Source organism: Arachis hypogaea, chromosome 17 (assembly GCF_003086295.3).
Source record: "Arachis hypogaea cultivar Tifrunner chromosome 17, arahy.Tifrunner.gnm2.J5K5, whole genome shotgun sequence".
NCBI classification, from domain to species: Eukaryota; Viridiplantae; Streptophyta; class Magnoliopsida; order Fabales; family Fabaceae; genus Arachis; species Arachis hypogaea.
In genome coordinates, this window is record NC_092052.1 from 3,237,666 (window position 1) to 3,296,660 (window position 58,995).

The window sequence follows — 58,995 nt, forward strand, 5'->3', positions numbered from 1 at the left end:
TTTTTTCTGTCTTTCTCTATCTGGTGGTGGTGGTGGTGGTGGCAGTGATGGTACTAATTGAGGATGAAAGTGGTGGTAGGTTGGGAGAGTGGTGGTGTGAACTAAAATTAGAGGTTAGAGTTAGGTTATATTAGAGGATAGTTTGAGAATTTTACTTAATTTTTTAGAGTTTAGATAATTTTGTCGGTAAAAATGCATCTTTCATGAGTATAACTTTAATTTTCGCCTTTCTTAGATAGAAATGTCAACGTCTAAATCTTTCATAGTAAAAAATGACTATTTACTCGAAAAAATAATTTTTATAAAATCATAGATGCAATGCGAATAAAAAAATTAAAGATTCTGATAAGATTATTATTTTTTATTTTATTTTTTTTATAAGTTAAATATCTTGTTAAAATTGTGAGAGTAAAATATCAAAGTTCATAAAGTTACATTTATTTTTTAAGATTGAGATTCAAATGAAAAATCCAAAAAATGAGGACACAAAATGTTGAAATTTCTAGTTACAAAAATTAAAATTTTAATAATATTTTTTTAAAATAATTTTATTTAATTTTTTAAATTCTACATCTACCAATTAATCTTTATATTATTTTTTTTGTATTAAAAGAAAATTTTAAACCTAAATAAAAAATTACCAAAAAAAAAAAAAAGCAAAACAAAATGGAATAAGAGATAACTCCTCTACAACCATCATCAACAATTAATCTCCCCTATTATCACTCTCTCTATAAACATGTGTGTTAGCTTAAGGGACCAATTTCTCTCAGATTAGTATCTTCCTAATGAGTGGCTCTGAGTTTATGAATCTTCTAAGGCTGCTACCACTATAGTCTTTGAGTCCATTTCGATAATGATCTTCCTCAAATCTAGATCCCAGACATTTTGGAACCCATGCAAAATTTTTTTTTATATATTTATTTTAAATTAAATATAATATTAAAATATAATTTAATCTTATATATTTTACATCAAACACAATATAAAAAATTAATTTAATCTTAGACTCTCAATTTTAGTATTCTTTTTCAAATGCAGCCTAAACAAATATTTATAAACAAATACATTTTAATACCATAACTACCATAGATAATGAATGAGTGTAAAATAAAATCTTTATTTCATTCATATTAAATACATTCAATACCACAACTACTACAGCTAATTAGTTATCATAAAATAAAACCATTTTCTCTATTTTAGACTAATGACTAACCTAGTAATAAAATAGAATAATATCTTTCAAATTAAAATAGAATTCATTTTCTCTATTTGTTGCTTTAGACACATTATCATCAAGAGCAAGTAAGTGAAACCTGGAACCTACATATGGCAAGAAAAAAAAAAGTCTAGGACCAACAGCTTTATTAAATTATGGTTAGCATCTAACCAACAAAAAAAAAAGTGAGTAATCCTACATTATTTGATGAAATCTAACACCATTAAAAACATCATTAATAACTATTTGATAACTACAAATCACAAAAATTACTGACCCTAGCACTCCTCGTTTATATAACTTCTCTTGTGTTAGATTTTGTTTTTAAGGAACCACATCTTTTCATAGTTTTAACTGCATCTTTATGTAAAGAAAGGAGCTCACCAAATCCTTTCATATCTAATGAGTAATGACACATACTTTGTCTTTTAATTTTGGATATATACTTTCTTTTATGGTTTAATTACTCCATTGGTCTCTATAGTTTCGCGAAATTTTCAATGAGATTCTTATACTTTTTTTTTTCCTTTTAATTGGGTCCCTACACCAATTTTTTTTTTCAATTAGGTCATTCATAGCCGTAATTGGCTTAATTTTATAAGGACCCAACTAAAAAAAAAATTGGTGCAAGAACCTAAATAAAAGGAAAAAAAGTGTAAGAAACCTAATTAAAAAAAATTAGTGTAAGGACTCAATTAAAAGAAAAAAAATACAAAAACCTAATTAAAAATTTTACAAAACTATAAAGATTAATAGAGTAATTAAACCTTTTTTTATTTGCTTTCAAATGATTTCCATTAAATTGTGTTCATTATAGTTGCTATTGGGATTTAGATAAATTAAAAACAATTATACTATTTCTTTTTAATAACATGACATATGATGAGACATATTTTTCTTATATGTTATGTTATGTTATTCAAACCATATTACTAAAATTAATCTAGAGTTATTTATTAGAATAATGTAGAGTTGTACATGAGAGAGATAGAAAATAATGTTGAAATCAGTTAGAAAGTTACACCAACTAACAAAAACAGAATTTTTTCTAACTTACTCCTAATAATATAGTTTTTCATTTTAATGAATACAATAGTCCTTCAATCTCAACTAACTAGTTAATGATAATAGTTGTTATTCACACTTCACATAGTCAAATAAAAAAACTAAGGAAGACTAAAGTGAAAAATTATTAACTATTTATTAGGAAAATTGAGTGTTATATATGAGTTATGCTATGTGTACACCAAAATCAGCCACCAAAGTCAGTCACCAATATAAAATACATACTGAAATATAAATACATATTGAAAATAAATTAAACTATACATGTATTAAATATAAATACATTGATAACTGATTTTAGTAGCTGATTTTAGTGTACAAATAACATTTTTGGTTATTTATATAACATAAGCTAAGTATTGATAGAATCAGACTTCCTAAGTACTTGTTTAATTTTTCAGGAGAAATATTAGAGGATATTAGAATTTATTATTTTTAGTTATCAATTAATTAATTATTAGTATTTAAAAATATAGAATAAAATATATATGTTGTTATGTAGATGATTAGATTTAATTAAAAATTTGAATTAATAATTAAGTAATGATTAAAATTAATAAATTCTGATAATTCTCTAACATTTTTATTTATTGGTATAGTAAAGTTTATATATATAAACAAAACGATTTTAAAAATTAGAAAAATTCTTAAATATTTTTTTTATGTATATAAAAATAAGAAAGAAAGAGTATAATATAATCTGTGGTTGAAAACTTCATGAAAAATGAGATAATAATAATTTCTTGAAAAATTATCTGTGCTAGTATAGTTTGGCTCTACACCTATTTATAAATCAACTGCGATATTGAATAGGATTTTAATAGAGTTGATGATTGATATTAGAAGCAATAAAATATGGGCTTGTGGTTGATCAAAATGTTCATTGAGATATATGTCCATAATTAAGTTGGTACACAAATTAACCTAATTATTAGCTTTTATTTTAACTATAGTAGCCACTAAATTAAATCTCACATTTTATCTATCAATAAAAAAAAAAGTTATATACATTATTGTATGCTTACAAATAACTTGATATTTTCACACACACACACATATATATATATATATATATATATATATATATATATATATATATATTAATTAAAATTAATTATTAAAATTATTAATATTTTAGATACATTTAAAAACTTTGCTAAAGGATAAAAGGAGAAGATGGCGTGCTAAATATGAAAGGCATATCTACCATGAGTTAATGCAATTAATAAGACACCATAAATAAAAAGGGTAATGTTATGTAGATAAAAAAAAAAAAAAAAAACAGCCAGAAGTTACCTTATTTAACATTAATTAATTATCGCAACAATTAATGAATGCTAAATAAGGCAAGTTATGGCTGTTTTTGGCTGATTTTCTTTAGTTACTAAACATTTTCCAAGTAATGCTAGGTAGACAAAAAAAAAACAGTCAGAACTTGTCTTATTTAGCATTAATTAATTATCGCAATAATTAATGAATGCTAAATAAGACAAGTTATGACTGTTTTTGGCTGATTTTCTTTGGTTACCAAACATTTCCGTTAAAAAATATATTATATTTATGAGGTAATGCTAGATAGACAAAAAAAAAGAACTAGAACTTGCCTTACTTAACATTAATTAATTATTACAACAATTAATAAATACTAAATAAGGCAAGTTATGACTATTTTTGGCTGATTTTCTTTGGTTACCAAATATTTCTGATATTTATGATATGAACCCACTAAACCCAATAAAATCTCAGCCCACAGAAGAAAATATATAACCAGGAACCACTTTTCCAGCACCTTGTTTTAGTTAGTTTCCTGTTTCTTCTCACTTTGTGGCTGTTCAAAACTGCCTTTCATGTCACTCAAAAATTACTATCTAAATAAAAAGTTTATTTTTTCCTTTTTTGTGACCAAGAACAAGAAATATCAACTACAAAACAGTTGAATGGCCAATTCAACTACCATCACCACCATTATTACAGTTAATTTTATTTTCTTTAGGGTAATTTGATAATTTTCTCAATATAAAATATGAAAATATATCAAAACAAATTTTGATAAAATTATTCTAGTTTAAGATAAAATTCCTATATTTTTTATTTTTTTGTTTTGAGATATTTACGGATAGCTGACAAAAATAGAAGAATTCCAAAATGAATTAATTCGTTGGTTTCATTATGAGATTCCATTATTCTGACCAATGAGAACAAGATGAATCTCAGACAACAATAGTGAAGCATGATCACTTTTGGTTTAACTTGTAGTGTAGTTTTTATCAAATAATAATTATTATGAAATGATGTTACATTCTTTTTATAAAAAAATAAATTTATTTAAAATGAAAGTAATATAATTAAGTGTAATTTATTTAGATGTAATTAAAAAATAATTGAATACTATGTACAGTACAAAATTAATATTATTAAAAGATAAAATTAAATTAAAATTTATTTTTATGTATCGTTTTTGTCCCTAACATTTTCGTCCTATTTAAGTCCCTAACGTTTCAAAATCGTCTCAATTTTGTCCCGCCGTCAATTCTGTTAACGGATCCCTAACGGCAGGATAACATTGAGTCAATTTTAAAACGTTAGAAACTTAAATAGAACGATTGAAACATTATGAACAACTTTGGAACTTATCCCAAAAGTTGAGAATAAAAACGATATTTTATTCTTTTATTTTTTAATTATAATAAATGATAATAATATTATATCTACATTCTGAGTTAACCACACTAAAATGGAAAGAGTTATATATATATAACATTTTAGGTGACCAACAAAAAAAAATTGGTGGCATAATTTAACCAAACCATGTGGCTTAACCATTCTAATAATTAAATAATCAATTAATTGTGAAAACCACAAAACAGTCTTATTTTAATATATCATATTTTGAAATAATAATTAAGTCATGTGATCTTTCAATTAATTTTCTATCTATCAACTTGACAAGAAGAGGCATTCACTTATTAATTAATGACCAAATTCAGCACTATATCTGACACTTCTAATTCCATTGATGTATATGAAGATATATACATTTATGATACCATATTTTAAGATATTTATTTAATCATCAAAATGTATTGGTTTAATTTAATTTGTTTCCTCTCTTACCCTATATAATTCAAAAACTGTTACTTATTAAGACTATATATATATATTCATCTCTGATCTTCTCTCAATAACACTTCTTTCTTCTTCTTCTTCTTCTTCTCTCAATAATGGTGGCAACAAGGTGCAAGGAGGTTTTCTTTGGAATATTCATGGCAGCCATGGAGACACTTCTTTATGCTGCATTCACTCTTATTCTAGCACTAGGTATGTATAAATTACTTGCATTATTGTATAATAATAAATGGAAATATTATATATAATAATGTTTGAGATTGATTCTATATATAATAGGAGGTTCAATAGTAGGAACAATAGCAGGAGGAATCAAAGGGCAAACAACAGAAGCTGGTTTTCTTGATGGAGCTGGCAAAGGAGCAGTTACAGGAGCCATTGCTGCCATTGAATTGCTGAACTCTAGAGCCATTGATGACCCTTTAACCAAGGTATGTATTTACTATTTAGTGCTAATTAATAATAATAATCAAATTTCATCTTTTATTTTTTTTTTATTTGGCCATAGCACAGTGTGGCTAATTTTTTTGGATATGAAAAAAAATTTATTTGGTATAACATTCAGTTTTTAAAAAATATTGTAAAATTTAATAATTGAATGTTGCATCAAAATTTTATTAATATTTAAAAGAAATAAACGGTATAATGTTTCCATCTCTTTCTAAGTTTAAAACAGTTATAGAATTTAATTTTTAAAAGATTTTTAGCTAGCTAGATAATTAATTAGATATTGTCACATGGGTAAAAATAAATAATTTTTAAATTTATTATTTAAATATTTGATGAATTGAATTGTATAACCCTATAATTGGAGTGGGAATTGTAGGCACTGATGAGCAGTTTATTAAATGGGAAAATCTTTATGGAATGGATATGTCCAGCTGTTGCTCAAGCCTATCACTTGCATGTAAGCAACTAAGCATTAATATATATATATATATATATATATATATATATATATATATATATATATATATATATATATATATATATATACAGGCCAGTTCTCTGGTGGCACAAAAAAATGGTGGTGTGGTGGCCAATTGTTGACCCACTAATAAATATATGATACTTGGCAAAAAGATGATGAAAGGAAGCTTGTTTAGTTGGTGTTAAAAATGATAAAATTTGCTTAATTGGATTCTTTTGTTCTTTTTTTTTTTTTTTTTTTTTTTTTTAGATGGGGATAGTAGATTACCAAAATTACATTTTACAATACATGACTTGAAAAAAAAAAAAAGGAAAATCCAATTTACAAGGGAAAGGAAAAAAATAAAAAAGAAAAAGAAGAGAAAAATACCTCTCATGATGTCTCTTCTATGTCTGAAACTCTTTTCTCTCTTTAATGGTTTTCTTTTTTTTATTTTTTTGACAAAATTCTATTATTTTTATTAGTATTTATGAACATTAATATATCTTATAAATTACAGATGTTTAATTTAAATATTGTAACATTAATTTAAAATTATATGAAAATTATAAATTTTAAAATTATAAATTTTAATTATGCAATATATTTTTGAATAATTATCCAAAAATGTCTTCAAAATTTTTAATATTGAAGATTTGAGTCTATTAAGTTTTAAAATACACAAAATAATCCATAATATTTACTTTTTAGTTAGATAATACAATCTCCTTTTAATTTGATTCTTTTAATCAAAATGACTATTAAAATTTTTAAATATTACTTTTAAATTTTTAGAGACAATTTTATACTTACCTTTTCAAATCAAATTGGAGAGAGACGGGATCGTTTAACGAAAATAAATGTTGGAGACGGTTTTATCTATTTTAAAATCTAAAAGACTAAAGTCTCTCATTTTAAAATGCCCAATGATTGATTTTGATAATTATTCTATATTTTTGTTTATATAAAAAGATTTTTTTTAAATTATTCATGTTAATTAAATTTAATTGTTTTTATTTTTTAAAACCAAGTTAATTTTATAAAAGGATTTTTATTTTTTTTATTTATTTTTTGTATGGGTTTAAAATTTTAGTGTTTGTGGATTTTTAGTGTTTATAAATATAAACAAAAATTTATTTTAATTTTTAAATATAATTTAATTTTTGTTTGCTATGATAATCGATGTTCTCAAACCCAGAAAACCTAACTCATATATATTTTAATATTTATAGAGGATGTACTAACATCTATCTTCTCTTTATTTTTCTAGCATAAATAAATTATTTTCTCTAAATTTCTGTTTTTTATTAATATTTAATAATTATTGTTAGAATTAATGAATTTTAAATAAGATAAATTTAAACTTTTTTTTTTTTGTTTTTAGTCTCTCTAGTATTACTGTACATTAATAGGGAGAAATATCAAATAAAATTGTTGGAAACAAATAAAATTTTGCTCATGAATTTGTTTCAGATGAACACAGCAGAAACAAGTTCACAGAGAGAAGTATCATCAAATATTTATGAAAACAAAGGGGTTACAGGGATGGCACAGAGTGTAATTCTGAATCTTCCATTTCAGAAATTTAAATCCAAGAAACTAATGTACATGTCAAGCTGCTCAATTTGCTTCCAGGTGAGAGAAAATCTCTTTCAACAATTAATGCACTTGTTTCCCAAAATAGAATAGGACAAGAAAAGTAGAGAAATTTTGCATATCACAAATAAGAACTCAAAATTTCTATAACTAAAAATTATTCATTTATTTTTCTTGTTACTACACTTTGCACTTTAATGTGAAGTTTAATTGTTCTGGAAAAATTTTAAGTGTAATGGAAACACTAATATTTCCAGTTGTTTTAATAGTTGATTTCAATTAATATATATTATATATATTTTTTTATAATTCAAATCAACGGTTAAAATAATTGGAATACGATATTTTTGTTACACTTGAAACTCTTCCATATTATTATAGTATTAGAAAAATTTTAAGTGTATCGATGTTCCACTTGTTTTAACCGTTGATTTCAATTAATATATATTATAGGAAGAGTTTTAAGTGTATCAAGAACATCGATGTTCCAGTTGTTTTAATCGTTGATCACTTGATCTGAATTATAAAAAATATATATAATATATTAATTAAAATCAATCGGTTAAAATAACTGAAACACTGATATTTTCGATAAACTTAAAATTTTTTCTATATTATATATATTTTTTATAATTTAGATCAACGATTAAAACAATTAAAATATTAGTATTCTCGGTACACTTAAATTTTTTTTCTATAGTATGAAGCTTTGATTACCATACCAATGCAAAACTTATACGATATAGGTTCATGCATGAGACATAAAAAATTATAGTTTTATTTTAATACAGTACGTTAAAAATTTTACATAATGATTCAATCAAATTCATATAATTAAATATTTTTTTAATTAAATTTATACGCTTAGATAATTTTTTTTAAGTAATAAATTTAGAAATTAATTATTTTTTATGTAACAATATGACGTAGCAATATACGTTGGTTATTTGTGTAAAATTCTTTTAAATTGTAAACGTGTATAAAAGTTAAATTAAAAAATAATAATAATAGAGGAATCATGATGTATATATATCTCGTTGTATACGAGGAGAATGAACAAATGATTATAATATTTTATAATTAAATTTCATTGTTGGATGATGAAACTTATGCATCATACATTCCATTATATAGTAAATAATAATTATTAATTAATAAATAAAAAAGTATATAGAACCAACTCTAAATCAGCTAAGAATAAAACAACTTAGTTAATTATAAATATAGTAATTAGTTTTATTTATTTATGATTTAAAATACTGGTTATTAAATATTTTACCACATTCAAATTAGGAGGAGATACGTTCAGTATCATTGCAACGTGAATCACAGAAACGGATTCAATTAGCTTCCGTCTCTTCATCCTCCTTCTCTCTCCAAATGCCTAAAACATGATAAATCAAAAAACAGATTTAGAATCATCTAATTTATAAAAAAAAAAATATCTTAATACTTAGCATAAATACCATCTATATAGAAGTTTTGAATTCACCTAAAAATGTTTAATTAGTTTTTGACTGGAACCATTTTGGTTCCTAGCATTATTGTAAATAAATATATCTGATCACCAAACTAAATTAGCTAATGCCTTTTCTTTTACATTTGGATTTAATTTGCAGGATTTTGAGGATGAAGAATTGATTAGGATACTTCCAAAATGTGGCCACATTTTTCATTTACAATGTATAGACAAATGGTTAATCCAACAAGGATCATGCCCTATGTGTAGAACTCATGTTTCTTCTTATCACATTCATCACTTGTAGTGGTTGATCCATTTTTCATACTCAAAAAGTTCGTAAATAATAATTTATTAATTACTACTTAATTAGTAGTGATGACAAGTTAGTGCTTCTTGTTGACTCTACTCAAATTTTATCTCCTACAAATTTTAACTTTATTTTTCAAAATTGAGAGACTGAATGTTGTTGTAAAATAAATATCAAATAAAGAAGTATAAATAGAAGACTCTAGTACTATAATTACTATCTCAATATAATAAAGATGATTAATATTGCTATTAATATTATATGTAAAGAGTAATAGAAAAGAGTGTTTAAAATACTTATAAAATAAAAGAAGAGAAAGAATTGTAGTAGAAATATAAAGAGAAGAGTATTTGATTGCAACATAAAGAAAGAATTGATTTCTTATTACTTGCTTGTGTATCGAAGCCTCAGCCTTATTCTCCTATTTATACTAGTAAAAAGATTCACTTTACAAATATTGGGAAAGCATGCAAGCATGCACCGCATAGCCTTTAATATTTGTGCTTCCCAATAGAACTTCAAAGGAAGAATAAATCATGCTGAATAGATGGATATGGACATCCATATCGTAACACTCCCCCTTGGATGTCCATTTAGGATTATGCCTCGTTAAAACCTTACTAAAGAAAAATCCAGTGGAAAAAAAACCTTAGTGAAGGAAAAAGAGTACAATATCCTTTAGTGATGGGGACTGCCTCATTAAAAACCTTGTCAAGAAAAACCCAATGGGAAAAAAACCTGATCAAGGAAAAAAGAGTACAGTCTCCCCCTCTTGCCGACATCATTTAATGTCTCGAAATCGGCGCATCCCAATCTCATGTACCAATCTTTCAAAAGAGGATTTTAGGAGTGACTTTGTGAATAAATCTGCCAGATTGTCACTTGAACTGATCTGTTGGACATCAATTGTCCCTTGATTTTGAAGATCATGAGTGAAGAAGAATTTGGGAGAGATATGCTTTGTTCTATCACCTTTGATGTATCCGCCCTTAAGTTGAGCAATGCATGCTGTATTATCTTCAAACAGGACAGTTGGAGCTATCTTATGATCAATCAGTCCACATGATGACAGGATATATTGGATCAAACTCCTGAGCCAAAAACACTCGCGACTTGCTTCATGAATCGCTAGTATTTCGGCATGATTAGAGGAGGTTGCTGCTATCGTCTGTTTCGTGGATCTCCATGATATAGCTGTACCGCCATATGTAAACAGGTATCCTGTTTGAGATCTCCCTTTATGTGGATCAGACAAGTAGCCAGCATCTGCATAGCCAACTAGTTGCGACTTGGATCCATAGGGATAAAACAATCCCATATCAATCGTCCCATGAAGATATCGAAAAATTTGTTTGATTCCACTCCAATATCTTCTGGTTGGAGAGGAACTATATCTTGCTAGTAAATTCACCGCGAATGATATATCGGGTCGCGTATTATTAGCAAGATACATTAGCGCTCCAATGACACTAAGATATGGTACTTCAGGACCAAGGATATCTTCATTTTCTTCTTTAGGACGGAATTGATCCTTCTCCACATCCAAAGATCTTACGATCATTGGGGTACTCAAGGGATGTGATTTATCCATATAAAATCTCTTCAAGATCTTTTCTATGTATGTTGTTTGATGAATAAAGATCCCACTTTTTATATGCTCGATCTGCAGGCTGAGACAAAACTTAGTCTTTCCAAGATCTTTCATCTCAAACTCTTCTTTTAGAGTTTTTATAATTGTTGGAATCTTTTCAGGAGTCCCAATGATATTTAAATCATCAACGTACACAGCAATTATAATGAATCCAGATGCTGATTTCTTTATGAAAACACACGGGCATATATCATCATTCTTGAAATCGTTTTTGGCCAGATACTCAGTAAGACGATTATACCACATTCATCCAGATTGCTTTAGACCATATAAAGATCTTTGCAATTTGACTGAGTATAACCCTTGCGAATATTCATTGGATAGTTTAGATATCTTTAGTCCTTCAGGGACTTTCATATAGATATCCCGATCTAATGAGCCGTATAAATAGGCTGTTACCACATCCATTAAATGCATATGCAGTTTATGATATGCAGATAAACTGACCAAATAACGCAATGTTATCGCATCCACTACAGGGGAATACGTTTCTTCATAATCTATACCGGGCCTTTGTTAAAAACCTTGTGCCACAAGTTGGGCTTTGTAGCGCACAACTTCATTTTTCTCATTTCGTTTTCTCACAAATACCCACTTATATCCAACAGGTTTTACATCTTCAGGTGTACGGACTACAGGTCCAAAGACTTCACGTTTTGCAAGTGAGTCTAATTCAGCCTTCATGGCTTCTTTCCATTTTGGCCAATCATTCCTTTGTTGACATTCTTCGACTGATCTTGGCTCAAGATCCTTATTTTCATGCATGATATTTAATGCCACATTATATGCAAATATTTCATTGACAATTGTCTTATTTTGGTCACATTTCTCTCCTGTAAAGACATAATTTATCGAGATCTCATCATTTTCACAATTTTCAGGTACCTGAACGTCTTCTGGCGTTATATCAGAATTTTGGACAACTACAGGTGTCTCTACTATGTCTTTTCCAACAGGAATCATATTTACCTCTTTTCTCTTTCGAGGATTTTTGTCTTTGGAACTGATAGGCCTGCCACGCTTCTGGCGTGTATTTGCTTTAGTGGCTATTTATCCTACTGGGACATCAATTCGAATTGGGGCATTTTCTGCCCTGCCACGCTTCTGGCGTGAATTTGCTTCAGTGGCTACTTGTCCTACTAGGACATCAATTCGAATTGAGGCATTTTTCGCTGGTATATAAGACTTGGTTATCCTCTTTGTATCAGAAAATGCATCAGGCAATTCATCTGCTATTCTTTGCAAATGTATAATCTTTTGAACTTCTAGTTCACATTTCCCTGATCAAGGATCTAAATGCATCAAGGATGATGCATTCCAATTAAGTTCCTTTTCACGAAGCTTATTCTCTCCCCCTAATGTTGGAAATTTTGATTCATCAAAATGACAATCTGCAAATCGGGCTTTAAATACATCTCCGGTTTGTATCTCAAGATACCTCACTATAGAGGGAGAATCATATCCAACATATATCGCCAATTTTTTTTGGGGTCCCATTTTGGTGCGATTAGGTGGTGCAATGGGAACATATATCGCACATCTAAATATTCTTAAATGGGAAACATTTGGCTGCTGGCCAAATGCTAATTGCATAGGAGAGAACTGATGGTAACTCGTTGGCCTCAAACGAATAAGTGCTGCGGCATGTAAAATAGCATGCCCCCAAACCGAGGCTGGGAGATTTGTTCTCATAAGCAAGGGTCTAGCAATTAATTGGAGGCGCTTAATAAGTGATTCTGCTAACCCATTTTGTGTGTGAACATAAGCTACTGGATGTTCAACACTTATTCCATTAGCCATACAATAAGCATCAAAAGCTTGGGAAGTAAATTCACCAGCATTATCAAGACGAATTGCTTTGATTGGATTTTCTGAAAATTGTGCTTTTAATCGAATAATTTGAGCCAGTAATCTCGCAAACGCCAGGTTGCGAGAAGATAATAATCACACATGTGACCATCTCGAAGATGCGTCTATCAGGACCATAAAATATCTAAAAGATCCACATGGTGAATGAATAGGTCCACATATATCACCTTAAATCCTTTCTAGGAATTCAGGGGACTCAAATCCAATCTTTACTGGTGATTGCCTTAAAATTAACTTTCCCTGAGAACATGCAGCACAACAAAATTCACTAGTTTTAAGAATCTTCTGGTTCTTTAGTGAATGTCCATGAGAGTTTTTAATAATTCTCCTCATCATGGTTGTTCCCGAATGACCCAATCTATCATGCCAAGTTATGAATTCATTTGGGCTAGTAAACTTCTGGTTTACAATGGCATGTGATTCAATTGCACTAATCTTGGTATAATACAACTCAGATGAATGTGAGGGTAATTTTTCTAATATAACTTTCTTATTTGAATCATGAGTTATGATACATAAGTACTCATGATTTTCCTCATTCATTGTCTCAATATGATATTCATTTCGGCGAATATCTTTGAAACTCAACAAGTTTCTTAGAGACTTGGTAGACAACAGTGCATTATTTATTATGAATTTTGTTCCTCCAGGAAACAAAATTATAGCTCTTCCGGAGCCTTCTATCACATTGCCCGAGCCAATAATAGTATTAACATATTCTTCTTTTGGCACAAGATGGGTAAAATATATATCACTTTTAAGAATAGTGTGCGAACTTGCACTATCCGCAAGGCAAATATCTTCAAGATATATCGTTGCCATTTTTCTTCAAAGACAAATGATAATAATAATAAAATGAGTAGAAGTACATGCACAGTAAAATTATTCACATGAATACTTAACAAACACATATACATATCAAACTATTCCATCATTGATCAAATAGCCAATATTACCTTCAGAATCCTTAAAGAAATTAGATACATCATAATGAGTGGTGGAATTTTCATAATTTGAAACAAAAATTGTTTCTTTTCCTTTGTCATCCTTTTTCAAGGATACTTGATAAAGATCAACTAGGTGCCTTGGGGTACGACAGGTACGTGACCAATGGCCCTTTCCACCACAACGAAAGCATTTATCCTCAATTGATATACTTTGCCCATTATTTCTTTCTTTATCCCACTTCTGGTGAGATCTTTTCTTGTGAGCATAATTTTTTTTCCTTCCATATTTTTTCTTGTTATCAAAATCTTGCAATTTACCTCTTCTGGGGTTATAATTTGCCGCATTTGCTTCAGGAAATGGGGCGGCGCCATCTGGGCGCGCTTCATGATTTCTTAAGAGAAACTCATTGTTGCGTTCAGCAACAAGAAAGCAAGAAATTAGCTCAAAATATTTTTAAATTATTTTTCTCGATACTGCTGCTGCAGGAACACATTCGAGGCATGGAAGGTTGAGAAAGTTTTCTCTAACATATCGGGCTTGAGGAAGTATCACATAATTGTACCTTTCTTCAAGGTCTTTCCACATATCTGCAGGATCTTTTAATGTGGGATATTCACTTTTCAATCATACGTCAACATGACGACGAAGAAAAATAATGGCTTTGGCTTTATCCTTCTGGGATGCATTATTTTCAGCCTTAATGAAATCTTCAAGATCCATTAAATCAAGATGGATTTTAACATTTAGTATCCATGATAAATAATTATTTCCAGATATATCAAGAGCATTAAATTCAAGATGAGAGAGCTTCAACATAATAAAAATTTGTTACCTGAGTCTTCCTAAAAATTTGATCAGAGTCTCGTGCTGATAACGTGTTGTAAAATAAATATCAAATAAAGAAGTATAAATAGAAGACTCTAGTACTATAATTACTATCTCAATATAATAAAGATGATTAATATTGCTATTAATATTATATGTAAAGAGTAATAGAAAAGAGTGTTTAAAATACTTATAAAATAAAAGAAGAGAAAGAATTGTAGTAGAAATATAAAGAGAAGAGTATTTGATTGCAACATAAAGAAAGAATTGATTTCTTATTACTTGCTTGTGTATCGAAGCCTCAGCCTTATTCTCCTATTTATACTAGTAAAAAGATTCACTTTACAAATATTGGGAAAGCATGCACCGCATAGCCTTTAATATTTGTGCTTCCCAATAAAACTTCAAAGGAAGAATAAATCATGCTGAGTAGATGGATATGGACATCCATATCGTAACAAATGTTGAATTATTTATTTTTATTTATTTTAAATAATTAAGAAGTTGTATCTAGTTTATCTTTCTAAATCTTGAAGGCTTAAGATATTTTGGTTATTCCAGCTAACATTTTTAATTTTTTTTCATCCATAATTTTTTTTAGGTAAGTAATAATATATCAACAACCTCAATTAACAGCTTATGAAAAAGAAAAGAGCAATATAGAGCAAAATATATATATATATATATATATATATATATATATATATATATATATATATATATAAGTGAATGGTCCAAAGTTATTATTATATGAGAGATTATTGAAAAGTATAACCAAATTACTCAAATTAGGATTTTTATTTTTTTTAGGGTTTAAATGCAAATAAAGAAAATATCAAATTCCCTCTTATCTTTTTTCGTTAAATATCTTTATCTCTATAATACTAAGGTCATCATTATTTGTAGAGTGTTACTATTGATAAATATTTAATTTGTTAAGGTCTTAAAGGTTAAAATATACTAATTAGTAAGTATAGATTTTCAAAATCTCATTGAAAGAATTAGAATTTGTTACTTTTTTTCGGGTACTAATTAGTAATTTATTTATTAATAATAATTTATTGCATATTATTTATTATTCTTATTAATAGAAAAATTCAGGTATTTTTTATTGATCTCTTACTTAAGTTTTAGGTCCAGTTTGAGTATGTGAAAAAATAATTTAAATAATAAATGGCTATATTAAAAGTAGCTTATAAATAAGTTATTTTGTATTTGAGTTTTTTGTTCTAAAAGTACTTATTTTATAGAAATGTGATAAAAAATAATAGTATTATGAGAGAAGTCATTTTTTTTAACTTCTCTATAAGCTCCTAAATAGCTTCTTAGAAAGCTGTAATTTGGTTTTGAAAATTGCACCAGACATTAATACTATTACTTTTCATAAGTTAAAAGCTAAAAAAAGTTACTTTTGAAACTTCTCAAACGAGTCCTTATTCTTTTTAAATTATTGTTTCACATATTAACAATAATTTAAATAAAAATTAATACATTTAATTCAGGACAATTTACCTATATAAAATAAATAGAAATTTACCCAAATACAACAATTAAAAATTGGTTACTTGCTTGTCCTATTGCTACTTTATATAATCCATGGAATCCCTTTCACATTTTAGTAGAAACACATAAACCGTGGTACTCCTTCCACGGTTTATGAAAAAAAGCTTGTAGGCATAAACCGTGGTACTCCTTCCACAATTTATGAGTAGCTATATATATACATAATTTGCGAAACCAAGTGACGGATTACATTGTTTACATTATTGGCGGGTTAGAGTTTTTGGAAGTGAGCAGTTGGGAGAGAATCCAGGGGCATCAAGACTCTGGCGTGGTGGAGTCATGGAAGACCAAAATCGCATGTACCAATTGAACGGCGTTGCTCACGTGACTGGAAACATTGACCAAGAGGTTAGTTTTGAATATGTTAAAATTTCATTAGTAAGGAGTTAATTTGTTTTGTTAATTTATGTGTTAGAATGTTATGTGTGCTTTGTGTAATTCGTAAGTAATTTATGTAGTGATTTGTACGTTAAATTTTATTGTTGAAATTTGATTTTTGGCGAACTAATTTTTCGTCAGTGAGCCATGTTTTATTTTTTAAATTTGATATGTGTCGAATTAATTTTTTCGCTAAAAACCAAATTTTTTTAAAATTTATTTTTTGCGAATTAATTTCTCTGTGAGTGAACCATATTTTTTTTCTAATTTGATATGTGTCGAATTAATTTTTTCGTTAACGAACCATATATTTTTAAAATTTCATGAGTGTCGAAATAATATTGTCTTCCACATGTTGCAGCCGACTAGGTGGATTTCCTATGTTAGGAGACAACAGAATATGCCTCTGCATGAATGGATTATACCGTATTTGAAAAATATGGGTTTGTATCACTTGGCTAGATTGAACAGTCACTGGTTCTGGGTTGATGAGGCTCTACTTAGCGCATTCATTGAGAGGTGGCGTCCTGAGACGCACACCTTCCATATGCCATTTGGAGAATGCACCATCACTTTGCAGGATGTGGCATATCAACTGGGTTTACCCGGAGGCCGCTAGTGGGTGCCTTACTGACTTTGAGCAACTGATGGACAACGAAAGACTAGCATGGGACTGCTTTCAGAAATTGTCCGGTGAGCTACCGCCACCGAATAAAGTCAAGCAGATGACGGTTCACTTCACATGGTTCCATAAGAGGTTTTGGGTTCTCCCAGCAGATGCGAGTGAGGAGACAGTGCGTATATACGCACGTGCTAACATTATGATGTTGTTGTTGTCTTAGCTGTTTGGGGACAAGAACGTGAACCGGGTTCACCTTCGATGGTTGTCATTCCTGGCATCGATGGACGACTTGGGAAAATATAGCTGGGGCTCAGTTGCACTGGCCTGGTTGTATAGATGTATGTGTCATGCGACAAACAAAAACGTTGTTAACTTGGCCGGACCACTTCAGCTACTACAGTCCTGGATTTTCTGGAGGGTTCCTACTCTGAGACCTAGTGGTTTTGACATGTTTGGATTTCCGCTGGCCTCGAGGTATGGATTAATGTTTTGTGTGGCATACATGCCTATTTTGATGTACAATCGTCATGGATGAAGACGACGTCATGACATGAAACATAAAAAGGTATTACGTTAAGGATGGTATTAAACAAGTACAAGGAACTTAAACAACATCTAATCTTAAACGACTTAAACATACATTATACAATGAACTTAACAACAATAGAAAAAAACATCATAGCATCTAAGCATCCCTGGCAGCAGTATGTCCTCGCTGGTCACAATTTCTGCACGTATGACTGGGCTGACGGAAGAGCCCACAGCGCTTCGGTTGGTTAGGAGTAGTCTGATCCATGCTTCCTCGGATTCTGGTTGACTTTGGCAATCCATCTCTTGCACACCTCATATTAGGGTCTGGAATGACAATCGAACCATCGTATGGCGGCCAGAGTCCTTCTGGGATAGGGGGCACAAACCCTTCCTTGTACACATTGAACACCTCAGTCATACGATACACATCATGAGCATATGAGGCCTAATTCAGACGCGAGTGGGCGCAACATGTAATGGCGTGACAACATGGGTAATGCAGAGCCTGAAAATAGCCACAGTCACATGTGTGATCCCTAAGAGAAACTCGATAGCTACCAAGCGAGAAGTTACTAGTAGGCGTCGTCTTAGCCACGGTATACTCGGACTGGTGCCTGTCGTACAAAGTGACGGTGAAGCATCTCGAGTCTCTCATGTTGCGCTCTATTACTTTCACCAACGTCTGACAAAATTCATGGCCAGTCCCTAATTGCGCCTCTGCCATCTGTCCCCGGACCACGAATAGCTCTGCAAGCCTTATGTAAGTGGACTTCACCAACGAACTTACCAGGAGGTTCCTTGTACCCTTTAACATAGAATTCACACATTCACTAATATTGGTTGTCATATGGCCAAACCGTCTCCCGCTATCCTGATACTGGGTCCACTTGTCATATTTCATTCGATGGGTCCAATCATACATAGCTGGATTCTCAGTCCGCATAATGTCAAACCAGTAATCAAACTCTGCTTCAATCTTGGCATATGCAGCATTCACCAACAGTCTTCTCGCGTCTTGACCTTGAAGCTCAGGCTAAAATTCGCCGCCACATGACGAATACAGAATGCTCGATAAGCACGTGGAGGTATCCAACCACTATCGGAGGCCCCAATTATATCAACAGGCTCCTGGTCTGAGTCATCATCCCGCATTGCATTCTCAACTCGGTCAGGTTCTCCCAACCCTACAACATCAGGAGTAATGCCAGGATCATTATCCACCTCACATGTCTGCTACCGGACCCCACAACTCTCGAATGGTACAGAACTAACTGCCTCCATACAGTCTAAATCAGCCGCAAAGGAAGGAGATGCAACGTATGGAACAGTTGGTGGAGTTGCAACCATAGAACTAGAAGGACCGCCCATGGCAATCGAGTGATGAACCAGAACTGATGCCCCTGAAGTCTGAACTATCAACACCGACCTCCAACTTCGCATACAGCTCGTGTATTCTGACCTCTGAAAAACTCCTACGACAATGAAACAGAACCCAAATATCTTTATCGGCCGCTATCACAAACGTATCATACTTCACACTGGTTGACACAACTGCGATAGAGATCTTATAAAATAACTTTTTCACCCACTTGCTCCCAAATACCTCAAGTTTCTGCAATATGCTGTTCTTTAGATATGACAAGGTATTTGATGAACTGATAAATACATTGAAAAGTTCTCTATCAGTGAACTTCACACCGTATTTTTTGCTTTTATGAATTTTCTCAGAGCAATTCACTAGTACTTGGAAACTCTCATCCTCACTTACCATTGTGAAAATGATCCTCTTCAACACAATTGATTTTCACCGTGTATATATAGAATTTTTACTCCTCATAAACCGTGGAAAGGGTACCACGATTTATGTGTGCATGCCCCTATTCATAAACCGTGGAAGAGGTACCAAAGTTTATGTGTATACTGCTTTATTCATAAACCGTGGAAGGGATACCACAGTTTATATATTTCTACTAAAACGTGAAAGGGATTTCACAGATTATATAAGCAAGTAACGAATTCTCAATTGTTGTATTTGGGTAAACTTTTTCTCCATATATTTCATTTACGTAAATTGCCCTTTAATCCATTGATAATCATTATTATTATGCAAAATTATTCGAGTAAAGATATTTTTATATAAAATAATAATTTAAATATTAATGTATATTATATTAAATAATTTAGTTAAATTATAATGATTTTTTTTGTTGCTTACGTTATTTCCCAATCCGATAGGTCAAGGACTAATCTGTTGTGAATCTGAGTTCCATTTAAGGGTATGCCACTGGCTAATGGGTTACTATATATACAAGACAGAATTTAAACCCTCGACACTTGTTTAAGTGGACGAGTGAGCTAACTACTCAATCAACCTTTTTTTTTTTTTTTTTTTTTTGGTCAGTGGATTGGACAACCCCCAATCCTAGGTACACAACACACCCACACACTCCTCACATATTTATCATATTTTTTCCACAAATGCAACCTCTAGAGTTTGAACTCTAGACCTTTAGTAATGGGGAGGGGGTGAAATGCCACTGAGCCAAGGCTCTTCGGCCTCAATCAACCTCTGTTGGTTATATAGTATGATTAATTTCGCTAAAAATCCAAAACATATTCTTAGGGCCTAAAAGGGCATCTAGTCAATTCAACCGGGCCGGCCCAGGAAACATTCTCAAAAGAACGCAAATTGGTAAATTCATAGATCATATGGGGGCATTTCGGGAAACCAGAAAACACCACCAACAAAATCAGAGTCCACTGAAACTATTGTCTTGTTTGGAACACTTTTCAGCTCAGAGACAGACACAATCACACAAAGAAATGGCTTCGTGGTGTGCTTCGAGGTGCTTCCAGATTCCGGCGATGGACGTCGCCGCACTCCGCAACCGCGCCTCCATCGCCGCCGCCGCCGGCGTAGGGTGCGCTTCCATTGCCGGCACCTCATTCCTCCGCTCATCAAAATCAAAGCGCGCTTTGCCATTCACCTGCTTAAGCATCTCAACTGATGCCAGTTAGTTACAACAAAACCCCTTCAATTTTTTCTCATCAAAATTCAAACTTTTCGTTAAAATTATACTCTTTTTCACATTTTGATGTGTTTCCAAATCCTGGGTCATTTTACTTGTCCCCATTTTTTTCTTTAATTTATTTTGACTGTGATTTTTGTGTAGGTTTAAAGGAAGCTGTTAAAACTGAGAAGGCTCCAGCTGCATTGGGACCGTATTCTCAAGCAATCAAATCCAACAACCTTCTCTTTGTTTCAGGTGTTCTTGGCCTTGTTCCTGAGGTTAGTCAATTTTTCTTAGCAATGATGCGTTTGTTTCAGCTTACTATTTTGTTAGAAGAACCTTTTTTTTTAACTTAAAAAAATGTTCAATTTTTTACCTGTGGTTGAATAAATATTAGAAATAATAAGGATAGTGTCAATTAGGCTTAATGTCTCCCAAAAGTTGTGAATATGTGCATTTATGATGAGCCTGATAGTAGCTTCTGAGATAAATTAGTTCTCATCTTCTTTGTCTTTTAGATGATTTTAGTTGTAGAATCACCTAGGCTTAGTGTTCCCCAACATTTGTGTATATGTGCATTTGTGCTGGGTAATTGAGAATTTTTTGTTTTGGTCTTGAATGCAGACAGGGAAGTTTGTCTCTGATAATGTTGAAGATCAGACAGAGCAGGTACCAGAACTTTTGCACTTGCAACATTTCAATGTTATTATCATATAGGCATAATTTGTTTTGTACTTTTGTTTGTGATTTGTTACTTTTCTGATGGTTTCGTGTGTATGAACTTTAATTCTTCGTTTCTATGTGTTCTCTCCCTTCCCTAAAAGGACATACGTTTCTTGATTTCATTTGATTGTTGTGTTAAATGTGAATATAAACCATGGATAGTGATTTAGCTTCAAATGACTGAAATGGTTTGTATTAGGACACAATGGTATTTGATTCATGTAGGTGGCTTTTATCGTATGAGAAAAGACTTTGATGATGTTGTTCTTGTTGCATTCTTGTAAACATTTACATTTTAGTTCAACACTAGTAATATTCTCATGGTGTTACGTTGCGCTACAAGTGAAAGTGCATTGAGCTGATTCACATGCTTACCATTTAAATAATTTTGCATTGCAGATCCTTAAAAATATGGGGGAAATCCTTAAAGCCGGTGGTGCCAATTACTCATCGGTTGTTAAGACCACAATCATGTAAGAATCCCTTGCTCCACTATAGTTTGAGATCGTGTTATGAGTCTCACGGGACTAATTCCTGAAAAAGAATCACACATTGGGGAAAAAGAGCCTTATAAGACCTATGGCCCTCCCACAATAATAGCTAGCTTTTGTGGTAATGATTCTCCCAAGGTCTTGTAGCTCATTACAGATCGGATTGGTGATCGTGTGAGTCTTTCGCAAGATGCTAGTTTTAATGATTTATTTATTGCAGGTTGGCTGACTTGAAGGACTTTAAGAAAGTCAACGAGATCTATGCTAAATGTGAGTTCTTTTGTAGTGATTTTCAATGTTTGCTTGACGCATTTTATGTTAGAGCGAATTCTAAGCTTGCAACAGCATGTCTAGGTGAAAAGACGAGTAGCTCCGTTCTAAGACTTTCCGTTTGGTTCACTTTGCATTGCATGTTATGAAAATAAGTAGCTTTGAGGTTTAATGGCACTTAACTCCCCAAAACTTTGAACATGTGCAAATTGACCCCCCTAAACTTTCCTAAATATGCAACTTTATTACCTTAAATTTGTTGAAAGTGTGTGTGTGTTTTTTTTTTTCTCCGAAAAGCATCAACATGGTGAATCTCTACATAGTTGGGAAAGCTCAATTCACACATTTTAAAATTTCAAGAACTAAAGTACAAATTTTTGTGGTTTCTGTAATTTAAATTTGAAGATTCATCTAATATCTTGCCATAGTGAATAAATAGTACATCATCATATATGCTAAGAGTGGAAACTGGAAACTAAAAACTAAACTGGTTTTGAAATAGTAAGGTTTTTTCAGTCTCCAACTCTCCATATTAATTTCAGATATTCAATAAATCTTCATTCATTGACTTTTGTGTTTTCAAATGGTTTCAGATTTTCCATCAACTCCCCCAGCTCGTTCAACATATCAGGTAGCTGCATTGCCATTGGATGCAAAGATTGAAATTGAGTGCATAGCAGCTCTATAAGCAAAATTGAAGCAGCAATTTCATAATAATAAACCTTGGCCCTTAAGCAAAGTTCAGTTAATTAATAATTCAAAAGGGTGCATATATATCCTAGTGTTGGAGTTTTATTTTGGATTTTTTTGCCACCTCTTTTGAGTTATCATGCTCTTGTCATTACAATTGTTCTAGTTACTTGATTATGCGGCCATTAAAAGTGAAAGAAACTAAGCAAACATGTTGTTTGTTATGCAGCTTCTTGTAGAATTTTATCACATAAGAACGAACATGCAATGATGTATCACTTCTTAATAACAGTCTTAAACATTTTGTCTTAATGTTAAGTGAAGGAAAAAAAATGTAAGAGACAATCAATTTATTGGAATCTTAAAATTATGCGCTTCAGCTAAGTAGCTAATATCTGGTTATTAAGAAAAATATGTTGCATGTATGAACAAAAAAACAAATAAATAAATAAAATAAGGTTTAATTACTCTATCAGTCTATATAGTTTCACTGAATTTTCAATTAGGTTTTTTTTTTTTTGATTGAGTTCCTATATCATATCAGATTTTGTAATTAAGCCTATGTCGTAATAAAAATATTGGAATTAACAGAATATTTCGTTAAATAAAATGAATATGTCTAAAACTAAATATTTTGTATAGTTTAACAGAATATTCTGTTAATTTTAACGTTTTTGTCATGGTGGGAATTTAGTTACAAAATTTTATATAGTATAAAAATTTAATTAAAAAAAATATATAAGAATTTAATTGAAAATTTGGTAAAATTACAGAGACTGATAGAATAATTAAACCATAAAATAAACATCTGTTCAACCAATGCAAGTTGGCACAGATAAATACCGTGGTGCACACCAAAAAATAAACATATGTTCATCCTTATTTTATTGATTATGATGTTATCTACTTATCTTGAGTTAAAGTGAAAAAATTATTGCAAAACCACATTTACCACGTTTTGTAACACATGATCATCATATCATACCTCATATTAAGCAAGCAATTAAGGAATTTCATGTAGTAATCATTGCAAGAGTAATGTCGGATGTTATATTCACACTAAATTTAATCTAAAATAAAAAAAGAGAACTAGGTTTGCAAAGATATTTTTTGCTTAACTTCTAGCTCTTGAAGGAACAAAAAGTAAGGTTTGTTTGGGTGAGTTTTTAAAAAATTTTTTTTTTGAGTTATTTTTTTTTAAAAGATTTTATAAAAAAATAAAAATAATTTTATATTTGGATATCTCACATAAAAAGATTTTTTTATCTATTAATTATGTTTGAGTATAATAATATAAAAATAATTTTTTATTTATTTATTACATGAAAAATATCTTTTTTTGAAAGGAAACAAATCTTTAAAAAAAAATGTAAATTACAGCTTTTTAAAAAAGGTGTTTTTTTTTTAATTTTTCTAATACTTTTACTTTTACTACTAAAAATTTGTCAAACATACTAAAAAATAAAAAAAATATTTTTTTATTAAATTTTTTTTATCAAAATAATAACACCAAAACAAACAATTACCCTTTCAAAAAATTTTGCTAATGAATTATAAGTCATTATGGGAAAAAAAGTATAAAGTAATTCCTTAAAAAATTACAACTTTGATTATGTCACACTCAAAGATAAAGATTCGTGATGATCTAATAAATTATAAGATATGATGCTATTGCTACTAGTAATTATAAGATAATTGTCACCTAAAAAGTATGTTCAACTTATTGGCACTCACCTCTTAAATTATTGAACCATAAGAAACAAAATAAGAAGCAATCAAAGAAATAATAATAAAAAAGAAGAAGATAAAACTCGTGGGATAAATTCTTAATAACAAATTATAATATCATGGTTAAGATTTGAATTCAAAACTATTAGTTAAGAGATCAAAATAATTATATTTTGACTAATATCACCTTTCTTAGAGCTCAATTAAAGTTCTAAATCCTAATCTAAACTTTAAATTCTCCAAAAAAAAAAAATTAAAAAAATAATTTTACAATAAAAATTGAGCTAGTTAAAAGTGTATTCCTTTTACTTATTATTTTTATTATATATTAAACTACTCTTTTATTTTAATCAATGACAACAATAAAAAAATCTCACGACTCATAAATTCAACCCAATATAATACATAATTCAGTTATAATTTTAATTTTTATTATTTTATCTTATCTTTTATGTTATTTTTATTTGTTCTTATCTTATCTTTATCTGTTTATCTTTGATAGATCAATATTCTATATATATTTAATTTTACCTTCATAATTTATAATTCAATCAATCAACAATTAATAAAAAAATATAAAGTACGTCTTTTATTTTTTCTTTTCTTATTCTTTCATAGTTTTATTATTATATAAATTAAATAATGAATAATAAAAAACAAGGTTCAATACTTCAATTAATAGATATATTTAGTTGCCTATTAACCCGCCGATAATTATAATAAAATTTATCTTTAAAAAGATAATGGAAAAAAAAAAAAAAAAAACACAGTTAGAAACACACGTTTCCTAGATTTTGAACTCACATGTTTTTATGTTACAATGTTGATAAAGGCTTCTCTGTTTCAAATCAGATACCACTTGAGAAAGACGGTGGCATCCCCAAAAGGTAACCTTCAATAATCTAAATTCATTAATTCATTCATTCTTTTTTGAAATTTATAGATATATATAAAAGCCATTCCTTTTTCCCCCACACTCCCAAATCCAATCCACAATTTGCAGCATCAGCAAAAAAGCAGAGTAAGATTTTTGTTGTCACTTCCCCAATTCTATATTCCATGTTCTTTGCGTAAAAAAGCTATCTTTGCTTTTAATTCTTGCCTTTGAAGCAATTCCCAGTTCCCATAGATCTGCAAATTCAATTGGGTGTTTGTTTTTCTATTATTCTTTGACAAGTTGTTTCATTGTCTTGTTTTCTTGCTGATTTGAGCTTCTCTAGCTTCTTACAATTCGTAAAGTTTTCATCTTTATGTGCTGTTCTATTTGGGTTCCTTTTTGTTCTTTGTATTCAATTTCAAAGTTTTGCTACAGCTAGCTGAAATTTTCATAATTTTCCATTGGTTTGTTAAGTTTGGTTCTGTGGCCATGTAATAAATTCTAGGATTTGTTCTTGTCTTAGGTTATTATTATGTAGTAACACTTATAGAATTTGATCAAGGATTTGATTTTTCTGTTTAGGGTTGATATTTATTTACAATCTACAGCATGGAAGGTATTGTTGTGAGAAGGGTCATTCCCTCGGATAACAGTTGCCTCTTTAATGCAGTTGGGTAAGCAATGAACATGTCTCTATTTTCATGTGATCTTGAAAGTATGGTTGCAATGATTCAACTTGTCATGTTATTTACCAATTTGTGGATTTGATTGTGTTTGCTTATTTCAGATATGTGATGGATCGTGATCAAACGAAAGCAGCTGAGCTGAGACAGGTGATTTGCTTATATTATAGTTATACATTTATATTTATATATATGTTTTGTTTTTTTGGAGCCCCTAGAGGGGCTAAAGGGGAAGAATGGCGGGAATGTTCGATTCTCGTGTCCGAAAGCCACGTCACCCTCGGACACCAAAGGAGACGCCATTTGAGCTATATGTGCTATTGGTTGCTTGCATTATATTTATTGGTTTTAAATATGCGATACGATGTGTATACAATAATCCAATTAACCTTACCCAAACAAGGCCACAAGTGGAGTGGCTACTTCTAGGATTTGAATTTGTGACGTTCAGATCACGAATAAGCAACCTTATAGTTACGCCGAGGCTCACCCTAAGCTGGGAAAAGTAGCTTGAAAAGGAGGTTTGGAAATGCTTATAAATGTTCTCTTAATTGAATTAACCTTTTCTTTCATATTACTTTGCTTGTATCGATTTGAATTTGTGGGACAACCAAAAATACTTATGATGTTTTTCATTCCCATTTTCGGCACAATTATTCCTTTCCAATACATAGTTCTATACAAATTTGTGAAACCTGAGAGGGCTTGTTTATTGCAAGATGAGAGAAAGCTCACATGGATTTTGGAGAGAAATCAACGGATGAGATTAAAACAACTAATTAAGTGTGTGGTTGAGTGACCTTTCCACATCCACTTTCATCCTTTTTGCAAACTCTCCCTGTTTCTTAGTTTCAAAGGCCTCACTTTCTTGCATCCATCTTTGCTCCTTGTCTTCTGCGTTGACTCTCATTTTCTTATTGAAACCTTACTCCAATTGGACTCCAAGAATTACATTCCTTAGATTCCTTGTCTGTTTTCTGAACTTTCTTTTGTTTCTGTAGTTGTTTGCCGATCTTTTTCGTTTTCTTTTTGAAATTCAATGACTTGAATTATTTGAATAAAGGAGTTTAGGGTATCATGGATTTGTATATCATGTTTTGATAACCATAAAAAAATCATATCAAGTTTGAATGGGTGAGAAACAATCAAGTTCAATTAGAGTTGTACCATAATTGTTTAACTGGCTAATATTATGTAAGAAGCAATCAATTTCGCTATCGCAAACCTAAATTTCTCAGGCCATTATTTTGTGACAAGCAATCAATATTTAAAAACACGATATTTTGTAAACCAGAATGAACAGCCTAACTGAACTGAATGAAAGCCACTCACTAATATTCTCTTTGTTAAACCAAAAGCATGAAACCTATAAGGTGGCAAGCTGTCAGCACGATGCACAAAAGAGTGTAGGCACATGATAATTTGCCATAACTTGCAATTAGTTGTTTTACTTTTCATTCCAAGATGGTAGTTTTCTACCAGTGTGCCCTGTATTGTCTAACATCTTATCACTTTCACTGTGTCATTGACATCTTTGATTTATTTATTTTATCTGAGTACTTTGTGGTGTTTGGTTTGCTACAGGTTATAGCTGCAACAGTAGCAAGTGATCCGCAGAAATATTCTGAAGCATTTCTTGGGAAGCCGAATGCAGAGTACTGTAACTGGATTCTTGATACAGAGAAATGGGGAGGTCAGTTGTGCTATGTGGTTCTAACCATTGTTCTGTTACTTTGTTTCTGCAAAATACTAAGTGTACGTGAGCAAAAGGCTCGTTACCCTGAAAATTTTTAGCGGTAATAACTGCTAAGATTAAATTAACGTGACAAACGCCACAACAGTTAGTAATTCTTTATATGTTTTTCTGGTCAAGATTTTTCCGGTCGGTTAGTTGATGAGTTCACCACTAGTTTCAAAGGGTATTTCGACCTATCTTGCATACTTAGGGGTAATGGTTATTAATTGACCTATGATCGTTTGTGAAGGTGCGATTGAACTTTCGATATTGGCGGATTATTATGGACGCGAGATTGCTGCATATGATATCCAAACATCAAGATGTGACTTGTATGGTCAGGTAAAGAGAATCTTTTATTTTTGCATTCTCACAAGGTCTTAAGTTTTCTTTTCAACCTCTTATAGCTTAACTTTTTCGCTCTCTTCATTTGTGGATAATGTCGACAGGAAAAGGGTTATTCGGAAAGGGTGATGCTTATTTATGATGGTCTCCACTATGATGCTTTAGCTGTATGTCATTTCTTATGCCAGAAATTAGTTTTCCTCTGCTATTATCTTTCATGACCTTTATTTTTTAACTTTTTCCGAGTGGGAAAGATAGCCTTAAATGTAGATTGCATTGTATCTTCTCATGAACTCATCAAAATTTAAGGGTGTATTTGGTTTGCGTTTTCATTTTCAATATTTTCTGTTTTTAGAATTTTGTGAAGAAAAAGAGGAGAAAACAAGAGGCGAAAACGGAAAACAGGGTTTTATTATTTTCACTGTTTCCTCTTTTTCCTTCACAGAATCCTAGAAACAGAAAATAAAAACGCAAACCAAACGAGCTCTACTTTATTGTGATTGTGAAACTAATGGTATGTGGTAATTCCATTATTATCTAACAATCACATAGCTCTACAGAATTAAGGTTCATATGCATTTTCCATTCCATTTCCATGTAGCCTGGTGTTTACACCTTGTATGGTTCAGGTGTCGCCCTTTGAGGGAGCTCCCGAGGACTTCGATCAGACGATATTTGCCGTACAGAAAGACAGAAGCATTGGACCTGTTGAGGGGCTTGCTCTTAATTTTGTTAAGGACCAACAGAGGTAATCTTCAATATTTTGAAAACTTCAATGTTGAAAGTGGTTTTGAAAAAAAAAAAAAAAAGGAAACCAGAGCAAAATTGATGCAACATTTTTATTTATGGCTGCACTTTAACAGGAAGAGGAGATTCACCGACACCGCCAACTTCACCTTGCGCTGTGGTGTATGTCAAATCGGAGTTGTTGGTCAGAAGGTCAGTCCATATCTCCTTACGCTTCGCGATAAATATTTGCATCCTCGTATAACATATTTAATGCGCGCTCCAGAAACATGCAGAACAACTCATTCTTGATTTAGATATAACTTCTAAACATTGTAAATGAAAATAAGTGACTATGATTAATATCATGAAGCACACAAACACCAACATTATGGATCAATCTCTTGTTATAGTTCTTATGATTATGAGTAATTTTGGTATAATTTTTCTTTATGAACAAATTCAGGAAGCTGTGGAGCATGCACAAGCAACCGGTCATGTTAACTTCCAAGAGTATAGATGATGATCTAAGAAGCAGAAACTCACATGTGAATTTTGTATCAAGAACAATGTTTAATTGGTGCAAACTTCTTCTTTTTCATTTTTATTATGAACTGATTAAAGTAAAAACTAAATTGTTTATGCCTTGAAAATATTGTAGCAAGTTGTGTTGTAACTTGTAACAATAATTATTTATAGCCACAGTTTCAATCCATTGTTATTTTATTGTAACAAAAATAATATTAGTATTTCTTCAGCAGCATAATAGATAAATCTGTTTTAGCCATAACCTCTTTTTTTTTCCTTCTATTTTTCCCCTCTTTCATGATTTGATAATGTCAAAAATGATATTACCACTTTTATTTTTGATAATTTCACTCTATGCATGATTACACCTTTTTTTTTTGCATTATATAATTGTATGAATTTATATGTAAAAAATGACTTTATTAAAACAGGAATAAAAATATCCATTCGCATAATAATATAGTTAAAATATTTCATCATACCCGTGAATCCCTTTATCAAGGAAATGTTTCATATATTAGTATCTAAAAGATTAATATATTAAAAATATTTTTTCCCCTCAAGAAAGAAAGATCATCATGTTAATCGTTTTGGGCGGTTAAATATGTAATTCTTATTAAAAAAAGAGAGGATGTATAACATATTTGGCATAAAGTAATGAAAGTATATAAATTTGAGTTTTTGTTTTTTTTTTTTTTCATAATCGAAGTGTTAAGAAAAAGAGAGGCTATAAAATATACATGCACTTAATCATTTAAGAATTGATAAGTTAATAGAAACTTCTTTCTTTTACAACAAAAATGTAAATTCACTCTTATATATATATTGTCCTTGTTTTCTTGTTGAAACAAAATTGGTTGGCATTATGAGACCACAATACAAAAAACAAGTCAAGAAAATCTGCTCTCATCTTTATTTTAAGCCGACTCATTAAAGATTGAGACTTGTTAACTTACATTATATATTATCTCTTTTCGTTAATATTGTTATCAAGTTCTTGAAAATTCATTACCATATATATATATATATATATATAAAATAAAACTAATTAATACAGAATAACATCATTTTATCAGCTAAAAAATTTCTATATATATTAATAGAGACGGAGCTAAAAATTTTTCTGGGAGAGAACAACATGAAAAATATAAGTTAAAAAGAGAAAAAAATTAAAAATTAAAAAGGGAGACAAACTAAAAAATTAGAGAGTTATACATACAAATTATTAATTTTGAGGGACATTACTCTCTTCCCTCTGACATGGCTTGCTACTGTATATTAAATGAGTGTAAAATCCCAAAAAATAAAGATTATATATGTGTTTTTTCAAAATATGGGCGAATGAATTCAAAAATAACAAAATGTTAAAGGCAAATTGATTTTTTTTATTTTTAAAAATTGAATTTTTCAAAACAATTTATTTTTTTCAAAAAGTATTTTGCTGAAGGCAATTTGTACATTTTTTTTAATGTAATACATTGAAGTAAATTATCATAATATGGTAGGAAAAAAAAAATCGCCCCCGATAAAAAAAAAAATTCTGAGATACATTATAACTCAATAAATCAATCATGAATTCAAACAACAAAATTGCACCATTTTTACAAAATTCGCCAAATACACAAATGATATATATGCAAATTATTTTTTGGGTTTTGTCTTCACTTATTATATAAAATAAAAAATAAGAAAGAAAAGGTTAAATCTATAAATATATATATATAATGAAAGAACCTGTCAAAGGCATATATTAAAAAATTAACAAGAAACATATACAAATAAACACAATGTTGCACCACCACCACAACAGTTTCTACATCATAACGTTATTTCTTTTCTTTTTTTTTTTTTCAGAATTTCTAATTAGGTTATATATAGAAGATTTGTTAATAGGTGTTAATAATTTTCCTATATTAGTCTAGAGCCTGCTACACATACAAGTTTTTTTGGTTTACAAGTCTTACAAGTTGGCACAAGTCTAATAAAATACATGCATTACACTCCCACATTCAAGAGTAAATAAACGCACGTTATTCAACCACTTCTTGTTTCCAAAGCGCACTACTCACCATGCATTATGAACGACTCTTCTTCTTCTTCCTCTATGAAAACAAGTTTCTTGCCAAATTTGAAGATAATGAAACTTCAGAAATACATCCAAATGATTACAGAAATACACCAAAATGATTATAGAAATACACCCAAAGAATTACAGAAATACACCCAAAGGATTTAAGAAATACACCCAAAATTCGTTGAAGTACACCTTATGCATAATTCATAATTCTTTCTCTTTCTCTTCCTCATCTTCTGCTACTTTTTCTTTTTCAAAAACGATTTCAGAGCTTGATGTAAAAAAACAATGAAAATCGAGAATAACGAAAAAAGAAAACAGAGAGAAAAACACGTAAATGAAAAAGGAAAAAGAGAAGACAAAAAACGAAAGAAAAGAAGAAGAAGAAAAGGAAGAGGAAGAAGAACGTGTAGCAAAAAGAAAAAGAAGGTGCAGTGAAAACGTACAGTACAGCTCGAAGCGCATTAATATAAATGACTTGTAAAGACTTGTATAAAAAAATGCTTGTACGTGGAGAATTTTTTATTAGCCTATTACTAATCGTTGATAATTAATTATGGTAGAGGATACAATATATAAGACAAATGCATACAACATCAAATGAATTAATTAAGATGATGAACATTATTATTACACGTATGATTCATCTTTATGTGAAAAAAAAAAAAAAAACCCTGCTTTTCAATCACAAAATGACTAATCTATATTCTGCCTACGTCATTATTATTCAAGTACGGTCACGTAAGTAATCATTTTATATTTTTAATACTAATTAAAAAAATATTCAGTGGCGGATCCAGAAATTTTATAAAGAGGGGGCCGAAAAAAAATTGAAAGTATCATATTAAAATTAAAAGTTTTAATAAAAAAATAATTATATATTTTAATATTATTTTAAATTAAAATTAATTTTAAAAAAATTATTTATATCAAAATTTTTTTATAAAATTTTAATTTTTATTCCTATTATAAAAGATATAAAATAAATAATATAAATTTGTTTCTCTAATACTTTTAATATATATATATATATATTTAAAATAAATTAATAAATATAATATATAAAATATATTCATATTAATAAATAATTCACTTAATATATTTTGATTTTAATATCATAAAAAATACAATAAATTTAAAATGTATAAAATGGGATTTGAACCCATATGTTGGAATATAAGATACCTTCTTCTACTCATTGAACTACAAAGTATATTATTAAAAGATTTACATATTATATTATATATATTTTAAGTTTTAAAAATTTAGGGAGGGTCCCCCTGAATCCGCCTATGAAGATATTATATTTAAAAGTAATTCAATTATATATATAAAATAATTAAAGTATTAGAAATAATTGTACACACACTACATCAATAAAAAATTGAGTAATCAACGCTTGAATTTTTCCTTTTTATTCATCTTATTATTATTATTATTATTATTATTATTATTATTATTATTATTATTATTATTATTATTATTAGTTGAAAATAAGGCCGGTAGATTGGAAGACACACATATATGTGGTTGGAGCAGCATTCTATTCTATTCATATAAGTCATTGAATAAATTAAATAACAAAATTTTCATAGGTTTCTTGTTTCTATTTTCTATGAAATATTAATTCATGATTGATCAACTACCTAATTTCGATAGTGACGATGGAGAGATTTAGTTGCCACATATTTTGCCCTATATGATTTTATTTTTTTTAATTTAATTTCAGTATTTATATTATTATTAGTGGCACAAATTAAAGCTAAGAGAATAGTGAAAAATTACGTAATGTTTACTAGCTACCATTGCTTACCTACTCCAAACATTTGTATTAAAGTTGGAACAATGATTCAATAATAGAAATTAAATGTTAGGCAGTAACACTATTTGATGTGTGATACTACTTTAATTTAATTTTCGCCCTACTTTATTTGATTTGGAAAATTAATTAGCTTAAATTATAAAGATAAACTTATTTCAAGATTGGCAATGCACACTATTATTTTCAAGTATTCTCTATTCAAACTTCAAAGAACCGTTCATCCATTATTGTTAGAACTTGTCTTCAAGTTAATAATTAAAAGATAAACGTAACTATAAATATATGGATTATATTAAAGTGAAAAAGTATAGAGATTTAATTTAACTTTTTTTTTAATAATTAATTTTAAGAGAAACGGACAAATAGGTTCCTGACTTTTTGTCCCGTAGATATTTTTGTCTCTGACCATTGAAAAATACTTTTAAGTCCCTGACCTTCACAAAATTTGGACGGATTAGTCCATCCGTCCAAATGCCTCTGTCAGAGACTGATCTGTCCAAGTTTTGTAAATGTTAGAGACTTAAAAGTATTTTTCAATGGTTAGGGATAAAAATATCCACAGGACAAAAAGTCAGAGACCTATTTGTCATTTTTTCTAATTTTAATTTTTGTAAATATTTTTTATTCATATTTTTCTTTACCTATACTTATCAAGATCTACCTTCGGTTCTAAACACGTATTACTCATATCTCTCATGATTTTTAATAAAATCGTCACTAATTTTGGATATTCTATTTTAATTTTGGATGCTTATTTTGGGTATTTTTAATAAAATCGTGTCTCTTTAATTTGTAAAATCTTTAATATCAAACATAAAATTGTATTTGTAGTTTCGACCAAAATATTAATAATTAAAAATTCTTCGTTCATTTGAACTAGCACTAATAATAATAATAATAATAATAATAATAATAATAATAATAATAATAATAATAATAATAATGACAATTTACGTAAATAAAATAATTGAAAGCTAATTTTTTCTAAATACAACTTTTAAAATAAGAAGATACAAATAAATGCAATTTTTTATATCTCTATAGAAACTGTTACAGAAAAACGTAAATTGCTACCGGTAGTCACAGTTTACGTGGGTTGGGTGTTACACAAAAACCGCTGTAGGCAACCGTGGTTTTTATTGATAGTACATGTGCATAAATTTGGAGGTGTGTGCGTAAACCACTAAAGGCAGTAGCAGTTTACGTTGAGTGTGTGTGGTTATATAAACTGTGGAAGGCAGCCGCAGATTCCTCATTTGGAGTGGATTTTGAGTTTAGATAGAGAGAGAAAATTCTAGAGAGAGGAAAGAACACCTTGAGAGCGGATCCGAGGTATCTCAGCGTCGACCTTCAGCGGGATATCATGGCAAACGAAGAGAGCTTGTACCGGCTGAACGGTGTTGCCCATATTGCCGGTGTCATTGTCGATAAGATAAGTTTTATTTTATTTTTATAACATTAACATTTGTTAATTAGAAAATGGTATATATGGTAAAGGAACTAGAATGTATAGGTTAATTCTTATAGTTGAGTATTGAACTTTGCATGTTAGAATATAAAATGTAGCCGGGGTGTACATATAAATTAGTTAAGAAAAACAAAATAGCTTTAAAAATTAATTTTTGTATGGTTAAACCAATCCACAACCAAATTTTAAAAGATTTGATTTCAAACGATTTAATTTTAAAAGATTTTATTTTAAAAGTCTATTTTGAGTTAAATCTACTTTTGTGAAAGGCTTCTTTTAAGCAATTTTTTTTTACCAGAAAATCGGGTTTTGACAAAAATCGTGTTTAATTTTCAAAATTGATTAAAAACTATTAATTTAATTGTATAACCGGTTTTTTAATCAAGAAAAAAAATAAGTAGTGAACAATTTGATATGATAATTGAATAATAGTTTAATAGTTTAATTGTTTAGTAGTTTAATTGTTTCATCGTTTGATGATGGTATAAATTATTTATTTGGTGTAATTAGATAGGAAAATTTTTCGTAGATAGTAGAATTTAACTGTTTTGTGTATATTTTTTATGTTAGGTGCAGACAAGTAGATGTATCTACAGTGTGAGGCGGTAACAAAATATGCCTATACATGACAGGATCATTCCTTATTTAGAGAGGGTTGGATTGTACCACTTTGCCAGACTAAACAGCCGTTGATTCTGGTTGGACGAGCCTTTGGTCAGTGCGTTCATTGAGAGGTGGCGCCCTGAGACGCACACATTTCATATGCCTTTTGGAGAGTGCACAGTAATATTGCAAGATGTGACGTTTCAGCTTGGATTGCCTATGGATGGGGAGGCCGTGAGTGGTTGCATGGCAGAGTTTGAAAAATTTATGGAAGGTGGCCGACCAGCTTGGGAATGGTTTCAGGAGTTATTCAGTGAGTTGCTACCACCGAATAAAGTCAAGCAGATGATAGTTCACTTCACATGGTTCCATGTAGGGATGGAAAAAGGCCAGGCGGCCTGCAGCCTGGCCTGTATTTGGCCTGGCCTGACCTGGCCTGTTATAAAATAGGCACAGGCTCAGGCTCTTATAAAAGCCTTTTTATGTTAATATGCCAGACCCAGGATCACTAATTAGCCTTATTGGCCTGTCAGGCCTGCCTGGGTCTTTTAATACATAATTACATATATAAATAATTTTTTATTATTAACAAAATTATGAGATATTTTAAATTTATTATATTTAATTATAAATAGTTTTGTATATTTTAAATACTTTAAAGTTTAAAATTTCTTATAAAAATTAAACATGACATTTTACATATAAATATGTTTATTAAAAATATAATTTTTTTAAATAATATTTTTATTTTTGTAAAAAAAAATAGCAGACCTTTTAACAGGTTTCAAGCCAGGCCAGGCTGAATAACAAGTCAGGCTTAGTACTTTGAAAAAGTCTATAGCAGGCTGCAAGACAAGCTCATGCCAATCAACTACATGACAAGCCAGGCTTGTTAAGAGCAAAGCCTGGCCTGTTTCCACCCCTAGTTCCATGAGAGATTTAGGGTGTTATCGGCAGATGCGACCGAGGTGTTCTTCTTTTGCCGCAGCGTGATATGAATCAACCACGTGCACTCTTTTCCAAACTCCTTACATCTCTCGCGGTATTTAACATGGTCTGTCTCCATCACCCTGTACTCCACTCTACGCCGGATGTTGTAATCTTTTACACTCAGCACATTTTTCTCTTTACTCTGGAAAGATTGGCCAATTTGAAATTTCGTCAAAGTATTTGCATCATGCAGACCCTGGCCTGCGAAGATTGCCTCTACATTCTGGTGCTGGCCAACAACTTCCAAGTTCAACGTTGACAAGTGTGGAGGATACTGTTGTGTGCCAGAACCCGACGCTCCATGGGGTGCATGTATATTGCCTGGAATATCTTCATCACTGTCCTTACCAATGTCGACCCGCTCATCATCCGAATTATCGCCCCGCATCGCATTTTCAACCCGATCCGGTTCGGCCTCAACTTCAAAATCAGGAACACCAGGAGGCACACCATCCGTAACAGCCACAACACGTGGAGGATCAGGAATCGGACCTGACGCTACTACCACAGGCATTGACGTCGAGGAACCACCCATCGTCATCGACTAAGGATTCGGCGCCGATGCCCCGGAGTTGTCGACACCATTTTCAACTTCGCAAGCAGCTCGGGTATTCGAACCTCCGGAAAACTCCGCCGGCAGTGAAACAAGACCTACATGTCTTCATCGGACCCTATTACAAAGGTCTCATACCTTACAGCAGCTGACACAACGGCAATGGAAATCTTGTAGAACAATTTTTTTACCCACACACACCGAGCTTCTATAATATGGTGTGTTTTATCTCTGCCAACGTACTCGATGACCGAATAAAAATACTAAGCGGTTTTCTATCCGTAAATTTCACACCGTGCCTTTTTTTTTTTTTTTTGAATTTTTCCAAAGCAATGCACTAAAGTCACAAAACTCTCCTCACCATCCATTTGTGAGAAATGACACTCTTCTTTCACCTCAATGTCTTTGAGGGGGTATTTATAGCTAACCCCCGCGCACACATACTCAACGTAAATAGCTATTACTTCCAACGGTTTACGTATACGCCCCCAAACACATAAACCGCTACTGCTTGTAGCAGTTTATATGCACATGCACTTTCAAAAGATGTCTATAGCAATTTCTGTATAACATCCAATTCGCATAAATTACAATTACCAATAGCGATTTGCGTTTTTCTATAAACTGTTACTGTCAGTAACGATTTCTATAGAAATATTGTGTTTTTATATTTTAAAAGTCGTATTTGAATAAAAAATTAATTATTTTATTTACGTAAATTACTCTAATAATAATAAAGGTTATGGGCTAGCTTTAGTGTGGAGTGATTCGGAAACATGATAAAGCTAGGTCAATTATCATAGGGGAAAAATTCCTTTCATCATGTCATTTTCAAATTTTTCCAAGATCGATAACGAAATCTGATGATGCAGCAGTTCAAAAAAAGTTCTGAAAATAATAAATATAGTAACAAAATTGAAATTGCTTTTATATTATAATAAGATGTGTCAACATGGCATCAATGTGTCGGTAGCCTCAACATGTCAACTTTAAAGAAATTATATACTTATAAAAATTACAAATTTGTTAGCTATATATATATATATATATATATATATATAAAGAATTTTACCTATATCTATATCTATGTTTTCAAAATACCATTATATCTTTTGTGAATTTAATTACATAACATTGTGTCACATTAATAATAATATTTAATTATTTATCATTATCTTATTAATTATAAGAGCCTTACAAAAAAGAAAAATATTTTGTTTTGAGGTTGTTTTAATTTTTTTTTACTTATTTTTATTTTAGTTTGTTATATTGTTGCTCTTTCTTGTTCTTCCACATTTTGGGTATAATAAAACTTATGTACTTCAAAAAAAATGAAAACAACAAAATTTGTTGCATTAATTAGGTGAGTCTATTCTATGAATCGAACAATATTATTAAATCAAAATAATGTTACAAATTATGTAAAAATTTAATTCATAACATTAAACTTAACTTATTTTTATATCAAAATAGATTGTAATAAATTAAATATTATTTAATTTAAATTATATTATTTAAAATTATTTTTAGACAAAAAATAATAATATTTAATTATTTATCATTGTCTTATTATTTACAAAAGCCTTACAAAAAAGAAAAACATTTTGTTTTGAGCCTTACCTTTCTCCTAATAAAGCTATGAAAATGACAAAAACAAATTAAGATTCAAGTGGAGAGAGAAAGAGAGAGATAAGCAACTCCATTCATAATAATTAGCATAAAATAGGGTACTTCATTAATCAACTTTCCTAATTTTTTTTTTTGGGCTTGGCTATATACAAGAAAACTAAAGCAAAAGCTTTAAGCACCCCATATTCTATCTAAATTAAATTTTCTTATAATAAAATCTAAAAATTTCAATTCATAAATTCTAACCCAAAACTCATACGAAATCATCAATTCGAGAATCTAATAATCATATTATAACCTACGTCGAAATGAATCTATCAATTAAGGATAGAATAACGACGTGATTGACCAAGTAACACAGGGCCAATACAACGTCGTTATTTCGATCCTTAATTGATATACAATAATACTACTGACTATTATTCAGGAATGCTTTGAAGAGCAGGCCTCCAAGGAGAATAATAATGGTGAGTATGATGATGAGTACTATGATCCATCAAATGAGACAAAACTTGTTCAACCCTTAACTCCTTCACATCCATTTTACCAAGTAACTCAGCTAACTGCTTCTTTGTTATCTTTATCTTCACCTCTTTATGATGATGATTACTTTCCTTAACATTCTTGCTCTTTGATGAAGATGAAACAACATCCTCGTCCCATTCATCATCATCGGAGAACATGGTAGTGGAAGAGGAAGATTCATGTGCTATACAATTCCCCATTATTCTACACAAGCTTTTTTTTTTTTTAACAATGTCTTGGATTGTGTTTTGTAGAGAGAAAGAGTGGAAAAGAGGGAGAGAGGGGTTTGGGAGAAGGAAGAGAAGTGGGTGATATATAGGAGAGGAAAAAAAAGTTGAATAAATCAATTTAATTTAATAATTATGGGATTAGAATGAATAAATGAAATGACTATGTAATGGTCAAACCTAAAAATTTTCTGCCAGGTGGGGTACCATACATTGTGGAGTGCGGTGGGTCCCACAATGTTGCATGCAATTGGACCATAGTCACTAACCCATCATGGAGTCAAAATAAGTGCAAACTTTATAATTTTAAAAAAATAATAATAATAAATTTTAAAAAAAATTATTATATACGGTAAAGTACGGTCACTTTTTTGAGTTGTTATATTCGCATGTTGAATACATTTCAGACACGATATTTACCGACACTCGTTCGACACGCATGTCTGCTGTGTTCAACCGTGTTTTAATAAAAAATTAAAAAAAAATTTCGGACACGTTTGGACACACCTAAATACATCACGTGTCAGCGTATTTAATCTTATTTTTAACATATATTTTTTAAATAAATTTAGATATAGTATATATTATTATTTATTAAAACAAACAAATATTTTAAATACTTGATATAACTAAAATGAGACATTAAAAATAATTAAAAAATTAATTTATATTTTAATATTAATAAAATATCAATATATCATTACGATCTATTTAAAAATTATTTTATATTTTATATGTATGTATGTTCTCGTATCTTGTACAATTTTAAAATTCGCATGTCAACGTATTTCATGTCGTGTTGTGTTTCATGTCCGTGCATCATATATCAACCTCAAGTAGGTCTAAGTTGTCCCATGCATGTCACCATTGGGTTGATCAAAGTAGGGCAAGAGTTTTATTTAGGAGTTGAAAAATAAAATATTAACAATTATTAAATGAGTTTAATTTCATAATAACAATAGTAAATAATGTCTTTATTTCTTAACAGATAGTAGATCCATATGTGACGATAGATTATTATTTGAGTTAGATGATTAATTATTTAGATAAAAAAATCGGAATTTTTTTTTTTTTATACTTATCAATTATATACGTGCTTTGAACCATTTTTGCATAATTGATGCGTCAACTATATATATAGTAGTTGGTAGTGATGATTACATTATCTTAATTATTTAAGTTAATTAATTAATTAGTATAAAAAGATTAATAATTAAGGAGAATGATGATGATGATGTAAGTGTAACAACAACCATAATATGAGGAAGCTAAGCACTTGGATAAGGAGTGCAACTACTACTTTAATTTGTATTACACACCAATTCACCAAAATTCAATTTTGATCAATAGTGTTATTAGAATATTAGTTTATTGTTTAAGTGTGAACGCGGATTAGTGGGAATCTACCATCAACTTTAGTAGTTCACAAGTAAATTATAGTAAGTGAATTTTTATCATAATTTTATCATCATGTTGGTCATAAAAAAATTAGTTAAAAATTAAAGTCATATTTTTTATTGTTTGGTAATATTTAAATTAAAAAAAATATTATCAAATAATAAAAACGTGTAATTTTAATTTTTGCTATAATTTTTAAGTGTTTTAAAATTTATAGTTAATATAATATAGCTAGCATGTATTTTATAATAATTGCACCTATATATGATGAAATATAATGTTTTTGTACTGAGTTTAACACATGATTATTCATTATATGTTTCTATAATAATAATAATAATAATAATAATAATAATAATAATAATAATAATATCTCATTTGCCTAGATAGTAAAATATTTTAATTTAAATTTATTGAAAATTATATATATAACTTCTCTCGTGGAAAGTAAAAAAGCTATAAGTTGCATTGCAAGTGCAATGAACTTAGATTAGTTTTATCATTCACTTCTACTAATTAACTTTGTGGGGACAAATTTAATTAACTTTTGGTGGAAACTCATGTGCAGTCAACTTTAATTTATATGAAGTTAATAACTGAGAGTCGTTAGATGATTTAAATGATTTGATTAATTTTTTATTTAACGACTCTCAATTATTAACTTCACATAAAATTGACTACACCTTAGTTTCTACCTTAATTTTTATAGTTTTATCATGTATGACACATTATTATGTAGTGCATAAATAATTTTTTATTCACCAAAAAAAATATTTTTTGACATCACAGTGGTAAAATAATTTATATAAATGTTATTCAAATTAGACAACTTAAAAAATGTGTCCTAATATAATTTTAATAGAATCATTTAATTTGTCCCAAACATATAATAATAAAAAATTTGTCAATAAAAATAAAAATAAAAATAAAAAACTCAAGTGGGGTGATGAAAATTGGAATTAGTAGTTGGGGTTTAGGTGTGAAAAGGGTAACCCCGGAATCTTAGGGCATCTTTCAAATTAAAGTAGCTAAGTGTGAACACAGATTTTTGAAAAGAATCTCATCAATACAATTGAGTGAGTAGTGAAGGTGCTGTATGGTTTATCATCTAATTTATTTGTTTATTTATTTTATTTTATTTTATTTTATTTTTTCACGTGCACTTAACTTCTTGATTCCACTGACCCAAACGCACTTTCTTCTCCACCATAATCATACTCCTAATTATATATCAAGCTTTTACATAATCTTATCTTTATCTATTTAGCCATTTGCATCTCTCTTTTCCCTTCTTTGGAAAAATTATATGTTGGAAATCCTTGTCCTCACTTTTTCTATGCAACATAGAAAAAAAAAAACAATGAAAAAAGGTGCACACGAGATTGGAATAATATCTATCGCTTTTCAAAAGATAAATTATTTTTTGGGGTAAATATGATTTTAGTCCCAAAAGTTTAGCGTCAGAATCGAAACCGTCCCTATGCAACATTAAGGACGATTTTAAATAAAAAATTAGAAGAGAGACGGTTTTGATTCTGCGCTAAACTTTTGGAACCAAAATCATACTTACCCCTTATTTTTCTAATAATATATACACTTTAATTTTTTTTTCCCATTATATCTCCTAGTCTGACACGTTAAGAATTAATCTGTCGTAAATCTGAATTCCATTTAAGGGTCTACTGGTGACCAATGAATTATTATATGTACAAGGTGAGATTCGAATTTCCAATACTTATTTAAACAGTCGAGTAAGCTTACTATCCGACTAACCTAAATTAGTTAATATATACCTTTATTAATTTAACTATAGTAATTAAATTATTTTTTTTAAAAATAACATATGGTCAATTAATTATTTAAGGGTAAATTTATCCATTTATTACACGTTTGAGAATCGGTAAATTTTATACTTTTTTTTAATATATGTTTTTAACACTTAAAACAAAAAAAAAAAGATTATAGTAGTGTGTGTATATAGATATCACTAGCTACTGGACAACTTAAGATATTTTTTGTTCTTTTGAAAAACCTTTTTACATTAACTTTCAAACAATCCATGATGCAAAAACTGAAAAACGTTGATTCGTGTCATGTTAGCATTATTCATTTTTCCAATAGCTTAAATGGTTTGTGGAATGTGAAATGGCAGTGAAAAGAATCTTTTAACACAAAAATCTTCTAGGTGCACGTTAATTTTTAGACTGAAGTAAGATCGTCACTTTTAGATAATAATACAGTAAATCTCCTTTTCGATTCTTAACTATTTGTTCGATAAATTTTTTACTCCTTAAAAAATTTAAACACTTAAATTAATCTTTATCTATTTTAATATATGTATATTTTAGTTCTTATTTATTTTGAGTAAATATCCTTTCTAATCCTTAATCAAAAACTAAAATGTACACATATTAAAATAGATAAAGACCAATTTAAATATTTAAATTTTTTAAAAAATAAAAAATCTATCTAATAAATAGTTAAAAACCGAAAAAGGAATTTACTCATAATAATATTAAGTATGCCATGTAACTATAATAATGTGTCAAAATATATAACTCTGAATTATAGAGTAATAATAATATATACTGCTTAATAAAGTAATTTAGGGTTTAATTGCTTTTTAAGAATTAGTTTTAATTTTTCATTTTTTAATAACAAAAAAGTGAATTTAATTAAGTTAGTTAATTAACTAAAAAATTATTAGTAAACTATTAAAAAATTTCATTTTATAAATAAATTTAACGTCTATCACACCGACATATATGCATGGAATTTGGGACCATCTAGATTATTCAAAAGTTGCATCGCTCATCAGTTGCCAATTTTTTATTTATTTTCTTGAGAAGTTAAGAATCACGACGTTATATTAAGTTTTAAGGAATTTTTATATATTTAAAAACTAGGTAAATTAAATGAAGAGGAGAGATAAATATTTAATAAGTAGAAAGAGAGACATATATAAGAAAGGGACGGCTACACATACAAGTATTTTTGTCTTACAAGCTATATAAATTGGCTCAAATCTAAGAAAAAAAATACGCGCACCATTCTTTTAAATTGAGCGTTCAACGCATGCGCCTTACAACACGTTCATTATGCTGCACTCTTCCTCTTCTTCCTCAATCAAAATGCAAACTGTCTTACGATTTTGCGAAGAGTAGAAGAAATCAAGAAGAAAAGATACAAATCTCCATAAAAAATCACCAGAAAAAATGAAGAAACATTATTCAAGGTACTGTTTTAATGTTCTTCTAGGTTTTTTTTCTATATTGTCTCTACCATATGCCTCATCCTTAACCAACAAAATATTAAAAGATTTCAAGAAGAAATATACTGTCTCCCCTGATATTGGGTTAATTTCTTAAATCCTTTGGATGTATTTCTTAAATTCTTTGGGTGTATTTCTGTAATTCTTTGGGTGTATTTCTGTAATCGTTTGGTTTATTTCTGTAACCGTTTGGGTGTATTTTTGTAATCCTTTGAATGTATTTCTATAATTCGTTGGGTGTATTTCTGTAATTCTTTAGGTGTATTTCTGAAGTTCCATTATCTTCAAAATAATTTCAAAACTTGATTTCAGAAACCATGAAAATCGAAAAAAACAGAAGGAGATCAAAGGTAAAGAGAAAACACACGAATGAGATCGAACAAATTTGGCAAGAAACTCGAAAAAGGAAACGAAATCTTTTGAAAAATGAAAGTTATATATTCATGCGTTAATTGATTTCAAATGATTTAAAAGTTTGTTAAAGAGGTCCATAATATAAGCCGTGCGTTTATAGGGTTTCATTCTTTTCAGATTTGTAAAACTTGTAAGTGCAAAACACTTGTACGTAGAGATTAATTCTATAAGAAAAAAACCAAAAAAATAAGAATAATTTTGTTCAGTGCAAGAATTTAATTTTATAACATATAAATGTTAGCGGATTAATATTTTTTATTTATTTTATATTTGAGTTAATATTAATTAATTTTTTTTACTAACAATATTAAGTTATTAACTCCTAGTATTCTCCATATATATCAAAATATTTAGAATTGAAGAGCGTACTTGGATTTTATTGCTTGAATATAATTACTTTTTTAAATCCTTAATTTTAGTGTATAATTTTTCTCTTATTTTATAAATTTTCTAAATCCTGCTAGCTACACATGTTAATCAAATTCATTTGTTTAACTATATATATAGGATTATTAACATGCATGCGTGGTGTAGTTAGTAACAAGCTCAGCGGCGGAGCTTTGTGTAGGTAAGGGGCATGCCCCCAAAATTTTTGTAAAAATATTAGTAATTTTACTTTAAGAAAATAAAATTAGTTTGCTTGATTAAATTGATATTTTAATTTATGTATCTGAGTTTTGCGTCTATTTTTACTATTTTTTTAAATTTGTCTTATCCTATTTGACATAACAAATAGCATATCTTTAAATCAATAATAAGTGACATATTTTTAAATCAACGTTACAAATCAAATATTATTATAGAATTAATACTAAATTATATTTAGCTTCTCATATAGTTTCATGCATTATTTTATTTTTAGAATAATAAAAATTATAATATAACTAGTAGTAATACAGTTATTAATAAAAAGTTATTATTAAAAAGTTATTATTTTATTTTTAAATCAACTTTACAAATGTAATGTCATTATACTATTACACTGTTTATATTAATAAATTTTGATTTTTTATTTTATTAAAAATTTAAAACTTTATTTTATTGTATTATATTATTTAATTTGTAATAAAAATAATAATAAAAATAATTAATCTTGAGACTTTTGAGAGATAAATATTATCAAAAGTAAAATTATTTTTTTTAATGTTAAAAAATAGTTTATGTTATAATTAATTTTATATAATTTAAATAAAAAATTAATTTTTTAAATAAAAATAAATTTTTATATGCAAAAACTAATTTTTTCATGTAAAAACTAATTTTTTTAAATTGATTTTTTGTTTAAAATCAAATTGGCTTATTAACCTAAACAAAATTTTTTATTAAACAAAATCAGAATTATTTTTTGTTAATCTTAACCATATATAATCTTACATATTAATAATAAATTTAAAAATAAAATAATTATATTTATAAATTTTATTTTAATATAAATATTATTATTATATAATTTTTTATTAAGATTTTTGACTCTCCAAAATTTTTTTCCAAGTTCCGCCACTAAACAAGCTATACATTAAATGACAGAATCTCCTCGTACTCATCTAAAGGTTACGAGTTGTAATCTTACTCCTAATTTTAAAAAAAAATACATATATTAATTATAAGAATGAGAAAAATTAATTAAAATGGTTGATACAACAACTCATTTTCCATTGTATGTTATGGTTAACAATGAAAGGCAGATATTACTTAATTGCACGCATGCTCACTTGCTCAGGAGTTAAAAGTTGTTCTTCCAAATTAATTATAATTAGTGAACATAATAAGTAGCACTTTTGCAAACTCCGAAAACAAAAGCTACACTACATCACACTTTTTTTGAAAAATGGTTGGTGAGTCTAACTAAGTTGGCTCCTTCACCCAACTCTACTCTCACATTCTCAAATAATAGTAATCTATCCTTTTTGTTCTCAGATCATTAATTCGTATTAATACTTTTTTAATAAATCTAATGAAAATATATTTTAATTAGTGATGATTAATTAATAGTAGTTAATTTTTTATTATAAATTTTCTTTTATAATTCTTACTCTTTTTGAAAATTTTAAGATTTAAAATTTTAAATTTAAGATAAAAAGATAATTTCAAAAAAAATTACAAATTAATATTAATTAAAAAATAGTTAATTCTTTAATTAAACCCATAATTTTTTATAATATGTCATTGAACTATTGCAAATTTAAAAATAAGTGCCAATATAAAACACTCAATGAATAAACACCACAAGAAATTATATTTTTTAGCAACTTTTTTGCAACAAGAATGTTTTGTTAGTAAAAAATATATCTCTCTATCTATGGTCACTATTTTCTATGATCAATGTGTTATTTAAATTTAAGAGTAAATTACTGTTATGGCCTGGTCCAAACATCATGCGGGCCGACTCGACCCATAGGCCACACGACTCGAACGGTTAGGCGCGAGACGCTCAACCACCGACCGGACACGCGTCTTTGACAGCTTTCTGCTACAGCTGTATTAGGAAGTTTCGAGGAAGGTGGGTCTGTCCTTGTGGGACCCACTCCTTACACGCTATATATGGGGAGGGTCCTATCCCTCCCCCAAGGTACGTCACACATATCACCTTACCCACTTTTCGCCTGCATACTCAACTGACTAGAGCGTCGGAGTGTCTTTGCAGGTGGCACCCCTTCCTCACTCAAAGAGCCCGGGACGTCGGTTACTCCAGCTTCACTCCCGCGACCCAGAGTCAGGCGACACCCCACCTTATTAATCCAAGAACTTCTCCGAACCGTCCGGTACCCGAACAACCGTACAATTACTAAAATTAAAATATTTTTTTGTTGTTAAAATCCATTTAAAATAATAGAGTAGTTGTGGCAATACCCAATTAATGAGAGTTAAAATAGAGATGAATTACGTTTTGGGCGAGTTTTAATTTTTCTATAGAATTGTGTGTTCAAATCTTAGAAAACATTTAAACAAAAGTTGTGGTTGCATTATGCTTTGGTGTTGAACAAAATCATCTCTCCCACTTTGTTGACCAGTTTAGCCACGTGGCACTAATCTATTGGTTCATTTACTGCCAAGTGTGAAAATTATACATACGTGCAGCAATTTATGCATGCAAATGTTGGGCGCCACGTCAGAGTTTCTTTCTTTTTTGGTCCTAAAGCAAATTGTAAAAATCAAATCTAAGAAAATGTCTTTTCTTTTATGGCTCCTTTTGTTTTATTTTATTTTATAACTTTTAAATTTCATCACATGTATAGATTTGTTCAATGTTGACTACTATATCTTACACTTGACTATTATAATCATGACTCTTAATTTGAGCATTATATTGTGTTATATTACAGCTATACATGGCAGCACTTCTATACCTAAAACAATAACTTATATATGTTAATTAAAGTTCCATGAAATTATTCTTTTTAAAAATTTAAATTAATAAAAAAAATATATGTGATACAAATTTGTATTAAAAATAAAGAATTAGATAAAAAATCAAAAAAATATATATTTTTTTTAAATTAGGATCAAAGAGAAAAAATAAAATTTTTATTAGTTACATTATGTCTATCTTACATTATTACATCATACTCATATTTATAGTATAATTCTCTGCTAATTAGGCTAACTCAATACTAATTGTATCAATACGTATGAGTATTTTTTTTTTAGTTTATTTAAATTTTTATATAGACATTTAGTTATTTATTTATTTATTTATTTTTTGATAAATTCTCTTTTTTGGTATAAAAAATTTAAAATTTAAATTTTTAGATTATAGAATTTTTAATAGCATGTTATGAAATTAATTTTAAAAAAATACATAAATAATTATATCTTTAACACATTAGAATAAACTGGATTCAATCTTAGTGAAGTCTTAATTGAATGTATGTCAATTTTTTTTTGGTTGTTTAATTTTTGGCTGAAAAATGAATACAATCAAAATAAAATAACTAGAACAGGGGTTCTTCTCTTTTTCCAAATTTTTCCCAATTAGATTTCTAATTATTACTTCATTAGTTATATCATGTCCAAATAGAATTTTATGCATGGTCTTACACATAAGAAGACTCTACTTTCAACTTTCCATTGTTAATAGGGTTAAGCTTATCAGTTGTAACAAACTTGAATGAGATATATCAAAGTAATAAACGTACGGCTCATTATATTTTATGCATCGCTTGTTGATAATGTGAAATAAAAGCGTACAATAATAATAACATTTTTATTGAATATCAACATTAGTATTATATTATTAGACTGTATTATATTATTATTTAGTGTGGTATATACTATGTTGGACTGCCAAAATAAATCATGTTTTGTTGAAGAAGCTCTAAATAATTCAACAACAATGCAAGAACATTTTTTTTCGCATAAGGCGGCATATCCTAGTAAGTTGCATGTAGCAATACTATGAATTTGAAAAGTATATATTTTGTTACTTAGAAATTTGGTCATGTTTGTACTAGTCCATAATAAATTGTGTTCAAAATAAAACTGCTTTTAGTACCGCTCTTGACGAAAAAATATTTGAATCCTAATAAGATGTTCATCACGTCACAATATGAGAGATTTTTAATTTTAATATGGAAGGAGGGTTGGTGTATAGCAGAATTATGGGTATGAGGAGGTACTAAAAATTCTGGGTTCAATTTGTGTACTAGCAGAAAATTCTGGATTCGATTTATGTAAATTTTGGGTCCGGTTTGTGTATTGGCAGAAAATCCTCAGTCTAATTTGTGTAAATTCTGGGTTCGATTTGTGTACTGATAAAAAATTCTGGGCCCGATTTATGTACCGACAGAAAATTCTGGGTCCAATTTCTTCTCACTAAAGCAAAAAATTAAAAGCCGTCACAATCATGTATATCTCCCCAATACTCTATAACTCAACATAACTCACGTATCAATCTCATATAAAAAAAAATTAGCCACAATATGACGATGACAATACAGAAATTCAGAAGTATTATTCAAATATGGAGCTAGGAGCTAGTAGCTAGCATATGTTACGGTTTATTTTTTTTTATAAATAATGTGAGAATAAAGTATTATTTTAACCCTATTCTAGAAGGGTGTCAATATATTATTTAGTATTATTTTCCCTTCTTTAATTTTAACCCCAGTATTCACACCCTTCTTTTTTTTCTTTTTTTTTTCAATTGTTTGCGTACCCTCCAAAACTTAAAAGAGTAATTTAGCCTCTATTAATATTATTGCATAATAAATTTAATTGTGTACGACATTTAACACATGAAGCAAATTTCCTTCCATATTTTATTTGAACTTAAAGTACATATTCGAATTGAACTCTAGATACTACTCTTATAGAAATATTTAATTAGGGGTAATGTTAGACAGACAAAAAAAAAAAAAGTCAGAACTTGTCTTATTTAGCATTAATTAATTATCGTAACAATTAATAAATGTTAAATAAAGCAAGTTATGGCTATTTTTGGCTAATTTTCTTTGGTTACCAAACATTTCCGTTAATTAGTGCCATTTCTACTCTTATAAAAGTATAAACAGTAATAAATACTAAATCAATTTTATAGAGCATCTTCTAAAAACTTATTTTTGTCCAAACTTTAACTTTAGATTATTGGATTGATTAAAAACATAATCATTTCATGCGTTAAATATACATAAAACAATCTTATTATAAAATAATACATAATGGGTGCGTGGTTTTTCTTTTCTCTATGAAATCTTTTCCGTCTAATTTACCAATTACTAATTTGTCACGAATCTAAACTTCATTTAGGAGTTTGTCACTAGCCAATAGGTTATGGCATGCGTAAGGTAAGATTCGAACTCTCGACACTTATTTAAACGAACTAATAAATTAATTATTAGACCAGCTCAAGTTAATTATAACATAGTATTATTTATGCTCTAAGTTATTATTTTTTTAGATGTTTTTATTTTAGGCATGTTTTTTGGGTGAAATTATATGGTGGACAAACAAGAGAGTAGATTCTAAAGTTCATAGTGTTTTTGATAACAAAAGCCCATATATTGACCAAAAATGCCAATAGGTCAAAGCTTTATATTAGTATGTGGGGTAGGCTTTGTTTCTGAACACAATGGGCTTTAACAAAAAAGAACGTGTCACTATAAGGTTCATGTATTTATGAAGGCCCACAAAATTAATGTTATGCTTAGGGCTGCACACGGATCGATATAGCCTAAAATTCTATCCGAGTCGCACTGCACTCATCAGATCGGATCGAAAATCGGTATATCCGCATGATTCAAAAAAATAATTTTAAGATTTTGTTTGGCTGTTTTTACAAAAAAAAATATCCAGAAAATTCATTTTTCACGTGTTTAAGCCTATTTACTTCTAAAATATTATCAATAAAAATTCTCTTGAATAACAAAAACAAAATAATAACACAAGATTTAAGTTTAATTATTCTAAGTTGAAGTACAACATAAAAAATTAAAAACAAGATATCATAAAATTCATAAAATAACACACTAAAATTTATATCATATTAGGGTTTACTTTTTTAAACTATGCTATTTATATGAGATGTGCGGATATACGAATTTGCGGATCGGATCCGCGTATATCACTGCCAAATCTGCAATCCGATTCTATTATAGTGCGGATTGGATCTGATCCGATTCGATGACTATGCGGATCGGATAATATCCACAAAATTTAGATCGAATGCGGATAATTACCGTGAATATTATCCGATTATGTGCAGCTCTAGTTATGCTAAGACATGGCAATGTATGGTTGTAATTTTCAGGCCAAATTCAATTCCTTAATCCAACAATAATATCCTTCAACAAATAATATTCGTGTCCCTTTCACCTTTGATAGTGACTCATATAAAATTGTTGTTGTTATAAAGATATTTAGATTAGATTTCGACACATTGTTATGTTATGACTGATGACACTTAATCTCATTAAAAGAATAATTTAACTTATCACATTTGAACATGTTATCAAATTTGTGTTCTTTGGAAGATATTTGGGCCAAATAATAATTTCAATTTGATTATTTATGTTAGATTAATGCAACTTTTGATGATAGTAAGATTATATATTTAATTTAGATTAGATTAGATTAGATAAACGTAGTTACGCAAATGGTTAGGTTGAAAGAGTGGATAAATATCCATGATGACGTGTTTATCTTACATGCACTATTTTTGTAATGTTCTACACACTCCTATTACGTGCCAAATTTAATTTAATATTAATTAATATGTGTTATTTTCAATTTGAATTGACCTTATTATCCTTCAGCTTTAAACAAATTCTTAGTTCTGATACCTATTATTTTGGGGGGCATTTTAGTCTTTTTGAACTTGTTGTCCAAAGCACAAAGAGCAAAACGTCATCGTTCTGCTACCAACGCTAAAAACTCAAACTTTATGTTGCAGTGAGAGAGAATTAGGATCCTCATCTTCTTCTCTTTCTTTCTCATTCATTCATCGAATTCAAGCATTTTCCTCATTCTTCACTCTCACTCAGGTATTTCTTTTCTTTATTCTGTTCCTTTTTCTCCATTATGCAGTTTCAATTTTGCACCTTGTTAATTTGCTATCATTTTTTCAATTCAATTTAACATCTTTCCGATTACAATTTACTTTTTAAGGAAAAGGGAATTGCGGGTTTTGTTCAAATTCTCATCTTTTTTTGTATGATTTTTGTTATTATTGTATGGTGATTGATTCAAATGATTTGTTGAAGGGTTGGAAGATGAGAATTTGTGGAGCAGGTATGGGTTGATATTTAATTTCTTTCCCTCTTTCCCTCTTTCATTTCATTTGGTTGAAACTTTCTTTTAACAATTCTCTCTCATGTGAGTTTCTATCAATTTCTTTTTGTATTCTTTTCTTATTTATTTATGTGTATTTTGTTGATCCTAAATACTTTAAATGAGATTGTTAAATGTTAGTTGAGTGGTTGAGTATCATCTAGCTGAATTTATAAACAATGCATTTTATTGATTTAAAAGTGATATACTTCTCATTTTGCCACTTCTAGAAAGAGTGAATTGACAAAAGAAACAAGAAAAAACAAAATTTTCCTTCTAGAAAAAAGGTTTAGTGCACATGAGTCTTCCACTTCCCAACATCTATAATAATCTATTTATAAAAGCAATGATGTATAGACTAGTGGAGATTGGATTAGTCCAGCTGTCTGAGTGACAAAATTTAACAAATAAATAAACTTTATTGTACACAAATTTTGAGCAATCGATATGGATTTGTTATTACAGCTGGCCAGATGGGAAAATCTATGAACATAGAAGCTTATAATATATATGTCTTAGGTTTTTGTCTTTCACTAAGTGACTACTAATAGTCAAACCATAAGGCACTTTTTATATACATCATAATAACAAGGGTTCTTTTGTCCATTTGTCTGATTATATGCATAGAAGGGAAAACATTGGTTATGCCTACATGTATTTTTAAAGAGAGGGTGGTTACATGAACAAAGGTATTTTAGCATCATCGAGTTTCAAATTAAGGTTGTGAGTTGTGATAGTTAATCATTGTTGTATGTGATGATTTTGCAGCTTTTAGTCTATAGCTTTGGTGCCTGCAAAGTGTTAACACACACATAGTGAAGATATCCAGTACAAGAGTGAATGCAATTTGTGTGTATGCATATATGTATGTACGTACGTATGAATGTGATTCTTCATTCATAATCATGTTAGACTATAAATGCTGTCCACTTAATTTTGCAAAAGTTCCATTTCTTTATAGCAATATATATAGTTCATTGGTAGTATAGAACTCTTCTTTACTGATAATTGGTCAAATTTGAAATGTTTTCTTTTTTAAGCTGTGATGTTCTTATTTTCTTGGAAATTGTAGATTGTTAATTTCTTCGATAGGAGGACTCACATTTTACTTAAAATTCTGAGCAGCAAGCTGCAGCAGCATTGCTACAACATCCAATTCCATTTTAGTGTATATCTCTTCGTCTATTTCCAGCCCTTCCAAAACCAAGTTCCTTCCATCACTCTCTAGATTTTCTGTTGGACGCTCGTGCTTCTTCCCCCAAACTCGTTCACATATTACCGTCAAACCCTCCATGAACCTGTTGAACAGACTTGGATTTGGTAGCACAAGGGCACCAGAGAACATGGATTCGACAATTCCTCAGGGACCGGATGATGACATCCCGGCACCAGGGCAGCAGTTTGCCCAGTTTGGCGCTGGCTGCTTCTGGGGTATCGAATTGGCCTTCCAAAGAGTGCCTGGGGTATCCAAGACTGAGGTTGGTTACACACAAGGGTTTTTGCATAACCCGACCTATGAGGATGTGTGTTCAGGGACCACAAACCACTCAGAAGTTGTAAGGGTCCAATATGATCCGAAAGAATGCAACTTCGACACTTTGCTTGATGTGTTCTGGGATAAACATGATCCTACTACACCAAATCGACAGGTATATACGATTTTTTAAGCTAAGATGATATGTTAATTAGAAGTTAGAACTCATATTCCCATCTAATAGGAGATAAGAACCAAGAAGGGAGACACATCAGTGAAGCTTCTTCTTTGATTGTTAGAGTTGAAGGATTTAATTCATATTACATCTATATAAGCGTCTTGTAATATGCTTCCTTTTGTTACATTTTTCTCCCTTTGCTTCTTGGTTCTTGTCTTTAAATCTCTGATTTCATTTGTTTCTTGAATTCTCTCTTTTATTCAAATTAATGACAGTTTGATCTTCCTTTATGATAGGGAAATGATGTTGGAACACAGTACAGATCCGGAATATACTTCTACACTCCCGAACAAGAGAAGGCGGCCAAGGAATCTTTGGAGCAACGGCAGAAGCAGTTGAACAGGAAGATTGTTACCGAGATCCTTCCTGCCAAGAAGTTCTACCGCGCAGAAGAGTACCATCAGCAGTACCTTGCAAAAGGCGGTCGATTTGGTTTCAAGCAATCAGCTGCCAAAGGATGCAACGACCCGATTCGATGCTATGGTTAAAGTGTTGAGTGAATAACAGTCACAGTTTAATAGATGTTAAAAGCTCATAGTTTGTTTGGTAAGTATTTTGTTAATATTATGTCAACATAGCTTGTTCACACTGTTTTTGTAAGTTGAAGATTGAGATAGCTATAATTTGAGCTTTAGAGTTGTATATCTTGATTTTATATTTATGATTTTGCTATGAAGTGTGAAGTATTACAGTGATAATTATAAGCATTGTATTTTTTTTTTTTTTTTTTGGTATTAATACGGGGCTATAAGCCCAAAAAGAGAACCAGAGACCCTAAATACAAATAGAACCCTAAATACAAATAGAACAGGATAAGGTAGTCCCTCTTTTATCCTCCATAAGCATTGTATCTATTCCAATGCATTCTATGCTGCTTGGCTTTTTTTGCTTTTTGATTAGTCTCAAACATGGAAAAGGTGAGGGCCAGCATGTATGGAAATTGACCTTACAAGCCAATAAAGTAAAAGTAGAGAATGTTATTTTTGAAATCATATTATGTTTTGAATTGATTGATGAGCTAAATTTTCTGAGTAAAAAGTGATAAAATAATACAATTGTGAAAATTATCTCTATAAGGAAAAAAAGGGTGCCTTAGGAGCACCTTGTTTTGGGTTATTGAAGTCCAAATTTTCACTTTTGAAAAGTCCAAACCTCCGTAACCAACTCTAAAATATAAGCTTATATTAAGACCTTATACGAAGATGTCTTTGTGTGTGAAAATAATAGTTAAGATGTTAACATGTATTATAATAAGCAATTTAGTTATAATGTTAAATTGTTTGACCATTCTCAATTTTTATATGAAGACATCTTAATGTGAATAGTTATCTTAGTTAAATCAACATGCAACTATTATTATTGCTTTTAAGGAGATGAATATGAAATTATGAATATGGTGAGGATGGTGCCTAACCTAACTTTGCATATAGTCAATTATTTAATAGATGGTGATTGTAGACATGAAAACCCCACACAACGTGGGCTCTTGTCATTTTCGAGCATGTAAACAGACAACATATGCTCTCGTCTATGATCCTTTGCCAACTAATTAGTAGTTACTATCTTATATCACATTTAATTTCTTAGTATAATTTATCATGAGCCTACTTAATTTTTAAACTCATGCCTAAATCTCAATTTTGTGCATGCAACAACTCATTGGTCGGCGATAAACCCTTAAATGGAGTTCCAATCTACGACGGATTAGTCATTGACCTGTCGAGTTGGAGGATACCGATGGAAACCAAAATGAAATATATATAGAAGCTAAAAAATAACTCCATCAATTTGATAGTTGCCTTCTTGAGATTTATTTTTAAAAAGGAAAGAGATTGGGAAACACTCTCTTCAAGAATCTCTAACACATGATAAGTGATAACCTAAAGCATTCTACAAATAGTTTAAAACTATGGCAACAATGACAAATATGAGGTTTTTATTTCTTGCGGGGAAAAAAAATGGTCCTATTACCTTTGGGGAGAAGAATTCATGACAACGATAGACAATAGTATGTCCAATTATTCAATTATTTGGGTGGGTCTAGTTATCTAAATGCTACATATTCTACGATAAATTATTGTTAAAAAATTCTATATGCACAAAAAAAAAAAACTATCATATATTTTTGTATATTTTTATGTATTATTTTATATTTTTTTTTTAATATTTTTATGTGTATATAGTATGATGAATGATTGTTAAGAGCCTTTTTTTTTAATGGCCAATATGAACTTGATGGCAAAGCTCATTTAGGTAGCGTTTGGTGGAAATACAGAGACGAAAAGACTGAGACTGTGAGATATTCTGTTTGGTGCAAAATGGGAGACAGAAATTGAAACAATAATAAAACTTTAATTTAATTTGGACAAAGGGTAAAATTGAAATTAATTAGTTGAAATGAGGGTATTTTAAGTATAAAATGTTATTAAAATTTCAGTCTCCATTTTTAAAAAGTTTAGTCTCCTATGTCTCTACTTTTTGGAGGTACTGAAATATTGAAATTTTGGAGACAAAGACAGAAATTTTAGTACCAGTCTCTGAACCAACAAATATGATACTAAGTCTCAATCTCTCAATCTCTGTCTTAGTACCTCAAAACAAACGTTATCTTATAAATTTCAATTCAAATTGTGGTCATACCTATAGATAAGCCAAATAAAAATAAAGTAAAATTAAAAAGATATTATTATTATTATTATTGTGTGAAATATGGATTTAGTTCACTTAAAACACACAGAATTAACCTCCAAGGTTACTATAATCCATCCAAAACTTATATACTATAATCTAAGGATATGCATGTTGTTAAAGTTTAAGGAAATGATTAATTAAGGACTTTATGGTGTACTTGAAGATAAATAGTTTTTTGGTGCAACAAGTATGATGAGCGCTCCACATAAAATTAGGACCCATGATGGTGATGGTGATGGCCTGCTTGCTTAGCCAAGTGGGCCAACTAAGAACCTTATATTATGTGGATTTTCATGTATTGGGTGGGGGTGGGTCCTTGGCTTTTCATTCATTAATGTAATAAACTACATTAATATGATTTTATATTGAGATAAGAAAAAAAAATAAGGGATGGGGGGAGGTTGGGAATTATGTACTTTATGTGAACCTTTATACTTTATAGGTTCTAAGATGTGATTTTTTAATTAAAAAAATCCAAAAAATTGGACATCTATTATAGTTTCTCAAGTATTTTTTTAACAAAAAAAAATTAGTTCAAGAATTAATTTGTTACGAATTTAAATTTTATTAAAAATTTATTATTGATCAATAAATTTTTATATACATAATAAAAAATTTGAATTTTTTATAATTGTTTAACTAAATAAGTGAACTAATAATTCAATTAATCTAATTTAGTTATTAAACATGTATTATTAAATATAATAATTAAGTTTTTTACATACTTATCATTTGAATTTGATTCTTTTAAAATGAAAAAGTTAGTAAAATAATAAAATAAATTATTAATCATTATTAATTTCTTAATTTTCATAAAATATGTGTCTCATTATTTTAATTTAAAAATGATTAACTTATTATTTTATTATTTTATCAATTTTTTTTTATTTTAGGAGGATTTTAATTCTTACTATTCATATGAAAGGTGGTTATAAAGTTTAAAGTTTTTTATTTTTTAAGGCAAAGTATTTTAAATTTTTAAGGCAAACTACCATGTTTTCTTTAACAAAAACAATATAGATGATGATATGATGTTGAGATTTTAACTTAATCCCATTTATAAATTTTTTCGTTATTTTACTAGTATTCCATTTTTATTGATTAAAATCACTGATTATCTACCTTATCATCTTGGAGTGCATGTAACCTCCTGAAGGGATTTAACACTGTTTATATTAGAATTTTTTCATATTAATTAATATATAAAGAAATAAAATATATAATAAGTTGACCATCATAATGAATCTCTATCAAATTAGGATTAGTAGCCGTTAGCCAACTTTTCCATAGCTTAGGTCTTAGGATTATTATTATTATAAGGTAACCAGATCTAAACCCGAGTTTAAAAGTGAAAAAACACCTAATAAATATAAAATTTGTTGCTTATTATATTACTTCATATGGTATGGTCCGAATAATTAAAATAAGTGATAATGTTATTAGAATGCCAAAACCATGTGATTGCAGTTCTTAAAAATTGGAGGACAAATTTTGGAGTTTATTCCACGTGGCAGATGCTGGTTAGGCCACGTGGAAGCTCCCTCGGATGCCTTTGTAGCTGGGATATTTAAACTTTGTAAGAAAACAAACAGGGAGGACATTCTTATGATGCCATGTGAGGCTGTGATTGTGAACACTGAACATAACCAGCGCGTGCTCTTACGCGTTTTGGTAGTGGCGCGTGGTCCTATTTTGGTAATTATATAATTTCTTTTTAAAAAAATAAAAATATTCTGATTCGAGTTTATCTAGGCCTGGCAGCATGGACCCTATCCGCGGGTACCCAACCCGATCCGCTGCGGGTAGGGTTGGGCGCGGAGCGGGTTGGCCTGCGGAGCGGGTAGGGTGCGGGTTGAGCCTCAACCCTACCCGCCCAACCCGCACCCCCCATAATATGTGTTATATATGATTAAAAATGTTACATATGGGAGTTGAACCAAGAACCTTAAGCATGTGCGAAAACTTCTTGGCC

At 29.6% G+C, this 58,995-nt stretch overlaps 4 protein-coding genes across 24 annotated transcripts; all 4 read left to right on the forward strand.

Annotated features, from left to right (window-relative positions):
* The first annotated feature begins 5,366 nt into the window (after positions 1–5,366).
* Positions 5,367–9,763, forward strand: LOC112767107 (NEP1-interacting protein 1). Of its 2 annotated transcripts, XM_025812986.3 has the most exons (5): positions 5,367–5,605; positions 5,693–5,844; positions 6,240–6,320; positions 7,797–7,958; positions 9,539–9,763. In XM_025812986.3, exons 1-5 carry the CDS (start codon positions 5,509–5,511, stop codon positions 9,683–9,685), a joined length of 639 nt encoding a protein of 212 aa, XP_025668771.1. In that variant the 5' UTR covers positions 5,367–5,508; the 3' UTR covers positions 9,686–9,763. The 2 variants fall into 2 exon arrangements, with proteins under 2 accessions (XP_025668771.1, XP_025668772.1); XM_025812987.3 differs by lacking the exon at positions 6,240–6,320 and having other exon boundaries at positions 5,368–5,605.
* A 10,872-nt stretch (positions 9,764–20,635) lies between these two features.
* On the forward strand, positions 20,636–23,572 carry LOC112765417 (reactive Intermediate Deaminase A, chloroplastic). Its single transcript, XM_025811316.2, has 6 exons — positions 20,636–21,088; positions 21,249–21,364; positions 21,711–21,755; positions 22,209–22,282; positions 22,521–22,570; positions 23,164–23,572. The coding sequence occupies exons 1-6, from the start codon at positions 20,785–20,787 to the stop codon at positions 23,256–23,258; spliced, it is 684 nt and encodes a 227-aa protein (XP_025667101.2). The 5' UTR covers positions 20,636–20,784; the 3' UTR covers positions 23,259–23,572.
* Positions 23,573–25,704: 2,132 nt separating this feature from the next.
* On the forward strand, positions 25,705–30,144 carry LOC112766224 (OVARIAN TUMOR DOMAIN-containing deubiquitinating enzyme 2). 4 transcript variants are annotated; one of them, XM_072223243.1, is made up of 10 exons: positions 25,751–25,875; positions 25,992–26,009; positions 26,448–26,539; positions 26,653–26,698; positions 28,133–28,241; positions 28,534–28,625; positions 28,733–28,795; positions 29,258–29,376; positions 29,492–29,567; positions 29,821–30,144. In XM_072223243.1, the coding sequence occupies exons 3-10, from the start codon at positions 26,475–26,477 to the stop codon at positions 29,875–29,877; spliced, it is 627 nt and encodes a 208-aa protein (XP_072079344.1). In that variant the 5' UTR covers positions 25,751–25,875; positions 25,992–26,009; positions 26,448–26,474; the 3' UTR covers positions 29,878–30,144. The 4 variants fall into 4 exon arrangements, with proteins under 4 accessions (XP_025667904.1, XP_072079344.1, XP_025667903.1 ...); XM_025812119.3 differs by lacking the exon at positions 25,992–26,009 and having other exon boundaries at positions 25,705–25,875; XM_025812118.3 differs by having other exon boundaries at positions 25,864–26,009.
* Positions 30,145–52,142: 21,998 nt separating this feature from the next.
* LOC112764638 (peptide methionine sulfoxide reductase) lies at positions 52,143–55,030 on the forward strand. 17 transcript variants are annotated; one of them, XM_072223245.1, is made up of 5 exons: positions 52,214–52,334; positions 52,554–53,309; positions 53,389–53,485; positions 53,746–54,269; positions 54,569–55,030. In XM_072223245.1, the coding sequence occupies exons 3-5, from the start codon at positions 53,461–53,463 to the stop codon at positions 54,818–54,820; spliced, it is 801 nt and encodes a 266-aa protein (XP_072079346.1). In that variant the 5' UTR covers positions 52,214–52,334; positions 52,554–53,309; positions 53,389–53,460; the 3' UTR covers positions 54,821–55,030. The 17 variants fall into 17 exon arrangements, with proteins under 17 accessions (XP_025666125.1, XP_072079349.1, XP_025666126.1 ...); XM_072223250.1 differs by having other exon boundaries at positions 52,554–52,581; positions 53,693–54,269; XM_025810339.3 differs by having other exon boundaries at positions 52,554–52,581.
* Positions 55,031–58,995: the final 3,965 nt, after the last annotated feature.

Bases quoted from the DNA above. Each gene is read 5' to 3' on its own strand.
- LOC112767107 (XM_025812986.3), top strand. From the start codon at position 5,509: ATGGTGGCAACAAGGTGCAAGGAGGTTTTCTTTGGAATATTCATGGCA. The intron at 5,845-6,239 runs GTATGTATTTAC...TGGGAATTGTAG, and splicing joins TTGATGACCCTTTAACCAAG to GCACTGATGAGCAGTTTATT. The intron at 7,959-9,538 runs GTGAGAGAAAAT...TTTAATTTGCAG, and splicing joins GCTGCTCAATTTGCTTCCAG to GATTTTGAGGATGAAGAATT.
- LOC112765417 (XM_025811316.2), top strand. From the start codon at position 20,785: ATGGGGGCATTTCGGGAAACCAGAAAACACCACCAACAAAATCAGAGT. The intron at 21,365-21,710 runs GTTAGTCAATTT...TCTTGAATGCAG, and splicing joins TTCTTGGCCTTGTTCCTGAG to ACAGGGAAGTTTGTCTCTGA. The intron at 22,283-22,520 runs GTAAGAATCCCT...TATTTATTGCAG, and splicing joins GTTGTTAAGACCACAATCAT to GTTGGCTGACTTGAAGGACT.
- LOC112766224 (XM_025812119.3), top strand. From the start codon at position 26,475: ATGGAAGGTATTGTTGTGAGAAGGGTCATTCCCTCGGATAACAGTTGC. The intron at 28,242-28,533 runs GTCAGTTGTGCT...TCGTTTGTGAAG, and splicing joins TGATACAGAGAAATGGGGAG to GTGCGATTGAACTTTCGATA. The intron at 28,796-29,257 runs GTATGTCATTTC...TGTATGGTTCAG, and splicing joins TCCACTATGATGCTTTAGCT to GTGTCGCCCTTTGAGGGAGC.
- LOC112764638 (XM_072223245.1), top strand. From the start codon at position 53,461: ATGCAATTTGTGTGTATGCATATAT. The intron at 53,486-53,745 runs GTATGTACGTAC...AATTCTGAGCAG, and splicing joins ATTTGTGTGTATGCATATAT to CAAGCTGCAGCAGCATTGCT. The intron at 54,270-54,568 runs GTATATACGATT...CCTTTATGATAG, and splicing joins CTACTACACCAAATCGACAG to GGAAATGATGTTGGAACACA.